We start from the raw sequence: 72,089 nt of genomic DNA on the forward strand, positions 1-72,089 counted from the left end.
CTAGGTATGCACTCTGAAGAAAAGCATATAGAATCATATTGCTGTAACGGAGTGTTGAGAGCTGATGGAATGTGATGGCATGCAACCGAATGCGAAGCAGGCTGCCGTGGAGCTTATCGCGAAACTAGCTATCTTTAAGGCGTAGCTACTGATAGAGCGATAATATGCTTTATAGATATGGAAAAAAGAAACATCCAGAGGTGGAATTAATCCAATGGTTCCAGGTGGTATTAATTGTAAAGTCACACACTTTTAAGGAAGGCTAGTCTGCTCTAAAAGAGTATGATCTTTATACGCAGGCCAGGAATCAACCAAAAACAAGTTATTTGACTAGCTGTTGGTCAAGAGCAGCGTTCATATCATAGTTGTAGTTCTCTTACGCCCATTTTCCCATTTTTGTTTGCTGCCCTTGCAAGCTAGCACAAACGAGAAAGAACTGTTGGGGCACAGACCTCCAACTTCTCGCTGCACAATAAATAAGTTTCAAGCCCATTTGCTATCCAGATTAACCATTGGCATAATTGTATGCGAATGTTAATTGTTCTTATCAGACCTCTTATGGTACATCTAATTACCAGGGGTCCTTTCATATGCATTTCGTCTCCGAATCCCGATTGGTCAGATTTGAAAAAAAAAAAAAAATCAGATATGTGTAAATTCGTAAGGGACCAAGCTGCTGAGGTCATCGGTCCCTAGATTTACACGCTACTTAAACTAACTTAAACTAACTTATGCTAAGAACAACACACACACATCCATGCCCGAGGGAAGACTGGAACCTCCGGCGGGAAGATTTGAAAACAAATTTCTTACTGAATGACGCGGTAGCGTTGTTTACCTGATCTACGAATTTTCGGGCCGATTCCTCAATTTGCTGTACATCGTCAAGTTGACATTTCGTTATCTTACGTTTACCAATTGTGTAGCACTGACGTTATGCAGCCATCCACTGCTTCCCTTTAAATCACTGTAATCTATGCCGCGAGCAATTTGACGTGCTTAACGTAGTTGATCAGTATCATGCACATCCTGTAAATTTTATCGAGCGTACTTGAAACGAGCAAACACCAGTTTCAGTAGCAAGTGCGTCTTGTCCTCCCTTGAATACCCGTAGTTTTTCTTATGCAATACTCGGTGATATTGCTCAGACTTATTCGACATGCGATCATAACAGTTTTTTTTCCTATGCTGCGGACGATCTTCCATGTACGTAATGATGTTCAGTAAGCGCTCGTTGGACAACGACTGTCGTTAACTACGTCTCTCTGGAGACGGTATTTGTGGCTCCCTGTCCGACAAGGATGATGAACTACATGGATCGGCACCTGTTTCAATGCCACTTTCACTTGTTTAGCAAGTATCGTCACCATTACGCTCCTCATGCACATCGTCCGCACAGTCGAGCGTATACGACACCACACATTCCACTGCAGAAACGCTAATATCTCATCTGGCACTTCTTTCTCACACTGCGAAATTCTTTGGGTTTCTTTCCGACGAAATGTCAACTTCGGCAAGTGTTGGTGTAGATATAATTCAACGTTCGCTTTGTTTGCCGTTGCCATTGGTCTGCTTTGTATCGACATCACTAGCACTGTAGCACTGTTTTGAGTTACTCGTCGACTAAGCAGTTCAACTACGCTCCGACGAGTCAAGCTGTGCTCACCATTGGGTACATCCAGTCCCGCCCCCTGTCTACATCTACATCTACGTGATTACTCTGCTATTTGCAATAAAGTGCCTGGCAGAGGGTTCAATGAACCACCTTCATGCTGTCTCTCTACCGTTCCACTCTCGAACAGCACGCGGGAAAAACGAGCACTTAAATTTTTCCGTGCGAGCCCTGATTTCTCTTATTTTATCGTGATGATCATTTCTCCCTATGTAGGTGGGTGCCAACAATGTTTTCGCAATCGGAGGAGAAAACTGGTGATTGAAATTTCATGAGAAGATCCCGTCGCAACGAAAAACGCCTTTTATTTTAATGATTGCCACTCCATTTCACGTATCATGTCTGTGGCACTATCTCCCCTATTTCGCGATAATACAAAACGAGCTACCCTTCTTTGTACTTTTTCGATGTCATCCGTCAGTCCCACCTGATGCGGATCCCACACCGCACAGCAGTACTCCAGAATAAGGGGGACAAGCGTAGTGTAAGCAGTCTCTTTGGTAGAACTGTTGCACCTTCTAAGTGTTCTGCCAATGAATCGCAGTCTTTGGTTTGTTCTACCCACAATATTATCTATGTGATCGTTCTAATTTAGGTTATTTGTAATTGTAATCCCTAAGTATTTAACTGAATTTACAGCCCTCAGATTTGTATGACTTATCGCTTAATGGAAATTTAGCTGATTTCTTTTAGTACTCATGTGAATAACTTCGCACTTTTCATTATTCAGGGTCAGTTTCCACTTTTCGCACCATACAGATATCTTATCTAAATCATTTTGCAAGTCGTTTTCATCGTCTTATGACTTCACAAGACGGTAAAGGACAGCATCATCTGCAAACAATCTAAGACGGCTACTCAGATTGTCTCCTATGTCGTTAATATACCGGGTGATCAAAAAGTAAGTACACATTTGAAAACTTAATAAACCACGGAATAATGTAGATAGAGAGGTAAAAATTGACACACATGCTTGGAATGACATGGGGTATTATTAGAACAAAAAAAAAACAAAGTTCGCAAAATGTCCGACAGATGGCGCTGGACAGCAAAACGTCAGTGACTGTGCATGACAATCGTGTAGAAAAGGAGCTGCAATGAGAGAGAGAATCAGATGCTGGAACGTACGATGTTTATGCAGGATGGCGCTCCACCCCATATTGGTAGACGCGTGAAAGATCTCTTGCGAGCGTCGTTTGGTGATGATCGTGTACTCAGCCGCCACTTTCGTCGTGCTTGGCCTCCCAGGTCCCCAGACCTCAGTCCGTGCTATTATTGGCTTTGGGGTTACCTGAAGTTGCAAGTGTATCGTGATCGACCGACATCTCTAGGGATGCTGAAAGACAACATCCGACGCCAATGGCTCACCATAACTCCGGACATGCTTTACAGTGCTGTTCACAACGTTATTCCTCGACTATAGCTATTGTTGAGGAATGATGGTGGAGATGTTGAGCATTTCCTGTAAAGAACATCATCTTTGCTTTGTCTTACTTTGTTATGCTAATTATTGCTATTCTGATCAGATGAAGCGCCATCTGTCGGATATTTTTTGAAGTTTTGTATTTTTTTGGTTCTAATAAAACCCCACGTCATTCCAAGCATGTGTGTCAATTTGTACCCCTCTATCTACATTATTCCGTGATTTACTCAGTTTTCAAATTTATACTGACTTTTTGATCACCCGGTAGACCAGGAACCAGGGGAACGCCGGATATTACTTCTGTTTTACTAGATGACATTCCGTCTATTACTACGAACTGTAGCCTTTCTGACAGGAAATCACGAATCCAGTCGCACAACTGAGTCGATACTCCGTAGGCGCGCAGTTTGATTAGAAGACGCTTGTGAGAAACGGTGTCGAAAGCCTTCTGGAAATCTAAAAATATGAAATCAATTTGACATCCCCTGTCGATAGCACTTATTACTTCACGAGTATAAAGAGCTAGTTGTGTTTCACAAGAACGATATTTTCTGAATCAGTGCTGACTATATGTCAATAAATCGTTTTCTTCTGCTGACATTAGCAGCCAATATCGTGGTTGCGTGGTATACAATATGTGGAGCGTCCATGCTGAAAACATCACTGGCCTTTGCCACACCGCACTCAAGGGGTTCATTGTTAGTGCTACCTATGCGAAGCCGGGACGATCGCTATACACAATAAATAGATTTTTAATCCAGGTTGCTACAGCCAGTGCGGAATATTATTGAAATTACGAAAGTTCTGTATTGGCAATGGGCTGCAAGGCAACTAAAAAGCTGATTGGTGGGTAATGTTCTCTTAATACACTACTGGCCATTAAAATTGCTACACCAAGAAGAAATGCAGATGATAAACGGGTTTTCATTGGACCAATATATTATACTAGAACTGACATGTGATTACATTTTCACGCAATTCGGCTGCATAGATCCTGAGAAATCAGTACCCAGAACTACCACCTCTGGCCGTAATAACGGCCTTGATACGCCTGGGCATTGAGTCAAACACAGCTTGGACGACGTGTACAGGTACAGCTGTCCATGCAGCTTCAACACGACACCACAGTTCATCAAGAGTAGTGACTGACGTATTGTGACGAGCCAGTTGCTCACCCACCATTGACCAGACGTTTTCATTTGGTGAGAGATCTGGAGAATGTACTGGCCAGGGCAGCAGTCGAACATTTGCTGTATCGAGAAAGGACCGTACAGGACCTGCAATATGCGGTCGTGCATTATCCTGCTGAAATGTAGGGTTTCGCAGGGATCGAATGAAGGGTAGTGCCACGAGTCGTAACACATCTGAAATGTAACGTCCACTGTTCAGAGTGCCGTCAATGCGAACAAGAGGTGACCGAGACGTGTAACCAATGGCACCCCATACCATCACGCCGGATGATACGCCAGTCTGCCGATGAATACATGCTTCTAATGTGCGTTCACCGCGATGTCACCAAACACGGATGCGACCATCATGACGCTGTAAACAGAACCTGGATTCATCCGAAAAAATGACGTTTTGCCATTCGTGCACCCAGGTTCGTCGTTGAGTACACCATCGCAGGCGCTCCTGTCTGTGATGCAGCGTCAAGGGTGACCGCAGCCACGGTCTCCGAGCTGATAGTCTATGCTGCTGCAAACGTTGTCGAACTGTTCGTGCAGTTGGTTGTTGTATTGCAAACGTCCCGATCTGTTGACTCAGGGATCGAGACGTGGCTGCACGATCCGTTACAGCCATGCGGATAAGATGCCTGTCATCTCGACTGCTAGTGATACGAGACTGTTGGGATCCAGCACGGTGTTCCGTATTACCCTCCTGAACCCACCGATTCCATTGAATCTGGACCAACGCGAGCAGCAATTTCGCGATACGATAAACCGCAATCGCGATACGCTACAATCCGACCTTTATCAAAGTCGGAAACGTGATGGCACGCATTTCTGCTCCTTTCACGAGGCATCACAACAACGTCTCATGAGGCAACGCCGGTCAACTGCTGTTTGTGTATGAGAAATCGGTTGGAAACTTTCCTCATGACAGCACGTTGTAGGTGTCGCCAGCCTTGTGTGAATGTTCTGGAATGCTATTCATTTGCATATCATAGCATCTTCTTCCTGTCGGTTAAATTTCGCGTCTGTAGCATGTCATCTTCGTGGTGTAGCAGTTTTAATGGCCATTAGTGTACTTGTTTGATGATGAGCTTAAGGTCGAAATACATAGCGACTGGTTGGAATTAAAGTTCGCGACCACTGGCCCTCGTGCTTTTGTAACAAGTTACAAATGGTCTATGGATGGTGGTGGGTGCGAGTCAGCGCCGCGGTGACAGCAGGTGGGCGGCGGGGGGCAGAGCTGGGCGGCGCGCCGCCCACGCGGACGGAAGCCGCCCGCTGCTCCGCTGCTCCCCGGCCGGCGGACAACGGGCCAGGCGGGAGTCTGCATTTAGCCGGCGGCCGGTCGCTTCCTGCGCGCGCCGCACCTGTCGCGCCGCTGACGGCTCCATCAGTCAGGTCGCTCAGCGCCGCCGCCCGCGCGCGCCTGCCTGCTGCCTGCCAGAAACCCGACACCCACTTCCGTCAAGTGGCCACTCCGCGCCCCGTCGAAGAAAGCCGAGCGGCTCTCCCAGAGTGCCCTCGTATGGTTCGATACATAAACCAAACTTAACTCGAGCCGAATGGGCGCGTAGAGACCTTTTCTCCCTGGCATTAATGTGACGAAGGAAAATTAATGTTCCATCTTCCCCTAACGATGATGTCATTAGAAACCGATACAAACAGGGATTGAGGAAGGATTCATTTTGCAGTTCGTGGCCTCGAAGACTTTTCTGAGTGTGCAAACATTTTGTTTCATTTAACGAGACATATTGGACTTTCACGAGGGACGTACCGAAAGTAAATTTCGTCATCGCTTTTCGAACAGAAGATGGTACACCAGCTGACACAAACAAACACCATATGGATCCACACTATAACACCCCAACGACCGCCTTAAAGTCAGTTAAGACAGAATATCATATGAGTTGCAACAAGGCCCCGGGAGTAGACAACATTCCTTTAGAACTACTGACGGCCTTGGGAGAACCAGTCCTGACAAAACTCTACTATCTGAAGATCAATTTGTATTCCGTAGAAATATTGGAACACGTGAGGCAATACTGACCCTACGACTTATCTTAGAAGAAAGATTAAGGAAAGGCAAATCTACGTTTCTAACATTTGTAGACTTAGAGAAAGCTTTTGACAATGTTGACTGGAATACTCTCTTTCAAATTCTAAAAGTGGCAGGGGTAAAATACAGGGAGCGAAAAGCTATTTACAATTTGTACAGAAACCAGATGGCAGTTATAAGAGTTGAGGGGCATGAAAGAGAAGCAGCGGTTGGGAAGGGAGTGAGACAGGGTTGTAGCCTGTCCCCGATCTTATTCAATCTGTATATTGAGCAAGCAGTAAAGGAAACAAAAGAAAAATTCGGAGTAGGTATTAAAACCCATGGAGAAGAAATAAAAACTTTGAGGTTAGCCGATGACATTGTAATTCTGTCAGAGACAGCAAAGGAGTTGGAAGAGCAGTTGAACAGAATGGACAGTGTCTTGAAAGGAGGGTATAAGATGAACATCAACAAAAGCAAAACGAGGATAATGGAACGTAGTCGAATTAAGTCGGGTGATGCTGAGGGAATTAAATTAGGAAATGAGACACTTAAAGTAGTAAAGGAGTTTTGCTATTTTGGGAGCAATATAACTGATGATGGTCGAAGTAGAGAGGATATAAAATGTCGACTGGCAATGGCAAGGAAAGCGTTTCTGAAGAAGAGAAATTTGTTAACATCGAGTATAGATTTAAGTGTGAGGAAGTCGTTTCTGAAATTATTTGTATGGAGTGTAGCCATGTATCGAAGTGAAACATGGACGATAAATAGTTTGGACGAGAAGAGAATAGAAGCTTTCGAAATGTGGTGCTACAGAAGAATGCTGAAGATTAGATGGGAAGATCACATAACTAATGAGGAGGTATTGAATAGAATTGGAGAGAAGAGGAGTTTGTGGCACAACTTGACAAGAAGAAGGGACCGGTTGGTAGGACATGTTCTGAGGCATCAAGGGAGCACAAATTTAGCATTGGTGGGCAGCGTGGAGGGTAAAAATCGTAGAGGGAGACCAAGAGATGCATACATTAATTAGATTCAGAAGGATGTAGGGTGCAGTAAGTACTGGGAGACGAAGAAGCTTGCACAGGATAGAGTAGCATGGACAGCTGTATCAAACCAGTCTCAGGACTGAAGACCACAACAGCAACATCATAATATGATGTAGGGAATAGTTATCTTGGCAAATACGAAATCTTTGCCGATAAGCTAACATCAAGAAGTTTTGATAACAACAACATTATACACCACTGAGAGTTTTTGTTATGAAAAGAGGAGGAAGAAACCTCAGATTTAATTAATGGACAAATATCCAAGTGATAATTGCAATTAATATCTTGAAAGCTAAGTCCAAGGTGATGTTAGCCAGAGATAACTTTTATGTGGAAGAGAGTTGTAAGCGCAACGAAGAAATTCAATGCGCCTACAATACTCTTTCACAGAAGAAGTTGCTTCCTGGCTCTCGTCCTGCAAAGACGTGCGAGAACAATTCTTGTTTTAGTTATTGACAGTACGGAACGCGACGAGATTGTTTTGCTTTCAGAAGTGTTTTTGGCGTGACGTGATTCACGAACTTCGGAAACTGGTATTCTAACCAGAGACAGGAACTGATAGACGCGTTCAACCGTGCATAACGGGTTAATTGAACTTTATTGACGAAACTAGTGAATATTGGACTTGACTTTCAAATAGTTGGAACTAAAAGAAGAGTGGATAATATATCAAAGGACTACACTCAATTAAGTCTCGATTAGGACACAATTACACGACTTCACGAAGATAATACAATTACACTGAAGAGTCAAGTTGTCGTAATTGTCAAGAAACTTAATTTTAATAGAACTGACTTCACCAACCAACTGCGTGTGCGTGTGGTGCGAAAGTTATAAAGTATTTAGTGGCCAAGAAACAATAAACTGTTCGTTCCAAGTGAAATATCAAGCGTGCACTACATTATTAAGTGATTTAATCAATGATAGTTAACCAACGACTGTTCAGCAGGGATAATTTAATTTGAATATCAAAATACCTACTTCATTAATTGAAAAGAGAACTTTTGAACATTTTTTTTAACATTACGACGTAGGTTCACTCAGACGTGATCAAAGAGTATCTGTGGATCTCGCTTCATACAAGTTCAGCAACTCCATAGCAACGAGCCAACAACGTACGAGAAGACTGATAATTACAATGCTTCCTTCCAATTCGTGGTGTGTACGATGCGGATGAGATAAGATTTAACAACTACTGTATATCCGGGGAATGAATCATTCAGTCTTAAATCAGAAGAAGCATCCATTGTACGAGTTCGCATTTCTGTCTCCCGTTCACCAACGGGGACCTAGTCATCCCGCATCGTGTCTCACCTCCACTGCGAGAGCTGTGGCAGTAGCAGCTCTACGTCGTCGACAATATCAGCACGCGGTTGGAGTGCGGGGACGCCACAACACCCGTGGCTGGTTCAACGATGGAACGCATGAGCAGAAAGTTGAAGAAGAGATAGGACAGCAGACCAGCGTGACCGAGGTTACAGAGTACATATCTCGATGGCAGACTGGCCTGTACACATTGCGCAGTCGCCAATGGAAGTGCGTTCTTTCATCCGGTAGGAATGGGCACGTGGTACTAGAATGTCCGTCAGTCTTAAATGCCCCCAGACCGTGTATGGTGAAGAAGTCAAGAAGTCTTCTTTTTTTTTCCTTGAGTCGTCAGTCTTCCGACTAGTTTGATGCGGCCCACCTCGTATTTTCCTCCTGTACCAACCTTTTCATCTCAGAGCAGCACTTGAAAACTGTGTCCTCAATCATTTGCTAGGCGTGTTCGAATCACTGTCTCCCTCTAAAGTTTTTACTCTCTCCATGTCCTTCTAGCACCGTGGAACTTACTCCCTGATATCTTAACAGATGTCCTGTCAACCTCTTCCTTCTTCTTGTCAGCGTTTTTCATATATTTCTTTCTTCGCTGATACTACAAGGAACCTCCTCATTCCTTACCGTGCCAGACCATCTAACTGTCAACGTTCTTCTGCTGCACCAAATCTCAAATGCTGCGATTTTCTTCCGTTCCGGTTTTCCCACAGTCCATGATTCACTACCATACAACGCTGTGCCTCGAACATAGATTCTCATAAATTTCTTCCTCAAATTAAGGCCTATGTTTGATACTAGCAGACTTCTCTTGGCCAAGAATGACCTTTTCGTCTGTGCTAGTATGCTTTTTACATCCTCCTTACTCCGCCCATCGCGAGTTAATTTAGTGCCTAGACAGCAGACTTCCTTAAATTCATTTAATACGTGATCGCCAGTTTTGGTGTTAAGTTTCTCGCTGTTCTCATTTCTGCTATTTCTCATTACTTTCGTATTTCTTCTATTATTTACCATTATAATTGTTCATTCCATGCAACAGACCGTGTAATTTTTCTTCACTTTCATTGAGCATAGCAACGTCGTCAGCAAATCTTATCATTTATATCTTTTCACCCTGAAATGGTTGGTTGTTGGTGTTGAATGTATCAGAGAAGGAAGGCAGAGTGTGGAGGATGAAGATCGAAGTGGGCGTCCCTCCACATCCACGAATGAGAACAACGCTGCTAGGGTACAGGACATTGTGTAAGAGGACAGGCACGTAACTGTGTCAGACGTGGCGTCCACACTGAGAACTGGCCTTTCTCAGGACCATTACGTGCTCCATGATGTGTCGGGTTACCGAAAGTGCAAGACGGGTGCCGAGAAATATGACCTGATCATATGAGTGGAAAAACGGGAGCTAGCCTTGATCACTTGATGGCGTACGCGCGAGAGGAAAATGACTTCCTGGTCAGAATCATCACAGGCGATCAGACATGGGTGCACCACTTTATCCCAGAATCCAAGGCCACCTCAGTGGCATGGATTATCCCACTTTACTAATGAGAAAAAATTCAAAGTGTCACCCTTCGCAGGAAAAGTTATGGCTACAGTGTTCAGTGACGCGACAGGCGCGATTCTCCCTGATTTCCTTCAGTAAGAGACGTTAATGCAGCTCACCACAGCGACACCCTCACCAGACTCAGGTCCGGCATTCGACGAAAGAAACCAGGGCTCCTGAGTGAAGGTGGTGTGCGCTTGGGCGACGACACAAAACCACACACAGCAAGGCCCACATGGGATCAGATACGTCACTTCGGATGGGAGAGAATGGATCACCCAGCCTACAGTCCCTACCTTGACCCAACGGACTTGCACCTGTTCCCTGCGTAGAAAGCAGCACTCTCAGGACGTGACTTCCAAACCACCGTTACAGCGGATAAAGCCGTGAAACAATTTCTGGTATCACGGGGCCCCGGGATTTTCCAGAGTGGTATCTTCAAACTGATTGTACGCTACTACAAATATCTCAATGTCGGTGGCGATTACTTTGAAAAATATTGCAAGGTGTATAGTTCGTAATGCCATGGTGCATTTGTTTTTGGCGATAAACCGTACGTGTGGAAAACTATGACAGAACTTACCTTCGCAACGTCCCATGTGTTACAACATATATTTCGCATTATTACCCAGTTTCAAAAGCAAACGTACATCAGTGACATGAACTGTACTATGGTATATTTAGCCGGAATCCCATTCTGGGATGTCCGGCTGCCTGATGCAAGTCGTTTTATTTGATGCCACTTCGGCGTCATGCGCGTAGATGATGAGAAAGTAATGACGAGCACAAAACACACCTGCAGTCCCAAGCACTGAAAACCCCGTCTCCGCTAGGAATCAAGACCGGCGCCCATTCGTCAAGATTCTGCAACGTTAACCACAAAACGACGAGCTGCTGACGTACATCAGCTACTGATGTACATCGATAATCTGTGTCTCATTAAATTTGAAAACCAACTTTCCTTACGTTGCAAGAGGAATTTGTACATCCCCACAAGTTCCTGTACGTAATTGAAACAGGCCTGTAGTGCAAAACAAATGTTGAAGTGGAATTACTTTTTCACGCTCAGCGGATGGTGCCCTGACATAAAATTTCCTGGCAAACAAAACTGTTTGCCGGACCGAGACTCCAATTGGGAACCTTTGCATTTCGTGGGCGAGCTCTCTACCGACTTAACTATCCAGGAAGTTCCATATCAGCGCACACTCCACCGCAGAGTGAAAATTTCATACGGAAACATCCACGAGGCTATGGCTAAGCCAAGCCTCCGCAATATCCTTTCTTCCAGGAGTGCTAGTCCTGCAAGTTTCGCGGAAGAACTTCTGTGAAGTTCGGAAGGTAGGAGAAGAGGTACAGGCGGAAGTAAAGCTGTGAGGACGGGTTCTGAGTCGTACTCGGCTAGCGCAGTCGGTAGAGCGCTTTGTCCTTCAAAGGCAAAGGTCACCAGTTGGAGTCTCGGTCCGGCACAAAGATTTAATCTGCCAGAAAGTTTCATTGTTGAAGTAGATGTTTATCTTGTTCCAATAAATTGAACAGATTCTGGTCTACGAACAGTAGAAACCGATCTTGGGGAAGATTAATTCCGGTTCCAGAGTAATGTAGGAACAAACGAATCACTACTGAATCTACGACTTTCAGTAGATTCAGAGAAAGTTGCTGACATTGCTGCTTTGACATTCTGCAGACGGTAGAGGTAAAATACGGGGATCCAAATGTCAGCAATTTGTGCAGACACCGGACTGCAGCTGTAAGTGTCGAAGGACACGAATTGCATCTGGCCCGGATTACATTGACTATCCAATGCTACGACACATCCTACACAAAGGGGAACTGCTGTTGCTCAAAATATACAATAGTGTATGCACACAAAAGACCCAAATCGACTTGCTATAAATATGTAGTGTCGTTCCCGTCCAAAAATCGGCAAAAAGATGTGATAAACCCGAGTCATATCGGCCTGTTACCTTACTATCGTGCTAGGCGAAGGTAATGTAAAGGATTATTAAGCAACGCTTAGAATGGCCGTGTGAAAAACGGAAACTATTACTGGAAAGCGAACTTGGATTTCGAAAAGGAGAAGTGACGACTGAAATACTTTAATAGTTAGATACTGACATACAACTAAATTTCTCTCGAAATAACTATATCATAGTTGCGTTCAGAGACTTTGTTAAAGCGTACGACAATGTCGTCTTGTCAGTCCCAGGGGAAAAAATTGAAAAAACTCTAGGTTCCAAAATCATTCGTGCCTAACGTTGTAAGCTTTCTGCTCGATAAGAAGACAATCATTTTGCAACACGGAACTACACTGGGACCCAGAGAAACTAGCAGAAGACTACTTCAGGAATCAGTCTTGTCTCCCTTATTATTCAATCTCTATATTCCAGATCTGCTTGACCTCTTTGCCAGTGACATCCAAATATTACAATACGCAGACGACGCATGCATATATTCCGAAGCTAGTACGCTTCTGCCGTGTCGTCTGAAAATGCATACCGCGCTCATACGTCCACTCTAATGATCTGTAGTCGCCATAGGATTCCACTACTCCAAACAATGCAACTAGCACAACATACTTTTCCATTTGCGAAAACAACTCAGTGTAATGGGATGATTATCGATAATAAGCTAAAATGGGCTCCTCATATCCGACATATCATTACCAGGTGTGAATAAGCCTGCAGTTTCATCAGTTCTACGACTGAAGTATGGTGGGCTGTGATTGGCGGACAGCAATCTGTTTATACCGGCCCCTACTAAGGACACACTTTGATTACGGACACCTATGCTATGGATCAGTATCAGACAACATGCTACGAAGACAAGACACTTCCCGCGCCCGGGTTCCCGGGTTCGATTCCCGGCGGTGTCAGGGATTTTCTCTGCCTCGTGATGACTGGGTGTTGTGTGTTGTCCTTAGGTTAGTTAGGTTTAAGTAGTTCTAAGTTCTAGGGGACTGATAACCATAGATGTTAAGTCCCATAGTGCTCAGAGCCATTTGAACCATTTGAATTTGACTCGACACTATGTAATATCAAAACCTTGCGTGTAGTTACTGGGGAAATAATGTCCAACGTGTGCATTACTGGCTGAAGCGAATGAACCAGCGTTGAAGTTTCGACGACTAATTCTCTGCAAGAAATTCCTACTGCGGTTCTACTTCGACGAATAAGAGCCCCTTGACGAAAATCTCCAGGCATTAACATCCTACTGTGTGTGCCGAAGATGTTGGATAAATAAGCAACTTCCATCCGTCTCGGCTGAATATATGGAGATGCATGCACTAGGTTTAGAAAAGTCCTGTTCTACCGCACTACAACAGGCCATACGAAACGTCGACTCGGCATATCGATGTCAGGATCAATATAACGTGTCAAAACCAGGACTCAGCTAACGCAACGGCAATGGAATTCCCGTCTCCGTTATCACGATGCCTGTGATGTGTGTACAGATGGGTCCTATTCTACTGAAGGCTCTCGTAGCGCTTATCGGATACCGCGAAGCAAACGACAGGACCTCTTTAAGCTGGACCAACACTCCATTATTTTGACAACCGAACTCATTGCCATTTTGGAAACCTTGCTATTTGGACTGGTTTCCATAACAGACATAAGAGTGATCATTTCCGATAGTGTATCAGCCAAACAACTGATTAGAAACCACTATAATAGTTGTACCAACCCCATAGATGCAGCAATTACAGACGTTGTATTTCGAGTGCTGAGGAACTGTCGCAGCATCTTGATAGTATGGATGAAAGGCCACTCTGGAATACCTGGAAGTGAACAAGTAGATGCGCCAGCAAAGCAGGCAGCTCTGCATGTAGCTATTAAATATGACAAACTCCTTCTCACAGATATGATACCCACGTTAAGAAAGCTGTTGTCCTCGGAGTGGCAAGAGGAGTGGTCGCGGACGCCTAAATTCAAATGCAGTCCCTGCGCACTAGTTCATCCCACGATTCCATGAGTACGTTGGTTAATAACAGGCTGAAATTTAAATACTGGAAGTTCAACAAACACCTCCATCGGCTCAACCTAAGCGCCACACCTCTGTGTATTTGCGGAGAGCAAGAATATCCAAACTGTTTATTTCTACAGTGTCCCCGAAACACCTAACACACGAATGTCCTTGCAAGTAATATTGGAGCTCTTGGTCATCAGTTCCCAAGCAGCCTCCAAAGCTTGTTGGCATCCACCTATGTAGCAATGCATAAGCTACTGTACGAGTTTGTCAACAGCGCCAGTGCCTGCGCTGGTAATCTAGTGTTCCTGGCACTCGGAATTCCAGGAGAAGACCAAAGCACAATTAACTGACTATATTCCCACGTGCTTCTCTGCAGAATATGGAACGCTCAACCTTTAAATGTATGGCACTATGTACCTCCTACGCGTACGTGTCTGAATACTGGAGTGTCTACATGTGTGGCTATAATTCACAACTCTGGATCTTGTAAAATGTTCTCCTCTTCTGCCTAGTTCGTACCTACAGACCTACACAGATATTCAATTATCTATCTATAGCTTTTAAAACAGTTTTCAAAGGACATACAAAGAACTTTTTATTGTTCATTTAAGTATTAATGTGCACTGAATTGAGAATATCCTAAATGTGTACCAACGGTGATTTAATATTTCTTATTGTTACCAATAGGATTTTTATAGTATAGTACAACTGTGTATCCTGTGTCACATTTTCGTTTTGGTTAATCAACTTCGTATACTGTAATTGCAAATCCTGTTTTACTTCAAATCACTTCTTTGTTAATCCTATGTTACATCATACTTGGGTACGACTTAAAATAATGCCCGCCACGAATTGCCAAAGCCAATTGTAATATAACATTTCCTGTACGTGGATGCCTGAATGAAACGTTCCGAAAGCCAATAAATAAAAAAATAGACCTGAAAGGGAAGCAGTAGTTGAGAAGGCAGACAACCAGCGTTATAGCCTATTCCCTATGATATTCAATCTAGACATTGAGCAAGCAGTAAAGAAAACCAAGCAGAAGTTTTAAAAGAGAATTATAGTTCAGGAAAAGAAATAAAAACTTTGAGGTTCGCCGATGGTATCGTAATTTTGCCAGAGATGGCGAAGGGCTCGGAAGAGCAGCTGAATGGAATGGATAGTGGCTCGAAAAGAGGTTATAAGATGAGCAAGAACAAAAGTATAATAAGTGTAAGGGAATATAGTGAAATTAAATCAGGTGATACTGAAGGAACCAGATAAGTAAATGAGACACGAAAAGCAGATGAGTCTAGCTATTTCAGCTACAAAATATTTCACAGTGTGCCAAGTAGGGAGTATATAAAATGTAGGCTTACTATAGCGAAAATAATTTCGATAACACCCCGTTTTGAGCTTATTAACCAGTTGTCTGAATTCGCGTGCAAACCCGTTATGTTGGAAGAAACGAAGCACGTTTTTGTCTACCGTTACGCATGTTGCAATTGTTTACGTTCAGTGTTCTTTACATTGTTTCTACTTTACTGTCATCGGCTTAACTGTTTTGTAGCAAAATAAACGAAACTTTGCAAAATTTGCATTTGTTGCTCTAATTTTGGGCGTCAGTGTACATACACATATACGTACATCCACTTTTGAAAGATGTATGGATTTTTTATTGTTTTTGAAATGAGCTGACGATACGACAAAAGATACCGCTAATTGAAGGTACAACGCTACTGGAATCTTTTAGAACCCAAAGGCATCTGCTATTTTCAGTAACCAGAAGAATGGTAGCGAACGACAAAATGGCTCCATTGTTTCACGACAAATTTCTGTGGGTACACTAGCTACCATTCAACAACATCCATTACATGCTTTGACTTTCTTCAAATTGATATTTTTGGGGCCGAAGGTTGGGGGGACTGGGAACAGACATCCCCTATCTCTGCCTGGGTACACCTCTGTAAATGTAGTTTAGGTAAACCAATAAAATCTTTCACAGTATATTCAAACTGCGTTATACTAAACATACAAGATTTTCTCAGATGGTCCTGTCATCAATAAAACATTAAAAAGCAAGGGGCATAGAGGTACACTAATAATCTACTGTATTTTTTAATCATGTTGTCACACACACACATGAAACAGATAAACATAGAAATATTTATCATAAAAAAGAAACGTATTGACAGGAAACAAAACACACTCGAAAGTTCGTAAGCTAGCAACGGTCTAACCATTGTTATAGACATTTAATACAGAACATTAAGCGTGCACGAGGTCGTCCACAGGAGGAGGAAACGCACGCCGCAGATCTGACGCTGCTCGTGTGGAAGTACTGACAGACATGCAAGTGTGAGATAGACACAAATAAAACGTGAGTAGCGCGCATGGTCATCAAAAGAGAGCAGTGTACTCTGAAAAATATTTTGTAATGTAGAAGTATGCAAGCACAGGAGTAAACTAACTTTTCTAAAAATTTTAACGGCCAGAATGAATTCAAACGGAATGTGTGTGTGTGTGTGTGTGTAGATGAGCGTGCCAACACTAACTAATTATGACCGTAGAGAGATGTCGCGTACGAACATCCAGCAATAGACGGAGAGTGGCGGTCGTCGTATCTGAAAACAGTTTAAAGCTATCCCCATTCTTATATGGTTATAATTTTAAATGAGGCTGAAAATGAAATAGCCTGACCCGTAGTAGTGTATGTGTCTGATGAACAGCAGAATTTTTGAGAGATTAATCGCATCTGAGGATCTTCTGGAAATATCGAATTCCGAACAGAAAAAATAGGTTGTGTTAGTTATATGTAAGACAGACTGTGAAGATTTTAGTTTATGGTGCTGGGATGTCCATCGTCCAACTCAGGAGGCAATAATGCTTGAAATTCTTCTCCTGTCTCCACACAATGTATATTCGATGAATTATTGTGCCTCTAAGAACTTCTTGTTGTTCTGAGCGAATCCTTAAAACTTTTCCTGTACTTATATTTCGAATTATTAAAATATAAAATTTTGATACACTCTTATATGGTTGTATCGTCAAAAATTAGGAAAAGCAACCAACGGGGGTACATACATCTACATGGATACTCTGCGGATCACATTTAAGCGCCTGGCAGAGCGTAATATATAAGAAACAGGTATCTTAAAAAAAAGGAATTTGTTAAATTGCTCATGGAACTAATAATAACATTCGTAACGGGTTTGATAAAACTTTGTTTAGCAACAGTTACCCAAGATCTGCATATTATTATGCAGTAATTAACTAACGATTTTAACGAGCTGTGTAATGCTAAGATTACAGTATAACGATTGCTCGATAGTAAAAGTATACTTTTTTTTTCTTCTGTTGCTAGCATAAATGTTGTACCTTTCAATCATAATACGTCATTGAACAACAGCTACATCGCAATATTATTCGTTGGTCGTTACGAATGCTGTATCGCAGGACAAAGTTCTTACATGATACTGAAACGAGATATTTGTAGGTTTTCACATAGCAGATTTACAGTTTCTGCTGCTCAATTACCAACCTTTGCCCGCTGTTTCAATCTTTATTCACTAAAACTTGTAACAATACCAATTCATTTTCACTTCTACTTCTACTTTTACAATCAGCGGTAAAAGTACCTAGCACGGCTCTAGATCTTCGTTTATTATTGCGTAATGTGTATATTTAGAATATCATCTGCAGTCAAGATTTGATCTACAAAAGCAGTGGTAAAAATTTAATTCGTAAATTTAACCGCATATCAACTTACGATTTTTATCAATACTACATTGCATAAACTGACGAAAGACGTGTGCATCAGTGTGCTAAGAGTACCGTATCTCCTCCACAAACAAATTACACACGACGGAATCGGTATTCAGAATGTTAAAACAATCTACCCTGACGTATTACACCATCCGAGGAAACATGATTCTGGAAAAACGGTGGTGCTCAGATTTCTCAGCCAGTCAGGAACAATATCATCATTGGCCATTCTCTCTCTGCTTATAACTTCGAAAGAGCAGTACTTTCTGCTGAGTGAAAGAAAAGATAAATTATGTCAAGCTCAGTCAGTGATGAGCCGCCACTTGCAGATGTATAGTGAAAGCAAAAGCCAGATAGCCTCGCCGATGTCAAAGAACGCAATTTCAGTATGTGAATTAGAATGGGACAGAATTACTTTCTAAATGTAAGAGTAAAAATTCGATTAAACCGTTAATTTGAAGAAGTGAGAGAGTATATTAAAAATGGCATTACATAAATATTTAAACAGCTAAAATTATTAGTACACTGCTGGCCACCGTAAATGCAACACCCTGAAGGAAGCATCCGAATCAAGTGAAATTTACACCATGAGTTTGCAGCGATGAGATATGCAACTGATTAGAATTTCAGCGCAGACGCACATCACGCGCGCCTGTGGCGCCACCTCATAGCGCCATTTAAGGCTTGGTGATTTCGACGAGTGTACGTTCGGCACGTGTGTTTACCTTCTGGTTGTTTCACAAGACGATCAGTTATGCCTCGTAGACAACAGCGAACATCGTTTGATGAAGTATCCGAGCTCGACAGAGGAAGGATAGTGGCATACCGAGATTGTGGATTATCATACAGAGAAATCGCTAGTCGTGTTGGACGAAACCAAACAACTGTAATGCGGATATGTGCCCGTTGGATGCAGGAGGGTACGACGGACCGACGTGGTCGATCGCATTCACCTCGGTGCACCACTGCACGTGCTGATAGGCAAATTGTGCGCATGGCAGTGACGGATCGCTCAGTGACATCCCGAACCGTAGCACAGCACATTGCGTCTGTAACGCATCATCCAGTGTCTGCGCGTACCATTCGACGCCGTTTACAGCAGAGTGGTCTGTCCGCAAGACGTCCATTGCTTCGTCTACCATTGACGCAGAACCACAGACGTCTCCGTCGCCAATGGTGTCATGACAGACGGATGTGGACGGCAGAATGGAATGACGTTGTCTTTACTGACGAGGCACGCTTCTGTCTGCAGCACCACGATGGTCGGATTCGAGTGTGGAGACACCGTGGAGAGAGGATGCTGGACAGCTGCATTATGCACCGCCACACTGGTCTTGCACCGGGTATTATGGTATGGGGCGGTATTGGATATTACTCTCGCACGCCTCTAGTACGCATTGCCGGTACTTTAAATAGCCGGCGCTACATATCCGAGGTGCTGGAGCCAGTTGTCCTTCCTTACCTTCAGGGCTCGGCCACAGCCATATTTCAACAGGATAATGCGCGACCACACGTGGCACGCATTGTCCAAAGGTTCTTCGTCAATAACCAGATTGAAGTGTTTCCCTGACCGGCTCGCTCTCCGGATCTTTCGCCGATAGAAAACATGTGGTCCATGGTTGCTCAACGAGTGACCCAGATTACATCCCCAGCTGCCACACCAGATGATCTTTGGCAACGTGTGGAAGCTGCTTGGGCTGCTGTACCCCAGGAACACATCCAACGTCTCTTTGACTCAATGCCGAGACGTGTGACAGCGGTGATCTCCAACAATGGCGGCTACTCTGGCTACTGATTCTGGCAGGAACCACATGTCACAGACGTCTGTAAACGTAATCATTTGATACTTGGTCAACATGTTATCTACAAAATAAATTTTGTTGTGCTACCTCTTGTCTTTCTTGGTGTTGCATCTACGGTAGCCAGCAGTGTATTATAAAAGTTCTAAAAAATAAAAGGTGTAATGTAGCTGACTAATTTTTAAACAGACTACTAAAGAGCTGTTGCAGCTTTGTAAGTAATGGTCTTCGTGATTCATCTTTATGCATCACTAGCACAAGGAATTTTTACAAAAATTAAAATATTACAGTGTTAGACCACTTCACAAGAAATATGACAAGAAAAACTTGAAAAATTATCGGCCAGTTCCTTTACTGGTGTCTTTTTCCAAAGTATTTGAAAAAGTAAAAGTAATTTACTCAAGGGTAGACTGTCATTCAACTAAAAACAATGTACTCAGCATAACATAGTCGGGTTTGCAAAAGGACTGCTCGACTGAGAATGCTGTTTATACATTCACTCACCAAATACTTCTGGCCCTCTGTTGCTTATATATGGGAATGACCTTTTAATAAACATACATCAAGCAGAGCTGGTACTTTCTGAAGACGATGCTAGCATTATAAGAAATCTCATTAAAGAGGTAACAACAGAAGGAGTTGTTACTGATGTTTCTCAATGGATTATTAAGTGGTACTCTGAAAATGGACTTTCCCTTAATTTTGAGGAAGCACACAATTTCAGTTCTGTAGAAAAAATACAGTCATACTAACAATTGATGTAGTCCATGAATATGAGTCTGTAAACAGGGTTAATTGTTACAAATTTTTGTGCGTACGTATTGTTGAAATCAACAACTGGAAGTCACATGTTACTGAGCTACTCAAACAGTTTAGTTCAGTTGTTTTGTTCTTCGTGTTACTGCTAGTCTTGTAAACAAACGAATCAGTATCCTGACTTATTTTGCATATTTACACTAGGTAATGTCTTATGGATCAATTTTTGGGCTTATCGTCACTTACAAAGACAGTACTGATTGAACAAGGCGAGCAGTAAGAACTGTATGTGATGTTTATCCGCAGTCACTTCATAGTTGCGTCATCAAGGAGTCAGACATCCTAATACTAGCGTGGCGCCGCAGCTTGCCTCGCGTAGACTGTATGGTTTGCACAGATCGTTTTTGTTTTGCTTTAATCGAATAATTATGTTTTTCACAAACTGATACATCTTTTAGGACTTCACGCTGATTAACGCCATAGAGGCTTGCTTTTTCCACAAGTACATCTGACCAAAAGACGATTCTGCTAGTCGGAGGTCTTTGTTAATAGTCTTTTTTGAGTTCTTGCGGTAAAAAAATGTAATTTTCGTGTGACTAAGAGCCTCCCGTCGGGTAGACCGTTCGCCGGGTGCAAGTCTTTCGATATGACGCCACTTCGGCGACTTGCGCGTCGATGGGGATGAAATGATGATGATTACGACAACACGACACCCAGTCCCTGAACGCAGAAAATCTCCAAACCAGCCGGGAATCGAACCCGGGCCCCATTCTGTCACGCTGACCGCTCAGAAACCGGGGCCGGACTGTTCTTGTGGTGATATTTCCACAAAATCTTTCATCCGCTGACACATATATCTTGAAAAGTCAAATAGCAGTTTTCATAGATTTGGCTTTAAAATGTTTTAATATGACGAAATATTTTCATATAACTTTTTATCCCCTATTTCACCCCCTTAGAGGTAGGATTTCTAAGAAATATTGAAACACATGTTTTTTCCTGACCGAGAAGTCAAGTATAAATATTCTCAAATTTCGTTTCAGAAATGCTTTCGTAATGAAATATCTTCATAAAAATATTCATTCCCTATTTTTACCCGTTAGGAGTTGAATTTCCAGAAACACTGAACATATTTTTTATTTATAACCGAGAAATCCCATACCAATTTTCGTAGTTCTGGCTTCAAAATTGCCCCAACAGCGACATATTTTCAAAAACCTTTCATCTGCTGCTTCACCCTCTCAGGGGTGGAATTTCATACGACTTACCAGACGATGCCTGATGTATAAAACAACACCCTCGCCGACTTTCAAGTTTCTGTCCTTAGCGGTTCGGGTTGGGCGATGATGAGTGAGTCAGTCAGGACATTTCCTTATACATACAGCGTGTTCAAAAAAAGTGTCAAAAATTTTGACAGTTGGTAGTACCCACCGAAAAACGAAAAAAAGTCCAGTAAACATGGCCTCTAAAGTTCATGCCTTATGAGTTACGAGCACTTGCTTATCTTCGATACTGTGAAGCATATCCCTTCTCCTGCATGTTCTTTGCTTTCCCTATTTTGGGGAGAGGTAGTATGGACCAAACTAAGAAAAAAAGTTTAGTAAACATAGGCTCTAATAAGCATAACTTAAGGGCTATGAGCACTTTTTCAGTAGAAAAGATGTGTTTCGCAACATATCATAGCTCTTAAGGTATGCATTTTAGAGACTTCGTTTACTGTATCTTCTCTTCGTTTGGTCCATACTGCTTCTCCCCAAAATAGGGAAAGCAAAGAACATGCAGGAGAAGGGATATGCTTCACAGTATCGAAGATAAGCAAGTGCTCGCAGCTCTTAAGGCATGAACTTTAGAGGCCATGTTTACTGGACTTTATTTCTTGTTTCGGTGGGTACTACCACATCTCAAAATATTTGACACTTTTTTGAACATCCTCTATTCAGAGTGAGTCACGTAACATTACCACTGGAAACACCTCCCAAACCACTACAAACACGGAATAACCAATTCCTCATACAAAGTGAGGAGAGAGGCTGATGTAATTGGTTAATACAAACCATTGAGAAATGCACGTAAGTATGATTTTCAACACATGTTTTTTCATGGAAACCTGATATTATTTTTAGAACAACTGAAAATACAAAAAAATACTTAATCAGTGCCGTTTCGTATATTGTAAAACGTAAATTACATCCAGAGTAATTTGTAACGTAAAGTTCACACTTGAGTAACTCCTCGACAGTTCAGTCGTGTGTATCGGAGAGAACCGAATTAATTAGGGATACAGAAAAAACAGTGATGCAAAGTAGGTACAGAAGAGACCTGAACAGCACGTACGTCCACATGCTAACATTGTCAGTCTTTTGAACTGAAGAATACTGTACGGCACTGATTTGTTACACGAAAATGTACATTAATATGAGAATTTAGTTAACTTTACAGATTTGTTTTTTGTTTTCAATTACAGGTTCAAAGTAGTGCCCATCATTGGCTGCACATATCTGCAATCTACTGCGTAATGAATGTCTTACACGACGCAGTACATCTGATGTAACGTTGCCACAGTTTGCCTCAATAGAATGTTTCATATTCTCTGGGGTTGTATGTACATCACGGCACACGTTCTTCTTTAACGTACCCCACAGAAAGAAGCCTAAAGGTGTAAGTTCAGGAGAACGGGCTGGGCAATTTATGCGCTCGCCACGTCCTATGAAACGCCCGTCGAACATTCTGTCAAGGGCCAGCCCAGTGTTCATTGCAGAATGTGCAGGAGCACCATCATGTTGACACCACATACGTCTACGCGTTTCCAGCGGGACATTTTCTAACAATGTTAGCAGATCATTTTGTAGGAACTCGTTGTATTTTTCAGCTGTTTGGGTGCCTTCAATGAAGTGAGGACCAATGAGATGGCCAATTTCTACACGCCATACATTTACATTCCATGGTCGCTGTCGTTCTACCTGTCGAAGCCAGTGAGGATTTTCTACGGACCAGTAATGCATGTTTCGTAAATTCACTGCACCGTGGTTTGTGAAACCTTCTTCATCGGTAAACAAGTAGAGCTGTAAGGCATTCTCTGTTAATGCTCATTGACAGAAATTCACAGAAATTCACTCAATTAATAAAGTTATTGTTACGGTGCTCGCTTATTTCCAAGTCCGTATCGATCTTAGTGCTGAGTTTTCACTCAGACGGCGCTTTGGCATTAGGCGGTTGTTTCCGTGTCTGATCGCTGGCCGGAGCTTAGCTGGAGGCGTGTGAGGAGGTAAGAGGTGGCTGCCTTGGCGTGAAGACAGTTCGGCTCGGCTGGGGCTGTTTGCATCTCTACCTCAACTCAACGTTTCACGGATGATCGATTGGTCGAAGAGTTCTGGTTATAGGGACATTTAAAGTCATAGGTGCACACCCAATCCATCGACAATGTGCAGACGTTGCAAGAGCATGTGACCAGCGCTTGTGACGCCTTCCGGAAGAAACAATATCCATTTGAAAGAGCGCCTGATAAACTGCGAAGAAGGGCTGAAGGATGCGTCATGATGCATGGTAACCACATAAAGCACTCTCTATAGTATTTGCTTCTATGTAAAAGACAGATTCGAAAGACAGGGCAGATTGGCCCATACGTCAAAAGGTATTCGCTTCCAGACATACACGGTCCAGTCGCATTAATATGACCACCACCTATGTTCGACGTCATCTTGCAATAACCACTCACAGACGGCAGGTGGCAGCACTATCAGTGGAGGGTATATAAAGCGCGTAGAGGGATGCGGAAGAAATGTAGTTGTTAACGTAATGACGAAACGGAGGGATTTAATTGACGTCCAGAAGGACATGACGATCTACATCTACGTGATTACTCTGTTATTCACAATAAAGTGCCTGGTTCAAATGGCTCTGAGCACTATGGGACTTAACATCTATGGTCATCAGTCCCCTAGAACTTAGAACTACTTAAACATAACTAACCTAAGGACATCACACAACACCCAGTCATCACGAGGCAGAGAAAATCCCTGACCCTGCCGGGAATCGAACCCGGGAACCCGGGCGTGGGAAGCGAGAACGCAACCGCACGACCACGAGCTGCGGACAAAGTGCCTGGCAGATGGTTCAATGAACCACCTTCATGCTGTCTCTCTACCGTTCCACTCTCGAACGGCACGCGGGAAAAACGAGACTTAAATTTTTCCGTGCGAGCCCTGATTACTCTTATTTTATCGTGATGATCACTTCTCCCTATGTAGGTGTTTGCCAACAGGGTGCTTTCGCAATCGGAGGAGAAAACTGGTGACTGAAATTTCATGAGAAGATCCCGTCGCAACGAAAAACGCCTTTGTTTTAATGATTGCCACTCCAGTTCACGTATCATGTCTGTGACACTATCTCCCCTATTTCGCGATAATACAAAACGAACTGCCCTTTCGGGCTGCAGGTCGAAGGATTTTCGAAACGGCTAAACTTGTAAACTTTTCGTGTGCTGCCGTGTTTAAAGTATAATTTACATGGTAAAATGGCGCCATCCAAAACCGGCGCCGAAGCAACTGTAATGCACCATGAGATGAATTACAGGGGTGGAAGACAGCTACAGAGATATATATGGGCGAATAGACGTGCAACTGTTGAGCTACTGACCGCCCAGATAAACCAAGGGACTACCAGCAGCGTCTCCTCAACGAACGTTCAGTGTACGTTGCTGCGTATGGGCCTCCACAGCAGGCGCCTGGTCCGTGCACCAATGCCGACTGCCGTCCATTGGCGACAAAGACTGGAATTTGCACGCCTATACCGCAACTGGACGTCCACCGAGTGGCGACAGGTGGTCTTTTGAGATGAATCACGCTGATGCTCCATCGGACTGACTGCCCAAATGAACAGCGTCTCTTGAACGACCGTTCAGCGACTGTTGCTGCCTACGAGCGTTCACAGCAGGCGGCTGGTTCATGTACCCATGCTGACTGTTGCAACTGGACGTCCAAGCGGCCTTTCCAGATGAATCACGTTTTATGCTTCATCAGACACATGGTCGCTGGCGTGCACCGCCCTGCAACAATTGTCGGAAGGGTCCGGGTCAGAGGAGGGAACGCTATGGTCTGGGGATACTTTTTCGTGCCATTTACTGCGTGATTTCGTCATTCTGGAAGGCTCGATGGATCAACACAAGTTTGCATCCATCCTTTGGAAACATGTAGTTTGGTTTTCCTCGACACGATGGCATCTACAAGCAGGGCAGTGCCATGTCTCACACAGCTCGCAGAGTACGTGCACTTTTCGAAGAGCCCCAGGATGAGTTTACCGTACTCCTCACCAAACTTCCCGGATTGAAACCCAATCGACCACCTCGATCGGACTGTATGCGCCAAGGGTCCTCAACCCGGAAACCTGGCGCCGCTGGCCACGATACAGGAGTCGGCATGATTCCACATCTCTGTCGCTATCTTCCAGAACCCCATTAACTTTCTCCCTGCACGTTACCGCTGCTGTAGGTAGTTATTTAGGCTTTTGTCAGGTGCTCACTTTATGTCACCGGTCCATTTATTATTTGAATTTTTTTACCAATATTACCTATTGTACAAGTATGTGATGGTTATTTTTTAAATTCACTTTATATAATATCTTAAATAAGTATAATAATTTGTTTACTAAACGCTCCATTGTTGCACTTAAAAATAGCCGGCTGCTGTGACAGAGCGTTTATAGGCCCTTCAGTCTGGAACCGCGCTGCTGCTACCGTTTCAGGTTAGAATCCTGCCTCGGGCATAGATGTGTGTGATGTCCTTAGGATAGTTAGATTTCAGTAGTTCTAAGTCTAGGAAACTGTTGACCTCAGATGTTAAGTTCCATAGCGTTTAGAGCCATTTTGAACTTAAAATTGCAGGTTTTATATTGTGAAAAAACTAATGGGTTGGAGCACTCATTTTAAACAGAATGAGAGGCATTAAGTAAATCCAAAGGAGAGAACGAAAAGAAATCGGGAAAACGTTTGGTGTATAATTAACTTGAAGAAGGAACTTACAGAAGAAGAGGAAAGAATGAAATTGAAAAATATACCGACATTTATAAGGATATGAGAATCACGGGCTGAAATTCATGGGCATGTTAAAAGATTGAAACCGACCATATTAACTAGGCAGGTTGTGGAATTGTTCGAAACTCGCAGTGAAGCTGAAATGAAACACCCAAATGGATCGTTGAGGTAAAAAAAGGTGTGATGGAAACAGAAGCAGTAGAACTTAATGTGAGAGAGAGAAAAAATTTAGGCAGAAGATACACGAATGGACGCTGGGCCTGGCAGAAATATTCAAGACGACTGGAACAACTTCGTCTGATTGTCGGAAATGAGCTCGATCTAAGACAATGAAAGTAATGTGGACACGCTGAAAAACTTAAACAACACTGTCAAAATTCCCCTTGTTGTATATTGCGTAGAGTCCAAACGTAAATAATAATAATAATAATAATAATAATAATAGTTGGTTACACGAGTACTTGGTAGTAGACCTCGTTAAAAAAGAGTTATCTTATAAACACTTGTCTGAAAATTTGAAAAGCGCATGTGTCACACAATTGATATGAGAGCTACAACAGCATCTAGCTTGATCAGTTTTGACAACGTCATACTTTAAGGGGGACGTTCCTGAAGTGGACCGAAAGGTAAATTTCCAATTTATTTTTATTTATTTGTAGAACTTCATCAAGTTGGATCACAGAAAAAAATATGTCCATACATAATATAGCAATGTATGTATGTATGGATGTACGTTCCACATCTCCTCCAAAACCACTGGACCGATACCAACCAGAGTAGGTATACATATCATTTACTGTCTGGGACGACTCATTATGGGGGAAGACCCACTTTGCTATCAAAGGGGCGGGGTTGGGGCTAAAAAGAATCTTACGCGACGACGGGAGACTACCTAGATTTTATTCACCCAGCATTTGAGATCGAGAGCACTTAGTGACTTGCAACAAACTTTACACATAATTTCAAACTCTTACAGGAAATTGTCTCATTTACAACCCCCAAAATATGATGGAAGGAAAAACGTTTATCACATACTACATTTTCGCTGTAATGTAGTAAAACTGTTGTACCAGGGATGACGAAATGACGTTTAAATTTATTCAAATGGTTCAAATGGCTCTGAGCACTATGGCACTCAACTGCTGAGGTCATTAGTCCCCTAGAACTTAGAACTAGTTAAACCTAACTAACCTAAGGACATCACACACATCCATGCCCGAGGCAGGATTCGAACCTGCGACCGTAGCGGTCTCGCGGTTCCAGACTGCAGCGCCAGAACCGCGCGGCCACTTCGGCTGGCTTTAAATTTATTACTTCTTTGCTACTAGCTCTGTTTGCAACACATTTAGCAGACAGTACCCTCATATGTCGAAAATGTACCAACAATATTATATCATTGTACGACACAGAGAGACGGGAAGAGGAGGTGGACAGAGAAAGGTAAGAGGGGGAGACGGATAGAAAGAGAGGGTGAGGGAAGAAGATATTTACATGGAAAGAAAGAGGACAGAGAGATAGGGGGGGGAGAGGGAGGGAGGGGGAGATAGACAGAGAGTGGGGACATAGGAGATGAACGGAAGGGGCGGGTCAGAGGAGATGGACTAATAGAAATGGAAAAAATACATACCCGTGCAACGCCGGATGCTCAGTTAGTTATTATTAAAATTCTAGAAATCAAGTGCCCGTTCAAGGTAGTGGTGCCGACGAGCTCTGTTTGGTGCCGTGGGCTTAGAGGCATTACCAATTTGTCTCCCCACCCTCCACTCCCCAGAACCGACCCGTGGGTCCGCGCCTGGACCAGCAGCAGAGGGGGAAGTGAGTCGCCGTGCCTGGGAGGCAGTGCCCTAGAGGTTTCTCGCAACGTGCAGGGAGGCCGGTTCCCGCGGAAGTCGCCGGCGACGCCGGAGACAATGGAGCAATCAATAGCGTAATGAGAGGACACGGCGCAGTATCTAATTATCGGCGCGGTCAAGCATCCTGCACGAGCGCTAATGGAGACAGGGGGCACTTTCTCCGCAGCCGCACTACAATGCAGTTATCTTTCTCCTCTCTCCCTGCCCCAGGCGCGGCGCTGCCCTTCCCTCAGCCTGTATCATTGTTCATTACGGGCGCGCGGCCGTGGGACACGGAGAGGGTGGCGGAGGGTGAGAGGGCGAGCCTGCCAGCTGGGGAAGAGGGTTGCCGCTCCTAGCGCCTAGTCTGTCTCCGCCCTCGTCTCGCCACGCCTCGCTGCCCTTCCGCACTCGTACGCACAGGGCTGCTGTCGCGTTCCCGTTGACACGAGGCGCTCGCGAGATCCCCGTTCTCAGCGGTTCGTGCTGTTATTCCGAGGGCCACCCCCGTGGCGCTTGTCTGTTACTGTTCCAGCAAGTGAAACATCAGCCGGTCGCACAGCAGCTGCTACTCACCTGCGTGTGTCGCCGCTCGAGAGAGTGGCGCCGAGGACGAAGCAGCCGTTGCCGCACGCCAAGTGTGCACTCGGTGGCACGCAATACGGATCACTCTAGGAAAGGGGATCGTTTGTTTTCGAGAGTGATGAGTGGTACAGTCTTACTTCCCCGGTGTTGAAACAATACAACAAGCATCTTTTCTCGCTCACAGTGTTCAGTTTTCTATGATTTAGTAATTTAGACATTCATAACCGATATGTGCAGTGACCGAGTGAAGTACGTGTGTAAACAGACCTGACAGTCACAACCGTATGTAGGGACACAGAACGCGACGAGCTTGAAGAAACCAGGCACGTTTTGACTTTGCACAAACGGCCGCTAAACTGGTGAATGGTAGGAAGCTCCGCTCGACATGTTTGCAGGGTGTGTAACGCTGGAGCAACAATACTCGGTGCCCTCCTCCTACTTGTGGCTACAGCAGTGATAGTTGGCGTTTCGACAGGTAGTGTAGGAGCTTCGCCTATTAGCACGGTGTCTACCTTCTGCATCGCCTCGTCAAACCTTACCGCTATGCAACTACAGACCTCCCTCCATCTACCGTAAGTAATAAATGTCTTTCCTTTGTTTACCTCCATCCACCATTGTTTTTATATACTTCGAAAATAAATTGCTCGAGTGAGTTTGGCCCGGACACCTATAAATGTAATTCTGGAATCAATACCATGTGATACGGAGTGTAAAAGGATTTATTTGTGTGTGTGTGTGTGTGTGTGTGTGTGTGTGTGTGTGTGTGTGTGTAGATTACCACAATTCAGATCATTGGCATGATACGCCGTTCAAATTATTATTATGTTGAATTTTAACCTCGCATTATCTCGTATAAATTTCTTGATTACATTTCCAAAGTTAAAAGTTTTTGATTTAGCACTACGTTTTGAAAACTAAATCCATGAATTTTTGCACTACTGATCTGTCAAGCTTCTGCGGCATGAATGTTACGATGAAACTCATTACATTTCAAGAACTCAGTCAAACTGGATGAAAGCTACGTCCAACAGATGTGAGATAAACCTTACTTCAGCATAGTCGTTCAGACTTGATTATTTTCGTTCGGAACATTATTTGCTGCGAGACCTTATTGACAACATGGCTTTACTTTCAGGCATTTCCTACAAATTACAGAAATATGATATTATTTTAAGTGATCCTTATCAATAATTATCATAATGTACATAAATATTGCCAAACAACTTGAAATTAAATTCACCAATGAAACAAAGAAAGGAATTTATCACCTGTACCTGTTGCATTACGAAACAGGTGTCTTTCTTAATCTTTCTTGTCCTTGGACGCTTCATGACATTTCGGTTTTAATTCACATGTTTTCGAGGCAAAAAAAGAGTCGACCACCTAACTACATATTCCATGACTTTATTCAAAATCAGTCATATGTCACAGTTGCCTTAAATTTGCGTTCGTTAAACTGTCTGCTACTCTACAATTTCTTAGACTTATAAGAAATAGTGTTTCAGCTGTTGTAATCTCTCTTCTAACGATTGATTAATGTACCCTTGACAACTGTGTTACTATGCAGCTGGTATTACCACCGTTTACCGATACATCAGTTCTTATCTGGCTTTGTCTTTATGGGTTCCCTGCATTTTTCCACATCTGCGATTAAATCTTATAAGTTTATTTTCAGCTTTCCAGTCTCAATCCAAGGAAACGAACCTACGTACTTGTCCCATAATTGTCTTTTAATGATTACTAAACATTTTACGTTCAATACCAATGCCTCTGATGTGGAAATAATTCCAGTCAGCTTTATCCATCTATTTAAACCTGTTGTGTGCGTGTGTAAAATGATACAAAACCAGTAGAGCGGTGAAAGTGTTGTTCGTTTCTTTAATTTATCCCTGACGTGGTACCACTTTCATTGTAGTATCCGCAACTGATGGGTCTTGGGTCATCGTGAAAGAGCTTCTTCACTCATTCATACTGTCGGAAGCGTTTTCGCACAACAAAACGTGATCTTATTCGGTTTGAGAGAGTGGTGCATGGGTCAGTTGTCTTGTTGTAGCTGTATCTACGTGGTGTTTCGTATCAGAGATTGTAAACCGACACGGAATTCGCCTTCAGAGGTGTAAGAAATGGCATAACCAATGCAAACACGTTGGTTGATTTATCAAATCAACCAGTATACAGTCCTAGCCTGGCTCACCTGCCTCTCTCAAAAGCTAACGGTCTACGCGTTATTCAAAGCTCTGTTTGACTCAATGCCCAGGCGTATCAAGGCAGTTATTACGGCCAGAGGTGGTTGGTCTGGGTACTGATTTCTCAGGATATATGCACCCAAATTGCGTGAAAATGTAGTCACATGTCAGTTCTAGTATAATATATTTGTTCAATGAATACCCGTTCATCATCTGCATTTCTTCTTGGTGTAGCAATTTTAATGGCCAGTAGTGTATTTAGCCGTCCGTAATTGCGAATGTGTTGCCAGTGAAGGATTTTGTGCACGGACCTCTCGATTATGTCCCATAAATGTTCGATAGGATTCATCCGGGTGGCCAAATCGCTGGCTCGAATTATCCAAAATGTTCTTCAAACCAATCGCGAACAATTGTACTCCAGTGATACGGCGCATTGTCACCCATAGAGATTCCATCGTTGTTTGGAAACATGAAGTCCATGAATGATAGCTAATGGTTTCCAAGCTGCCGCACATAGCTACTTCCAGTAAATTAAAGATTCGTTAGTACCAGAGGACACAGTCCATAGCATGTAAACACAGCCCACATCATTAAGTAGCCACCACCGGGTTGCACAGTGCCTTGTTGACAACTTTCGCCCATGGCTTCGTGAGGCGTGCGCCACACTCGAACGCTGCCGTCAGCACTTATCACTGAAATCGGGACTCATATGACCGGAATACGGTTTTCCACTAGTCTAGGATCCAACGGAAATGGTAACGAGCCCAGGAGAGGCGCTGCAGGCATTGTCGTGCTTTTAGCAGAAGCATTCGTCTACCTGTTGTAGACCATTAGCGCCAAATTTCGTCACACTGTCCTAGCGGATACGTTCGTCGTACGTCCCACAGTGATTTATGCATTTATTTTACGCAGTGGTGCTTGTCTGTTAGCACTCACAACTCCACGCAAATGCTGCCGCTCTCGGTCGTTAAGTGAAGGCCGTCGACTACTACGTTGTCCATTGTCAGAGGTAATACCTGAAATTTACTATTGCTGGCACACTCTTGACAGTGTAGATCTCGAATTGCTGGATTCCCTAACGATTTCCGAAACGGAATGTGCCCTGGGTCTAGCTCCAACTACCATTCCACGTTCAGAGTCTGTTAATTCCTGTCGTACAGCCGTAATCACGTCGGACTCCTTTTCACACGAAGCACCTGAGTGCAAATGACAACCCCAAAAAAGCACTGTCATTTTAGACCGTGAGTACGCGATACTATCGCCACCTGTGTATGTGCTTATCGCCATCCCATCACTTTTATCACCTCAGTGCATTCTTCAAAACGTGTCAGTCAAATACTGATAGTGTGAAGAGTTTATTTTTCTATAGAATGTAGGAAAAGGCTTTTACAATGGGCATCTGCCGCCCATTCTACGCATTATTTTACTTTAACGCTGCCAAGTACATCATCATCGTTCGGAACAGAAAATCGAAGCCGGCCGGAGTGGCCAAGCGGTTCTAGGCGCTACAGTCCGGAACCGCGCGACCGCTACGGTCGCAGGTTCGAATCCTGCCTCGGGCATGGATGTGTGTGATGTCCTTAGGTTAGTTAGGTTTAAGTAGTTCTAAGTTCTAGGGGACTTATGACCTCAGCAGTTGAGTCCCATAGTGCTCAGAGCCATTTGAACCATTTTAGAAAATCGAAGTAAACACCTAGCTCTGTTATCGTGCACGACGATTCGAGATGTAATGGTAGTTGATGAGGTAGCCAGTCCGAATTCCCGTGTTGTTGTTTACGTCTTGATTCTGACGTCTGTTTCCACACAGCTCTTCATGTCTCCGTGACTACTGCGTATTATTTCCATTTGAAACTGCTTACTGAATACGAGTCTTGATCTACCTTTTCTGTTTTAACTCCAATCTTCCATTATCAGGCATTCCACAATTCCTCTTTTTTACTTCTTTTAGTCATGTTGTGTCCCGAATACCGGAAATGAAGTGAAAAAAATACCAGTCACTACTGCTTGTTCGCCAAGAAGGTGGAAAGGAAGGCGCGCAGAAGTCACCATTAGCAGACTGTCGTTTCTTATATTCTTAAACACTTCGACGTGCTTTATTGCGTGGGTGTATTGTGTGTGTGTTTATTGAAGCGGAGATCTAGAAACGACGGAGAGGCTTCGCCCCGCCGTAGCCCTCAGTGGTTCACAACCTCACAACAGGCCTCAGCAGTCCACCCACCCCACCGTCGCCCCACACCGAAACCCAAGGTTATTGTGCGGTTCGGCCCCCAGTGGACCCCCCCCTCCCCAGGAACGTCTCATACCAGACAAGTGTACCCCAAATGTTTGCATGGTGGAGTAATTATGGTGTACACGCATGTGGAGACAGTGTTAGCGCAGCAATCGCCGACATAGTGTAACTGAGGCGGAATAAAGGGAACCAGCCCGCATTCGCCGAGGCAAATGGAAAACCGCCTAAAAACCATCCGCAGGCTGGCCACCACACCAGACCTCGACTCTGATCTACCGGGCGGATTCGTGGCGCGGACAAGCACGCCTTCCCGTTCGGGAATCAGCGTGATAGACCGCGAGGCTAGCCAGGCGAGCTTATTGTGTGGGTGCAACACGGTGGTGGTAGCAACTCATCCGTCTCATGGAACATCGAGCTTACCCGTCCTCTTGGCGCCCTGTTCGAGAGAAGTAAGCTATGTTTTTGCACAGGTTCCTCCTCTCGCTCACTTCCCTTCCCATACAGTAGACAACAACTATTTTCATATCTACATCGACATCTACATATGCAATGTACATGGAAGATTATACCCTGTACCACTACTAGCCATTTCCTCTTCTCTTCCCAACACAGTGAGGGAAAAACGATGATCTGTATGCCCTCGTACGAGCCCTAATCTCTCTAATCTTCATGGCCCTTAAGCTAAATGAACCTTGGCGGCGGTAGGGTCGCTCTGCAGTCAGCCTCAAATCCCGGCGGTTCTCTAAATTTTCTCGATAGTGCTCGTTGAAAATAACGTCACATTCCCTCCAGTAATTCCCATTTAAGCTCCCGAAATACCTCCTTAACACTTGCGCGTTGTAGCAAATTTAGCAGCCTACCTCTGAATTGCTTCCATGACTTCCTTTAATCCGACCTGGTGCGGATCCCAAACATTCGAACAGTACTCAACAATGTGTCACAGTAGTGTCTTACATGCGGTCTTCCTAGTGCTCTTCGAAAAGATCGTCGCCTTCCTTCCAGTAATTCCCATGTCATTTCCGAAACACTCCCATAATATCTGAGTGTGGGTCGGACCAACAGATAACAAATCTAGCAATCCACCTCTGAATTGCTTCGTCTCCCTTTAATCCGACATGGGGCGGGTCCCAGACACTCGAACAATACTCAACAGTGGGTCGCAGTAGCGCCCTATATGCCGTCTCCTTTACAGAAGTCGACCATTTTTGTCTTCCCTACTACAATTCTTGCATGCTAATTCCATTTCATATCGCTTTGTAACGTTAAGTCTAGATATTTAATCGACGTGACTTGTGTCAAGCAGCACACATCTAATACCGTATTCGAACATTATGGGTTTGTTTAACTTACACTTTTCTACATTCAGAGCTAGTTGCCACTCACCATAACAACAAGAAATTTTGTCTGAGTCACTTGTATCCGCCTAATCACTCAACGACGACATCTTCCCGTACACCACAGCTCTATCAGCAAATAGCCGCACGCTGCTGTTTACCTTGTCCGCCAGATCATATATGTAGATAGAAAATAACAGCAGTCCTGTCACACTTCGCTGGGGCACTCCTGACGATAACGTTGTCTCTCATGAACACTCGCCGTCAAGGTCAGCATACTGTGTTCTGTTACTTACGAAGTCTGCGAGCTACTCACATGCCTGGGAACCTATTCCGTATGCTTGTACCTTCGTTAATACTCGACAAAGTGACACCGTGTTACATGCTTTACGAAAACCTTGGAAAATGGAATCCGCCTCTTTCTCTTCAGCCATGGTGCGTAGGAGCTCATGTGAAGAAAGGACAAGCTGACTTTCGGTAGAGCGATGCTTTCTAAACCTGTACTGATTTGTGGACAGAAGGTTTTCCCTCTCAAGGATATTCATTATGTTCCTCACTTATACACAATGAATTAGTTATAACGCCATAATGCAGAATCTCTCATCTAACTGGTTATTCACCTGATACTTTTACACGTTCGGCGCGTCTTCCTGAAGTCGTATGTAGGCAATAGTCATTCGCATGTATTAAATCGTTGTTACTAGCGCTGTTTGGATTAAAACTTTCTAACACTACATTCTGTCAATGTGTGCAGGAACCAGTCTTCACGTGCAGGTGACTAAGACATAAAATGTAGCAAAACAATACTAACTCTGGAGCACTTGAAATAGGTAGTAAAATTATATATATATATATATATATATATATATATATATATATATATATTTTGACTAACTGAAAATGATACTGAAGCCTTGAGTGAGTCAGGCTTGTTTATTGTGAATCTGAAGCTCAATTTTTCTGCCTGTGGTTCCTTTCAAATGAATATGTTTTTGAAAAGGATTATGCCTTGAACTAATTTTCTTATTTTTTCAGTCACAATGTTTCAATGAAGTTTCATCGTCGTCAACGGGTTTCCTCTTTTTTTCTGTCGAATAAGAGGTAAGAATTTGCATGGTGGTACATCAACACATTTTACAGTGGTCGTCATATTTACAACATTTTAATGAAATATATACCTTAAAGCACATACAGTTATTAATGTAACAATCTGTCGTCTGCAGTATTGCTTAAATTCAGGTACAGTTTGGGATCTGGAACTGCAGGAGTTCTTCGTAGTAAGTTCCAAATATTGAACGAAAACCATAAGACTAAAATAAAACATTCCATGCGACATATCTAAGTAATATGGTCAAGGCGAGAATAAAGTAGATTGACTGGTACGGAACTGACATTAGATTCTTGCCTCAGTGTCCTAATTAAAACGAAACCGCTTCTTCGCACAGTGAAACTGAGAACATTAGTTTCGAGTCGTAATAATCCAATATTTGATACACTGGCACGCTTTGATCTGAGCGAACTATTACTGATACCCTCTGCCTACCAAGATATTTTGCAACACAGCGCGCCGTTTCTACCACTGGGCATTGTCGAGACACGTAGAAAATGCGTTATCCCAAGTGTTTCCACTTGTGACTCGTGAGTGGCAGTTTTTAATTATTTCGCACTAAATTTCACCTCTGCTACAATGTCTTTTGTTAAATAGTACCAGTTTAGAAAGATTAATGTCCATCTTCAGACACTTATGTCGACAGTTACAAACAAGTGACAAAGGATAAGATACCAGCCTCCGGTTTTACTTCGGCCGTAGCATCTTCATATTGATACGAAGGACTCTTGACATTTTCACCGTGGAGGATACAAGCACAGCATATGCCAATCTGCAGTCAAAGCTGTGCGTCCAATTCCTCACAATGAATGCAAAACCCGGAAGTTTTTCATGTGAATGCGAAGGTGACACGGGCCAATCAGAATTATAGTATGCGTAAATTATTGCAATTATCGACGTTGATATATCTGAAGATGAAACAATCCTCCGCATCTACTAGCATTCAATAAACATATTGGAGCAGAGTTAAATAATGAACCTAAACATTAACAGTGACTATTTGAGTGCATGGGATAGAATTTGGTATGAGAATGATGTCGTTTGTATTGAAGCATTGTAGTGTATCTTTCATACAGCTTCTCTCATTTCAGATATCCTTAACGCAAACAGATCGCGGCAACGTCAGTTACAGACGCGTCACTGAGTATTCAGGCAGGCGGCAAATTCAATCAAACAAGACGTGACCTGCTAGCTAGTGCACTCGACGAAAGAGGGCGGGGGAGAAGTTCTCACCGCGGGGCGCAGATTGATGGAAGGGGCCCAAACTCAATGCAGTCGCCCCATGTGACGCATTATCTGCGGCTGATACTGAATGATAGTTTAGCACAATGGAAATAATAAAGGATGTTTTATGGTGCAAACTAGATTATTAGATTAAGAAGTACTTGCTACCGAATCGGTTTTGGGTCAGTCGTTAAATTTCAATTGTATGACTGAAAAAACAATTGCCAAAACAAAGTAAGCTCTTTTATGAGCATAATGATGGTTGGTTTTGGGGAAAGAGACCAAACAGCGAGGTCATCGGTCTCATCGGATTAGGGAAGGAAGTCGGCTGTGCCCTTTCAGAGGAACCATCCCGGCATTTGCCTGGAGCGATTTAGGGAAATCACGGAAAACCTAAATCAGGATGGCCGGACGCGGGATTGAACCGTCGTCCTCCCGAATGCGAGTCCAGTGTGCTAACCACTGCGCCACCTCGCTCGGTAGCATAATGATGTATTGTGTTTATAGCTCAAATAGATTCGTTCGTAACACTGTAAAATAGTAAACTCCGTGTGTTATTTTACCGCTACATATGAAACTATACATCACTAAATCATAAGATGGATTGAAACGTAGGTCCTACATACCACATACCTTTCTGAATTGCTTACTGTGAAAGTATTACACTGAAGCGCCAAAGAAATTTGTACAGACATACGTATTCTAGCACTGAGATATGTAAACAGGAAAAGTACGGCTCTGCGGTCGGCAAAGCCTACATAAGACAAGTGTCTGTCTCAGTTGCCAGATCGGTTACTGCTGCTACAATGGCAGCTTATCATGATTTAATTGAGTTTGAACGTGGTGTTATAGTCGGCGCACGAGCGATGGGACACAGCGTCTCCGAGGTAGCGATGAAGTGGGGATTTTCCCGTACGACCATTTCACGAGTGTACCGTGAATATCAGGAATCCGGCAAAACATCAAGTTTCCGACATCGCTGCGACCAGAAAAAGATCCTGCAGGAACGGGACCAACGACGACTGAGGAGAATCGTTCAACGTGACAGAAGTGCAACCCTTCCGCAAATTGCTGCAGATTTCTATGATGGGCCATCAACAAGTGTCAGCGTGCCAACCATTCAACGAAATATCATCTATATGGACTTTCGGAGCCGAAGGCCCACTCGTGTACCCTTCATGAGTGCGCGACACAAAGCTTTACACCTCGCCTGGGCCCGTCAACACCGACATTGGACTGTTGATGACTGGAGACATGTTGACTTGTTGAACGAGTCTCGTTTCAAATTGTGTCGAGCTGATGGACGTGTACGGGTATGGAGACAGCCTCATGAATCCATGGACCAAGCATGTCAGCAGAGGACTGTTCAAGCTGCTGGAGGCTATGTCATGGCGTGGTGCGTGTGCAGCTGGAGTGATATGGAACCCCTGATACGTCTAGATACGACTCTGACAGGTGACACGTACGTAAGCATCATGTCTGTTCACTTGCATCCATTCATATCCGTTGTGCTTTCGGACGGAATTTGGCAATTCCAGCAGAACAATGCGACACCTCACACGTCCAGAATTGCTAAAGAGTGGCTCCAGGAGCAATCTAGTTTAAACGTTTCCGATGGCCACCAAACTACCCAGACATGAACATTATTGAGCATACTGGGGTGCCTTGCAACGTGCTGTTCAGAAGAGATATCCACCCCCTTGTACTCTTACGGATTTATGGACAGCCCTGCAATTCCCTCCAGCACTACTTCAGACGTTAGTCGCGCCCATGTCAATTCGTGTTGCGGCACTTCTGCGTGCTCACGGGGGCGCTGCACGATATTAGGCAGGTGTACCAGTTTCTTTGGCTCTTCAGTGTCTTGCATTCAAATGATAAAGGTCCTCTAATCCCCCGTCCGAACTCAGCAACTTGTTCGGCAAGTAGGTGAGCCGAAGGTTGTAACATGGTATACAAGAGGACAGGAGGTTCTTCAACAAGAACTGTCATGCCAAAATTTTTACAATTGGAAATGTTCATAAATTATTTTATTTTCTGCCGGACATATTTACAACATTTTTGCTAATAATCCAATCTTCAGAAAGTACGATGGGAAACAAAAATCAAATAACAAACACAGCATTTAAAAATCGTTTCTCTTCTAGTTGACGAAACATAATTTGAAATAAATATGAATTAAAATATGGCTTATACATACGGATAAGAATACAGTGCTTGTAAAGTAAATGAGATGCCGTGTTATACTAACTAAAAGGCCAGTAGTACGCAAGTATGCACGTGACATAAACTGTACACAGGGTCTCCTACCACTACTAGACTACCTGCACTCCTCCTCTACATGTACTTCAGAACATGAAAACAATTTTCCCTGTAATTGTAATTATGGATATCATTTTCATTATCGCTATTATGAACTGCCTAAACTACAATCATCCGTCATAACAGTGCGTTCTTTGATGCTCTGGGAGAAGGCTGATCGGTACTGCAACGCATGAAACATTAGTTCACTTTATAACATGAATTATAATAAATTTTACTTAACTTTACACAGTCGGTTGCCACAGGTTTCTGTAGAATATTTACAAAAGTCTTGTAACAGAGGAGTATCACTATATGCACACAGTTACAAACTCTTCTGCATCAAATTTTGTATTGTGGACATCCGCAGCCGTAGACTTGAACAATGATAATAAGACCGCATCAGCTGTACGATAATACTTCATTTATGATCCAACTAGTTTCGCGCCGTTAGAGCCACATCTTCAGGTATACAGCTGTATGTTAACAAGATTAAAAACGAATCAAGATCATGATTCGGTTAAAATGTAGTTTGCTGCACATGAAGCCATATAGGAAAAAAATATGTACACACATTCATAGTTTATTCCAAACAATAAACAGTAAATGCCCCAACATGTCGGTAGTCCAACTCAAAACAGAGCAGAACGCAGAGAACATCATCCCGATATATGGAAACTAAAATAAGACTTAAGTGGTAAACGAAATCGATGTCAAAGATAAGATGTATGTGGTGAAATGTGTGGTGTCGTATATGCTCGACTGTGCAGACAATGTACATGAGGAGTACAATGATGATGATACGTGCTCGGTAAGTGAAAGTGATACTCAGACAGGTGTCGAGCCACGTGGTTCATCATCCTTAACGGTCAGGGACCCACAAATCCCGTATCCAGTGAAACGTAGTAAACGACAAAGCTGGTCCAAAGAGCGGGTACTTGAGTATATGGCAGATGTTCTGCAGCACACTAAAATAAACAATTATGAACAGATTTCGAATAAGTCTACAGCAATATCACCGTACACTGCACAAGAAAAACTACGAATATTCAAGGAATGACAAGGCGCACTTGTAACAAAAACTAGTATCTGCACGTTTCAAGGATGCTCGATACAGTTATAGGATCTGCATGATAGTACACATCAAATTCCGCACAGCTTCACGTAGCTTAGAGTGATTTCAACGGTAGCAGTGAATGGTTGCATAACTTACAACAGTACTACAGAACTGGAAGATGTAAGATAACGAAATTTCAGTCAAAAGACAAACAAATTTATCTCATCGTTCAGTAAGGAATTTGTTTTCAACGCCGACCAATCGGGATTTGAGGAGGCAATGCATATGAAAGAAACCCTGCAAATTAGATGTACCAAGAGGGTTGCATCAATTTCAACTACCATCAATGCTTTAACGCATTCGTGTACAATTATACAGACTGTTAATTTGGATGGTAAATTCGCTAGAAAGTTATTTATTGTGCTACGAGAAGCTGGAGGTGCTTTGCCCCCGACGATTCTCTGTCAGGTGCGTGATCTTCCAAGGGCAGTAGGGAATATTTACATCGCAGCAAGAAAGAGTGGGAAAATGGGCGAAAAGAACTACAACTGTAGTATGAGCAGTGCTTTTGGCCAATAGCTGGTCAAAATAACTTCCTATCGGTTGATTCCTGGTCTGCGTAAAAATCATACTTCTTTCGAGAAAATTATCCCTCCTGAAAAGTGTGTGGTTTTGCACTTCATACCGCCTGGAATCGCTGGACAAATTCAGCCTCTGGATGTTTATTTTTTCCGTGCTTATTACATGTATATCTGCAGTTACATCTTAAAGGATAGCCAGTTCCGCCGTAATTTCTACGACGGACTGTTTCGCTTTCGATTGCATGCCATCACATTCCATCAGTTCTCATCACCCTTTTACACCAATATGATTCTATACGCATTCTTTAAGAATGGATACCTAGTTGAACGTCGTGCACAGTTTGTAACTCCCGAGTATTTCTCCTTCGATCTTGATAGTGCGAACCTTTGTGTTCACTGTGGTGCGCCACTTTTCCTCCGGTGTTCATGCTGCAGATTAAAGGTTTGTTTTGAACATTCTTAAATGACGACGAAGTCCATTTTGTGAAGTGTAACATATAGATCCCATAAATTGTTGATCTCTGCACCTCCCGCACACTCGTTTTCTGACGCCCTCTTGATGCACATGGTGAATCATCAGCAGCTAATATTTTTCCTGGCATAATTGTTAACACAGTACATTCAAATGAGTCTTACTGAAGTTTGAACTTGCGACCCTACACTCAAGGAGTTCCTTGTGAGTCTAGTAAGCCAATAACTTGCATCGTGAGAGGGGATGGACAGAAACTGGAGTGCTAGAGACTTATATTTAATATTACTGAGAGTGAAATAGAATTTTTGTCTAGGATAAATGAGAAGTGGAAACGTTATAACATAAAGAATGTTAGAATTTCCAGAGGAAAAGATTGAATGGCAAGTCCTGAAGCAAGCTATGTTCGAATGTAACCGACTGAAGTATTGAAGGTTAACGATCACGCGTTCATGGTGATAATTGGCGTATATAACGTTTCATTTAAGGATTACTAACTTTCTTGGGGAATATTCCGAGTGGCGCTAATTAGAGTGCAAATAAAGTTGTAAAGCAGTGACACATGTGACTGCGAACTGAAACTTAGACGTAAACACGTTAGGGGTTCTCCGATTGCCCCACTGCGACCTAAAAGGCTGTACGAAGAGCGACCTATGATCGTGGGACAATTGATCAGTATGTCGCCAATTCCTCCAGCGGATATTGCCCTGAGATGAATTCTGATGGTGTCATTGCCTCTTTATTTAAGCGGCTCCTCCTTTAGCCACGCGAGGCTGTGTGAACCCCAGACCAGACCTTCCTACCTCAGAAGAAAACGGAGGAGGAACGGGGAATCGAACATGGGCCCTTCGGCACCGAAGGCAGCGACACTAACCAATAGCCTACGAAGGCAGTCTTGAAGCTTATTACGGTTGAAAATTTTGTCTAATAAACAGTGACTGTAACTACAAGAGCCTCTTCTTAATGATTAATCATAAACCAGCCCTCGCTAATAGCTATTAAAAGCAACAATTCACCAAAGAATGTTACCAAAGATGCTTTCGCAAAAGGAAAGCAAGGAATTTGAAGTATTAACTGTGACGTATTTCCTACTCATCAGATCTGACAACTGCCATTTATTCCCACAACTTCAGAAATTTGTAGCTGAAAAACATTTTCAGGACAATGAGCAGATAAAAATAGCCGTAAATGTTAGTTTGTAAAGCTACCACAATCGTATTTCAGGTACTGAGTCTACTCCCGGGATGAGCATTGCACAAATTGTATTGATATGGCGGGGACTCTGTACTCCGTCTGAGAAGGCCTCGGAGGCCCCAACGGTGCCGATCGACCACCGTGTCGTCGTCAGCCAATATGTGTCACTGGATGGCGATATGGAGGGGCACGTGGTCAGCACATCGCTCTCCCGGCCGTTATAAGTTTTCGAAACAGGTGATATGATGGGTATTACGTTTAAAAATAAATGCAGTTTCATTTCCACGTCGAATGATTTCTACTTTGGCTTTCCAGTGACAGAAGAGCAGGGGGAGGAGTGGGGGAGAGCGGAAGGGGATCTAGGGTAGTACAGGGGGTCTCCTACAGATCCATTTATCGGTCTCCACCAAGGGATGAAAGCACATGTACCAGTGGTTCCACATCGTTGGAAGGAAACATACACCATATCAGGATTCAACCAACAAGAAGAACTGCCAGGAGAGGTCAGTTGCCGCATCGGTTTTCTGATGATTATAAACGGTGCAATCTGCGTGCTCCACCACTTACATCTACATCAGCGCAGGTACAGTACGGATGTACCAATACTATTATCTCCCTGCCTGTTCCACTCGAAAATGGAGCGAGGGAAAAACGATTGTTTGCATGCGTACGGGACTTAATGTCTCTTGTCTTCACGGTCCTTCCCCGCGAAATTTACCTTGGAGGTAGTAGAATCGTTCAACGGTCAGCTGAAAATGCCGATTTTCTAAACTTTCTCAACAGTTTTTCGCGAAAAGAACGTCGTCTTCCCTTCAGGGATTCACATTCGGCTTCACGAAGCATCTACGCAATACTCAAGTATTGATCGAACCTTACGGTAACAAATCTAGAGCATGCTTTGATTTTCTTCGATGTCTTTCTTTATTCCGACCTGCAAGGGATCTAAAACACTCGAACAGTACTCAAGAATGGGTCGCACTATTGTTCTACATGCTATCTCCTTTATAGATGAACTACACTTTTCCTAAAGGTGGATTATTCGCCTTCTGTACTATGTTGCTTACGTGATCGTTGCATTTTATAACGCTTTGTGACATTGCGTCTAGATAATCGCGGTGACTGTGTCAAGCGGCATACCACTAATACTGTACTCGACCATTATAGCATTCTTTTTGCTACTGATATGTATTAACTTACATTTTTCTACATTTAGAGCAACGTGCCATTCACCACACCAAATAGAAATCGTGTGTGAGTCATCTTGTATTCTCCTACAGTCACTCGACGACGGCACCACCAGGTACACCACAGCCTGATCACCAAACAGCCGCAGTTTGCTGCTCAACCTGTTCGCCAGATAATTTATGTATGCATTAGTTTAAAGTCTCTTACGTCACTTCTGACAGATAGCGTAGCTGCAGGACATTTTAAAAATGGCGTCTGTAGGTGATGTACGTTACAAGCAAGTTATTGAATTTCTCGCTGCAGAGAAACAAACTGGGGTCTATTCACGAGCGCTTGTGAAAAGTCTGCGGAGCATCTCCTGTCGACGGAAGTACAGTTAGTCGCTGGGCACGGACGGTGAGGTCACCAGAAGGCGGTTCGGCGGGGCTTCACGATTTGCAGCGGTCAGAGAGACCATCCACGTCTGACACATCTGACATGTTGCAGCGAACTGATGTTGTCATTCGCTAGGAGAGGCTCATTCGTGGAAGACATTTTGAGGACAATGAGGAGACGATTCACAAGTGAAGCACTGGCTCCGCCACCAGGACAAGGGTTGGTTCCGTTAGGGCTTACACGCCCTTGTTTCGCGCTGAAGGAAGGCCATAGAACGCTCTCCGGAAATGTAGGAATATGTAATCCGTTCTTGCCCCTCATCCGTGGTTTGCAGGATATCTTATTAATTTCTTTAATTATTTTTTTAATTATCAAACCATCGTGGGTTTTTCCCGTCCTCAATCTACTTATTCTGCACGAACTTCTCCAGGGCGCGATTTACAATCAGTTCAGACTTTGCCCATAATTCCTCTACGTCACTCGTATTGGAACTAAATGATGTCCATTCATCCTGTTGGCAGGATGCTAACAACCGCTTATCTGCTCTTTCCAGCATAAATACTCTCCTTGTCTTCTTGATGTATTTATTAACTTCAGTAACCATCATCGCAATAATGGTGGCATGATCAGTAGTATCTGTCTCTATACCGACACTGTCGGTAAGGTCAGGCCGCATAGCGCGGGTAATCGAAGCAGCCTTGAAGCATGCAATAGAAATGTTCCTAAACTCAAGATAATCTCTGAGCCGCTTTGTGTGAAGACAGATTTCCATGGTAGGACTGCAAACATTCCATCTGCGTCCTGTAATTTAATAGGCGGCGATGAAAATTCGCCATCGATAGGTTACAGATAGGCTAGCAATTTGAGTATCTACGTGCCACAGCAGCCTTACAAATGATCAACGACTCCGTCTCACACAGTCAGTTTTTACCTAGCTGTTGTTCAGTTAGCAACAAGACTTGTCATCCGGAAAAATAAGTGGTTAGTGGTTTTGCAGTACATATTTCCTTGAGAGCTGGCAACGGATTGGCCTCAGAAGAAAATGTTTCCGATGCTAGGTGAAGACTGCTCAAGTCGCTCTTCCTAAGCCAGCTAGTCCTTTAAATTCCAAAGGTGTAGCTTTAAGTTCAATGACTATATCATCATAAAGGTCGACTTCGTGATCTGTTTATGAACAAGTCGTAGCTGTACCATACCAGCTAATGGAGATAGAGCAGGACAGACAGAGGATCCGTTAGACACATCTGTCCTTGCAGATTCCACCAGTCTGCTTGAGAAAGGTTTCTTCTTTATGTATTTGACTTCGCTGGTACGTTTCGGCTTATAGTCCATCATAACGCTCAGAGTCGTCCGTAGAGGCATATCTCACTAAGTTACGATACAAACTTTTTGTTATGGGTACCAAAACTTTCATTTATTACTATTATATTCCACTTAGTGCAAAAGCAATAAGCTAACCTTCGAAAACGAATTTACAAGTGTTGAAATCATAAAATCCTATTACCTTGGAGAGAACTGCAACAGTTTTCTTCGATGTCATAATAGCGTTGAAAAGTGTTCTGTTCGAGCTTTAAACAATTGATACTGGAATGTGGTACATCGTGTCAAGCCACTTCAAGTGGAAACATACGTCGAAGATCGATGTCCGATAGCTGCTTCATGCATCATCACGCTACTTCACCGCCTCACTCGCTAATATTTAGTTTTTAGCTACAGCATGACTCATTGCTCTGGAGCGATCTCAGTGTAACCCTGATCTTGAGTCGTGTGAATTTGCGAAGACTGGTGACAGGATTATAATGACAGAACATGAACTCGTGAGTGCAAATACGATGACTATATCCTGAAGTCAAAAGAAAAATGTGAGATAAATATGACTAGACTCTAAACCTGTACTACTGCCTGACCAATGGGACTGCCTGGTTTTGGTACTAACAAGGGAACCTCCCCATCGCACCCCCCTCAGATTTAGCTATAAGTTGGAACAGTGGATAGGCCTTGAAAAACTGAACACAGATCAATCGAGAAAACTGGAAGAAGTTGTGTGGAACTATGAAAAAAATTAGCAAAATATACGAACTGAGTAGTCCACGTGCAACATATGCAACTTTAAGGATGATGTGCAGTCAGGAGCGCCGTGGTCCTGTGGTTGGTGTGAGCAGCTGCGGGATGAAAGGTCCATGGTTCAAGTCCTCCCCCGAGTGAAAAATTTGTTTTCTTTATTTTCGCGAAGTTATGATCTGTCCGTTCGTTCATTGACGTCTCTGTTCACAGTAATAAGTTTAGTGTCTGTGTTTTGCGACCGCACCGCAAAACCGTGCGATTAGTAGACGAAAGGAGGTGCCTCTCCAATGGGAACTGAAAACATTCCATCGCAAGGTCATAGGTCAACCGATTCCTCCACAGGAAAACACGTCTGATATATTCTGTACGACACTGGTGACGGCATGTGCGTCACACGACAGTAATACGTTGTCGACCCACCTAACTTGTACACTTGGGGAATGGGTAAAAAGATTCTTCTACCTTGCCCGATTTAGGTTTTCTTGTGGATGTGATTATCACTCCCAAAAAAGTGATCGCATCGGACGGACAGACGGGCAGATAATAATTGTCTGAAAACAAAAAAATTAAAATTTTCAGTCGAGGGAAGACTTGAGCCAAGGACCTCTCACTCCGCAGCTGCTCACACTAACCACAGGACCACGGCGCTCCTGACTGCACATTACCCTTAAAGTTACATATTGCACGTGAACTACTCAGTTCGTATATTTTGCTAATTTTTTTCATAGTTCGACACAACTTCTTCCTGTTTTCTCGATTGATCTGTGTTCAGTTTTTCAAGGCCTATCCACTCTGCCAACTTATAACTAAATCTGAGGGGGGTGTGATGAGGAGGTTCCCTTGTAAGGTTCATAGGCTGAAAGGCCTGAGTTTCTGGGAGAGCAAGGAATTTGGAAGTCGGCCGGCAGAACTGCTGAGTTTCGAGGGCCCTGTGAGACAGAGGTGATGTTTTAAAAACGTTGCATATTGTAAATCGGAAGTTAGTGTTCCACGTGCTCGTGAAAGTCATCTTTCCAGAACGGGAAACTTTCAAAGTTTCTCAAGTGCGTTTTCGAGCTCAGGTGTGGTATTCTCATTAGTTCTGCTTTTCAATTTTTGTCTGCCACTGTTGCGTCTTAGTGGGTACGTAGTTAGGCTCGTATTATATCGTGGGATCATTAGCTAACTGGAGATAGTGGAAGAGACGGACTTGGTGGGATTTCCATAACGCTACTAAACTACATCACTTTTCGTGGATGCTAAAAGTGGGATATCTTCTTTTTTGAGTAGCACTGAATTGGTCCCTTTTCTGTCTTCTGGAAATTTCTGGTAGAGTTGCAAGGAACCAGTTGGAGGTGATGTATCGATTGCTAACGGTGGAAGCTCTACCGTTAGAGCATATGCACGCGAAAGGCAAAGGTCCAAGGCTCCGGTCGTTGTCCAGCATACAGTTTTAATCCGCCAGAAACTTTCAAATATTGGTTAATTTGTGCCTCAACATATCTCAAACCACACAATGTCTAAACGCGAGTCATGTCATTGACCAACGCATTACAGATACTAGCAACGAGACCAACTATGCAATCAAGAAACTGAACAGCGTAAAAATCTCTCGGTTCACTTGCCACGTCAAATTCGGATAAAATTCCGCGCTTTCGGTGATATCCACCATCATCATTGTCATGGATTGAAACTTACTCTCGTGAACTAGCAAGGTTCTTTCTTGTATACACCCAGAACGCATTCTTCTGGCTAGATTACGTCATGACGGCGCGTACAGATGTAGCGCGCTTTCTATCTAGCGTTGCTTGCAGCGCCATCCACCGCATCAGGTGGTGAAATGCGAGAAGTACTCTTCTGTGTTTCTTCCTTGCCAAGCGCACGCTTCCATGAATTGCTAAGTGCATAGCCGGTGTCCCTACCGAACTTGTTTTCACAAAGTCTGATTTCAACAGCTTCTCTGATCACAGAGTCCCAATAGTTCGAAGCGTTTGTTCGAACAAGATCTGGCGAAGATGATGGTGGATATTATCGAAAGCTTGGAATTTTATGCGAATCTGATGTGGCAAATGAAGCGAAAAATTTTTATGGATGGATTCTGTCGTGAAAAACTTCGTGGCCATATAAGGAAATGGCTCTAAGCACTATGGGACTTAACATCTGAGGTCATCAGTCCCCTAGACTTAGGACTAATTAAACCTAACTACGGACATCACGCACATCCATGCCCGAGGCAGGATTCGAACCTGCGACCGTAGCAGCAGCGCAGTTTCGGACTGAAGCGCCTAGAACCGCTCGGTCACAGCGGCCAGCTATCTTATATGGAGCTCATTTCCTATAGTCAGATGAAGTTGTTCCAGTCCAGCCACATAAGAATCTGAACAGGTAACTAGGTAGGCTGCATTGGTTTTCTACCGGATATTTTCAACCCCGCGAATGACGTGAATCTGCTTTCTTACAACTGATGCTCACTGCACCAGGCACAAGAACAGAATGCCCTAGCAGCCACAATTTGCACTTAGAGTTTGTCCGGTAGGATCGCCAAAGATAATTTGCATAGCGTGTCTCCGTTACATCAAAGAAATTACTACTCCAAAGAGCTGCATGCCCAAGTCTGAGGGAGAGAAAGCGAGTAGGAGAGAGAGAAGAGGAAATTGTGAAAGTATAATTTAATAAGTTTATAGAAGGATGTGACAGGCTCCTATCAACAGTCTCCTTTCGGACTAATCAAACGAAATAAGCTTCTATCAAAGATAGGGGAGACCGGGACTAGTTGTTACACTTATTTTAAAAGCTTATATCTCGATGCAAAACACGTATGCTCATAGGACAAGTGCCTAACCTTAGCACGTCATTTGATCTTCAGAAGAATTTTTGTCCCAGATGTGAGATCAGACTCTGAACCTCTATATTAAATTTTTTGCTGACTTGCATAATGTAACAACTTGCCCCAATATGGGGCACATTCTTACAATATACGGGATTATTTGTTACATAATAATTAAAAAGAAATGTCTCTTTGGTTTTATAACACATATTTATCCAATCAGTAATTTTAATCCAAGAGGAACAATTTTAGGTTGTAACAAAGCATAAAACTTGAACACAATACTGATAGTGACATACAGAATATTTATCTACATCTACATCTACATCCATACTCCGCAAGCCACCTGACGGTGTGTGGCGGAGGATACCCTGAGTACCTCTATCGGTTCTCCCTTCTATTCCAGTCTCGTTCGTGGAAAGAAGGATTGTCGGTATGCTTCTGTGTGGGCTCTAATCTCTCTGATTTTATCCTCATGGTCTCTTCGCGAGATATACGTAGGAGGGAGCAATATACTGCTTGACTCTTCGGTGAAGGTATGTTCTCGAAACTTTAACAAAAGCCCGTACCGAGCTAGTGAGCGTCTCTCCTGCAGAGTCTTCCACTGGAGTTTATCTATCATCTCCGTAACGCTTTCGCGATTATTAAATGATCCTGTAACGAAACGCGCTGCTCTCCGTTGGATCTTCTCTATTTCATCTATCAACCCTATCTGGTACGGATCCCACACTGGTGAGCAGTATTCAAGCAGTGGGCGAACAAGCGTACTGTAACCTACTTCCTTTGTTTTCAGATTGCATTTCCTTAGGATTCTTCCAATGAATCTCAGGCTGGCATCCGCTTTACCGACGATCAACTTTATATGATCATTCCATTTTAAATCACTCCTAATGCGTATTCCCGGATAATTTATGGAATTAACTGCTTCCAGTTGCTGACCTGCTATTTTGTAGTTAAATGATAAGGGAACTATCTTTCTATGTATTCGCAGCACATTACACTTGTCTACATTGAGACTCAATTGCCACTCCCTGCACCATGCGTCAATTCGCTGCAGATCCTCCTGCATTTCAGTACAATTTTCCATTGTTACAACCTCTCGATACACCACAGCATCATCTGCAAAAAGCCTCAGTGAACTTCCGATGTCATCCACAAGGTCATTTATGTATATTGTGAATAGCAACGGTCCTATGACACTCCCCTGCGGCACACGTGAAATCACTCTTACTTCGGAAGACTTCACTCCATTGAGAATGACATGCTGCGTTCTGTTATCTAGGAACTCTTCAATCCGATCACACAATTGGTCTGATAGTCCATATGCTCTTACTTTGTTAAAGTCATCCTTACCCCGATGGAGAAATATCAGCTTCATTATCAGACTTGCAGTTGTTACAAATAAAAACATTGAGGAACAACAACAGTCGTCGACTTGCAGGCTCCTTTGCTTATTTGCCTCAGGTGCCATTGCTGCTTTTACTGGCGAATCAGGCAGGATAGCACTCTCGATGAGGTTCGGGCAGTCGGGTGAAGTATGATGGATCGTGTTCAGTTTCCATGGTCCCCAGCCGCGCCACATCCTTTGAAGGCAGAGATTGACGGCACAGATATATGCGTCATGGCCGCAGAACGCAATGGGCCAGATTTCGGCAGCCTTCACCCACCGACAATGTCGCGGGAGATATGAACACGACCGAGGTGACTAGAAGAATGACTAGAGAAATGCGTAAACACCAGACGATCGCCATGAACATGCTCCCAAGAGTCCACAACGTTGAGGTGCTGGACAACTGCTGCTAGCGTTGCGCACGGAAAGGGACTTGGCAGCTGGTCTTTGGGCGTTTGGGTGAAGTTGAAATGGCCTCCCATGGTTAAGGCATCCTGCCGATTCAGGAAGAGAGGCACGAGCACCTCGGAGAAGAAAGATGGACGTTCGCGGCAGCGACCCGAATCCGGTGGCGCATAAAAGTTGATGACCCTGCCGCCACTAAACGTGAGAGCCATAAATTTGGCATCATCGAGATAGGCAGCTGTATCAGCGAAGGTGCCGTCACGTAAGAGGATCGTTACCCCACTACCAGTAGGGTAGGCATGGGAGACGTGTGCTGTAAAGCCATGGGGAGCACAAAACGAGTAACATGCCCTCCTGAAGGAGCACAGCAATAAGAGACGAAGAAAAATGGCCGCAACTAAAGAATCAGTATTTCAGAAACAAAACATGAAGAGTATCTGCGGATACGACATAACAGACATGCCTGTATCCAATGTAAGAACGTCTGCACCATTAAGCATTTCATGGAGTAGTGCCAGTTTATGGCGCACTTGTATGGTATTGACACTGACCGTGACTGTGCGATTAACTTTGAAAAGTTGCCATCGCCACGAGGGCGGACGATGCAAACACGGAGGAAGTACGGCGAGCTCCCGTCAGTCCGCCGTGGAAGGGCACATCACTGTGACGATGAGGGAGCCGACCCCACAAACGTGGTTCCATCGCTCTGCACACCTGCCTCTGTTTTCCAGTAACTGAACCAACAGACAGAACCATCCTAAGGACAGAGAATATCCCTACATCAACAGAGCTGCTGCTCGATCTCATGCTCCAGTCTGCCTACGTAGGCCTTAAGAGCACATGGATAAATATTTTTCGATTACACACAGACATGCAGTAAATGTTTTGTACACGTTAAACACCCAGGACACTCAGACACAAAATGAATAAGTTACAACACGAAACAGAAAACTGAAACATATCGATACCAGCCGTGGTATGGTACGTTTCTTAACTGGACAAGGGCCTTATCCAACGCGTGAGTCTGAGACAGGTATCTACTTGCAAACGCGGGGAAGAAGGTTCCCCAGTAAACACTGTCTTCTTCTGCGGGCAGAATGGGACTATCAGACGTACACTACACTTGGGCTACACAGAAACAGACATACATTTACACACAGCAATATGAGACTAAGAAAAATGGGATCAACTAAATGCATTAACAAATAGTATTTCAAAAACCACTCACGAAGAGCACCTGCGGGTAGGGTATGACAGACATGTCTGCATGTAACGTAACAACAATTTACAGAGGGCGGACACCGACACCTACAGTGACAGTGAAAACAGTGACACTGAAAAGAAACAGGAGGAGGAGGAGTGTAATGTAATAAAATAAAAATAGTTGTGACTCTTTTTCTTTACTATCAGTGTAATGTAATAGAATGAATATGAGCCGTGACTTATATAAAATAGAAACACACATTAATGCAATGGCTCAGCATAAAAGAGAAATAACTAACGTAGGAATATTATTAACAGTGTAATATGTTGTTTAATTTAGCCCGACGCGTATAAGCACTCAGTAAACTAGATCAGTTCTCTGGGGTTGCGGAATTGTAAATACTCATTTATTTAACTATTAAAACACCATAGATATTCTTCAATATATGCCTAGTCGACGTCAAGTTAAAACTCGTGTGCTTATTGCTCCAGAGAATATTTCACCAGTCCGCTCACTGTACGACAATAAATTCCGTAACTCAAAATCAAGGTTTCGTCTTGATTCCCAATATAAGATAACAAGCGTAGCTTTTGCAAATGAAATCTTACACCTGAGCTAGAATCCTGTGACCAGGCGTTCCTGCCTGGGATGTTATCTCGCAACTATGAGAAAATCTGAAAGTGAATCTTATTAAATTATTTGCAGCTACCGCTAGGCTCGTAGAATCTGAAAGAAAGGCTTAGTTTTCTAACCGACGGCACGTCTCGAAGATGAGCTAAAATAAAGTTCTTAATTTTTTTTAAGATGGCGCCTAACAATGAAGAATTTCTGTTAAGGCTCATGTCTACTCTAGACAAGCAAGGTTTAGGATTACAAATGATTTCAACACGGACACAATTTTTAAGTCGCAAACAACTCTCTTTTCAGTTTTGTTAATAACTTAACATTGGCTGATACAGCATGATGAACCTTCGTTAAACGCTCCTTACGGTTCGCGTCCAGATCATAAGCCAAGAAGAAGAATAGTAATGGCAAAAGAGGTCAGAGTTCAAACACAGAATCTCAATTTTATGAAATAGGCATACATTTTAGCATAATATATTGTTCCTTGATAAAACTCGTAAGTTACACATGCAATACTTATCGTAAAAACATGTAATTTATACATTTCCCATTCATGTGCACTCAGGAGAAACAGTACAGGAGGAAGACGAGATACGGCAAATAAGACACCTAGTACTACCAATTAGACGTAACATACCAAAATGCATTCATAAGTTAAACATATTAATCAAATAATAGTTAAGGATAGCGAATACTAGAATAAATGTAGCGTAAGTTTCTGGTGATCTAGCCAAGAAAGCACTCAACGTTGTACACGGGTGATTGTCCAATGTTAACGCAAAGGTTTAGGAATAACATTCCTCTACTACCGACTAAACGTTTTTGCTGTGACTGGCGGTCAACAGCTCGAAGAAACCATTCCGAGGTACTCACTGCCAGTCACAACTGGTAATGGCACTAACAAATCTCTCTTCTGTTCTAACATATTTTTACTTTCTTCTTAAAACAATAATATTTTATTTATATTTCATCCTCAAATTATTGTTATTTTAAAAGAATATTGTTCTTTGTCAAATGTTGCAGATGGAAACAAAATAAAATAGTGCAAAAAAGGTGACAAAAGAAAACTGCAAGATGCGCGACCTGTTTTTAAACATCTGGTAACAGGTCTTTAAATCTGCAATAAACAATAACCACATCAGACGTAAGCGGAGGAAGGTCGGTGTCCGTAGGTGGATGCTGACTTGTGGCGGAGGCGGGGAAAAACGACACGTCGTCCAGCGCGAAGGCCTCGGAGGACAGCACACTATACACTACTGGCCATTAAAATTGCTACACCACGAAGATGACGTGCTACAGACGCGAAATTTAACCGACAGTAAGAGGATGCTGTGCTATGCAAACGATTAGCTTTTCAGAGCATTCACACAAGGTTGGTGCCGGTGGCGACACCTACAACGTGCTGACATGAGGAAAGTTTCCAACCGATTTCTCATACACAAACAGCAGTTGACCGGCGTTGCCTGGTGAAACGTTCTTGTGATGCCTCATGTAAGGAGGAGAAATGCGTACCATCTCGTTTCCGACTTTGATAAAGGCCGGATTGTAGCCTATCGCGATTGCGGTTTATTAGCAGAACATGGAATCGGTGGGTTCAGGAGGGTAATACGGAACGCCGTGCTGGATTCCAACGTCCTCGTATCACTAGCAGTCGAGATGACAGACATCTTATCCGCATGGCTGTAACGGTTCGTGCAGCCGCGTCTCGATCGCTGAGTCAACAGATGGGGACGTTTGCAAGACAATCACCATCTGCACGAACAGTTCGACGACGTTTGCAGCATTGTGGACTATCAGCTCGGAGACCATGGCTGCGGTTACCCTTGACGCTGCATCACAGACAGGAGGGCCTGCGATGGTGTACTCAACGACGAATCTGGGTGCACGAATGGCAAAGCGTCATTTTTTTCGGATGGATCCAGGTTCTGTTTACAGTATCATGATGGTCGCATCCGTGTTTGGCGACATCGCGGTGAACGCACATTGGAAGCGTGTATTTGTCATCGCCATACTGGCGTATCATCCGGCGTGATGGTATGGGGTGCCATTGGTTACACGTCTCCGTCACCTCTTGTTCGCATTGACAGCACTCTGAACAGTGGACGTTACATTTCAGATGTGTTACGACCCGTGGCTCTACCCTTCATTCGATCCCTGCGAAACCCTACATTTCAGCAGGATAATGCACGACCGCAAATTGCAGGTCCTGTACGGGCCTTTCTGGATACAGAAAATGTTCGACTGCTGCCCTGGCCAGCACATTCTCCAGATCTCTCACCAACTGAAAACGTCTGGACCATGGTGGCCGAGCAACTGGCTCGTTACAATACGCCAGTCACTACTCTTGATGAACTGTGTTATCGTGATGAAGCTGCATGGGCAGCTGTACCTGTACACACCATCCAAGCTCTGTTTGACTCAACGCCCAGGCGTATCAAGGCCGTTATTATGGCCAGAGGTGGTTGTTCTGGGTACTGATTTATTAGGATATATGCACCCAAATTGCGTGAAAATGTAAACACATGTCAGTTCTAGTATAATACATTTGTCCAATCAATACCTGTTTATCATCTGCATTTCTTCTTGGTGTAGCAATTTTAATGGCCAGTAGTGTATGTAGGAAGGTCGTCATCCCCTACACACATCCGATGGAGGCAGTCGTCAGAATGAGAACGGCGCTGCTCTTCCGTTTCATTGGCGACTGTTGCTTCCTAACAGGTTGTCCCGTGTCGGATTGCGGAAAGCTGTCGTCCGAGATGCGGCCGGACAGCAGAAAAACGGAGGTAGGTAGAGCGCCATGGTCGACAACCATAGGTTCGGAACGGACGGCTTGCGTCTGCTGACAGTCATCGCCCGTTGATACTGCTCAGCGATAGTGTAGGAGAGATAGGCAAAATGTCCATTGCGTCGACTCTGGTGCCGACTGATTCAGAGTGGGCGTAGCAGGCAGCCCCGCAACTAACGCCTAAGACAGAGAGAACTCACTGGGCGCAATGGGAGAGCGACGTCTCCGATCGGCGTCTGAACCAGTCTAAGTCTGAGACATTCAGAACGAACATGGCGTCCTTGGTCACAACTTGAACAAGCGCGCGGCTGGCTATCGTATACAGGGTGAGTCACCTAAAGTTACCGCTGGATATATTTCGTAAACCACATCAAATACTGACGAACCGATTCCACAGACCGAACGTGAGGAGAGGGGCTAGTGTAATTGGTTAATACAAACCATACAAAAATGCAAGGAATTATGTTTTTTAACACAAACCTACGTTTTTTTTAAATGGAACCACGTTAGTTTTGTTAGCACATCTGAACGTATAAACAAATACGTAATCAGTGCCGTTTGTTGCATTGTAAAATGTTAATTACATCCGGAGATATTGTAACCTAAAGTTGACGCTTGAAACCTCTGACGTTCAGTTGCGTGTTGTAACAAACACGGGCCACGGTCGGCGAGCAGCATCTGCAGGGACATGTTTACGATGACGACCGTGTTTACGAGTGTGGCTGTAGTGCACTGTTGTGGTTTGATCTAGCTGTCGCAGTCTCCGCATGTAGCGCTTGCTGCTATTGTTATTCTGCATTCGTCTCCGCACGCAGACCAACTGTAGTACACCGTGTTACCAGACGTCTGTGATAGTGTAGTGTCGTAGGAACTGTGACCATGGTGTATTCGAACTCTGAAAAGGCGGAGATGATACTCATCTATGGCGAGTGTCGACGAAATGCGGCTGAAGCCTGCAGGGTGTATGCAGAACGGTACCCGAACAGAGAGCATCCAACGTGCCGCACACTGCAAAACATCTACCGCCAACTGTATGCAACAGGTATGGTCGTAGCACGCAAACGGGTCCGTAACAGGCCCGTCACAGGAGAAGCGGGTGCAGTTGGTGTGTTAGCTGCTGTTGCCATGAACCCACACATGAGTACACGGGACATTGCGAGAGACGGTGGACTGAGTCAAAGTAGTGTCATGGGCATACTGCATCGTCACCGCTTTCACCCGTTTCATGTGTCGCTACATCAGCAATTACATGGTGATGACTTTTATCATCGAGTGCAATTCTGTCGGTGGGCATTAACAGAGAATGCGTTGCAGTTCTACCTGTTTACCGATGAAGCGGATTTCACAAACCACGGGGCAGTGAATCTACGGAATATGCATTACTGGTCCGTGGACAATCCTCGCTGGCTCAGACAGGTAGAGCGACAGCGACCGTGGACTGTAAATGTACGGTGCGGGATCATTGGCGACCACCTCATTGGTCCTCACTTCATTGCAGGGGCCCAAACAGCTGCAACATACATCGCGTTTCTACAGAATGATCTGCCAACGTTGCTCGAAAATGTCCCACTGGAAACGCGTCGACATATGTGGTATCAGCATGATGGTGCACCTGCACATTCCGCAATTAACACTAGGCTGACCCTTGACAGGATGTTCGACGGGCGTTTCATAGGACGTGGAGGACGCATAAATTGGCCAGCCAGTTCTTCTGATCTTACACCTCTGGACTTCTTTCTGTGGGGTACGTTAAAGGAGAATGTGTACCGTGATGTGCCTACAACCCCAGCGGATATGAAACAACGTATTGTGGCAGCCTGCGCCGACATTACACCAGATGTACTGGGGCGTGTACGACATTCATTACGCCAGAAAAAAATGGCTCTGAGCACTATGGGACTCAACTGCTGAGGTCATTAGTCCCCTAGAACATAGAACTAGTTAAACATAACTAACCTAAGGACATCACAAACATCCATGCCCGGGGCAGGATTCGAACCTGCGACCATAGCGGTCTTGCGGTTCCAGACTGCAGCGCCTTTAACCGCACGGCCACTTCGGCCGGCATTACGCCAGAGATTGCAATTGTGTGCAGCAAATGATGGCCACCACATTGAACATCTATTGTCCTGACATACTCTATTCCACTCCGTAACTGAAAACGGAAACCACGTGTTTACGTGTACCTCACCCCTCATGGTAATGTACATGTGAGTCAGAGAAAAAGACCAATAAAAAGGTGTTAGCATGTGGACGTAATGTGCTGTTCCAGTCTCTTCTGTACCTAAGGTCCATCACCGTTCCCTTTGGATCCCTACGTAATTCGGTGCTCTCCGATACACACGATCGAACAGCGGAGGAGTGGTACTCAAGCGTCAACTTTAGGTTACAATATCTCTGGATGTAATTAACATTTTACAATGAAACAAACGGCACTGATTACGTATTTGTTTATATGTTGAGATGTGCTAACAAAACTAACGGGGTTCTATTTTTAAAAAACGTAGGTTTGTGTTAAAAAACATACTTCCGTGCATTTTTGTATGGTTTGTATTAACCAATTACACTGGCCCCTCTCCTCACGTTCGGTCTGTGGAATCGATTCCTCAGTATTTGATGTGGTTTACGAAATATATGCAGCGGTAATTTTAGGTGACTCACCCTGTATATTGACAGCACTGCAGCCGGCAGTTACAAAGGAAGCAGGCACGTGTTTGCTCAGTGCAACTTATACCAGACGGACACCATTGAGGACACGGTAGGCTTCGAACGCCTTGCACGTTTCAGCAGCGTGGCTGACGACGTTGCCGCAAGGTTTTAAAGGAGGCCACCACAACGCCTGACGGCGCCTCAGACGGGAGTTCGACAACGCTGAACGTTCGGAGAGGAAACCAGCTTGACCAACAACTACAGCTCTTATATGGCTGTCAGAGTGTCGGCGCTTCAGATCGGTATCATGGTGCCGCACAACGTCGGGGCACAGCTCTTCACTCGCCAGCCTCATGGCTCTGAGCACTATGGGACTTAGCATCTATGGTCATCAGTCCCCTAGAACTCAAGCCTTATGCACACAGCGTGTAACCTCCCCCTCACTTATCGCTCTTAATGACAGTGAAAATTAAAGCGCGTGCACCTAATGGAAATTTGGTAAAAGCAATGGTCACCGAAGTTAATCTGTCGGTAAAGAGGGAGGAAGAGTTACATCTAAATGAAAGGAAAAATGCAAATAAAATTGGTGGAAATTAATTTTGAAAAAGGGTAAAGTTAATAAAGAAAGTAAATGTGCGATCGTTACGTTAACAATTAACTGGCATTACTTAGATATTTGAGATCTGGGGAAAATTACGGTCGCCAGTCCTATGAAAAACTACTGTAACAACCGAAAAAGAAAGGTTAAGGTACATATAATTAGTACTAAAAGCGTGGCAACTGAAGGTTGACACGTGTTTTGTGTAAACTGACTGTTTGTCAGAAGTAATAAATTTCGCTACACTCTGGATTAATTTAGCAAAAGAATTAATAAAACCAGAAAAATGAAACTTAATTTAGTGACTGAAATTAATAGTGAACTTTGTTTCTGAAGCACTACGAAATTAAAAAAATAAGTTTAGTCTTGGGCTACCTCAACAATCTTCTCAAAAGCAACCTGAATCCACGCAATTTAGAAATAAGAGATTTAACTTTGAACTTGAGTTAAATGATTTTGAACAATTAACAATAGTAAAATTTAGTACGTATCAAGCTGAGCTGCAGTCACAGGTAAGCTAAAATGTGATAACAAAACTCGCACTCTTAATTTGTGCTTGTGTAATCTAAATATTGTAGCCAGCTACGAATACTTTAACTGAACTTTGAAATTAAAGCAGTGAAATGGAATGATATTACTTTAATGCTGGCGTTTGAATTTCAACGACACTCGGGTTCATTTCGGAAAAGGAAGGGACCCTACTTGATAATGCAATTGGGACAATGAGCAACAAAGGTTCATGCTAAGTTGCTGTATTTTAGTGATGCAAATGGAACAGTTTGAAAAGCTGAGGTCTGCCACACAGTTCTAAAACTTTACGTGCTTTCAGTCTTCCTTGTTGGTTTACTGAAGGTTTGAAGTCGTCGATCGAGGAGGTGGCCACAATCACTTATTGTCGGCCGTAGCTGTTGCAGAAGCTGGATGTTGGCGCACCTTCTTCTCGACACGGTCACCAGGCGAAACGGGCTCTTGATGTGTGCCAGCTAATGTTTCCCGTCCGCGACACCGTGCCAGAAACTGTCATTGCAAGTCGAGCGCAATTACATGCTGCCAAACCCCAAAAGCGCCGCCACTCGCGGGAGCGTCACTCAACACACCTGCTCCACCGCCCTACTCCAGCCAGACTCTGCTCTGCCCGCGCTCCACGCGGCAAAGTTAACACTCCCAAAGATCCTAAACACTTTGGTTCTCCACACGACCTATCGATGTAATCGTTCGATAGCATAGTTTTCCCTAGGCAAGACCCAGCGTAAAAATACAAATAATATTTACAAAACAAACCAATTACACATCGACATAAACGACATAAATGCATATATATACGAGGGCTATTCCGAAAGTAAGGTCCGATCGGTCACGAAATGGAAACGACTATGAAAATCCGATAAAGCTTTGCACAGATGTGTTGGGTAGTGTCTCTAGTATAACCCCAGTTAGCATCACGTCGCTCTTCTCATTTCTGAGCTCGCAGTGAGTGCGTAAAGATGTCTAGAAAATAGTGTCTGCCGCCAAGTACGGGGGCCTGGTGAGAAATTTCCCCTGAAGCTATGCAGCTAACATTACATAACTGTCGTGCTGTTTCGTCTTCAAGACAATTCTCAGCCGCATTCTGCAGGGGCAATGAAGATGCTCCTGCATCGTTTTCAAATGGAAATGTGAGATTACCCACAATACAGCCCGTAATTGTCTCCCTCTGAGTTTCAGCTCAGGTCACATGAACCGCTGGTTATGAAGACAACATTTCGGCTCAAGACAACGAGCCGTAGGCCAGCGTAGAGAATTGGCGGAGAGCACTGGCGGCTGCCTTCTATAGCGAGGGTATGGGAAAGTTGGTACAACGCTACGATACACGTCTAAGTCGGGTCGGCGACTATGGAGATAAGTAGCTGCAAGGTGTATCTAACTGTTGCAAATAAAACATTTTTGATTTTTACCGTGGTTTCCATTTCGCGACCTATCGGACCTTACTTTCGGAATAGCCCTCGTATATATATATATATATATATATATATATATATATATATATATATATAGTTTTACAATTTATATATATACAATATATAAAGACACAGAAATGTCATTTCTTCAGGCAACAAAATAAAGAAAAAGTTTACAGTACAATAGATGGAAATAAGAGGATATGCATTTCCGGCGTTACAAGTGATACTAAAGATCGAAAAATGAATTGCGAGAACATCTAGCGGCGGGAGTCACATTTCGTACCGTATAAAACGTTCTACTTCATACGCTTTAAATCGTTTGTGATCCAAAGGAAAAATTAATTAAATCGCAGTTTGGCGATAGCAAAACGCCATGATGGTCGGTGAATTCGGACACGAAGACAAGCCGCTACGCGAAAGTAAACAAACGCGCGCTCTCACGCAAGCAGCATAACACGCGAGACGGAAACCAGGTGCGCTCGCCGGCCGTTGTGACGGAACGGCTCTAAGCGCTTCAGTCCGGAACCGCGCTGCTGCAACGGTCGCGGGTTCGAATCCTGCCTCAGGCATGGATGTGTGTGATGTCCTTATGTTAGTTAGGTTTAAGTAGTTCTAAGTTCTAGGAGACTGGTGACCTCAGATGTTAAGTCCCATAGTGCTCACAGCCATTTGAACCATTCGAGCTGTGCTCGCCTCACCACTGCCGAAGGCAGACTGCGGAACTCTAACCAATTCGGCTATCCGTGTGGGTACTTTCCAATAAAGGAAATAAAAAATTTACTTAGTTGTGTCCTTGGCAACGGCCTTGCTGCAGTAGCTACACTGGTTCCCGTGAGATCGGCGAAGTTAAGCGCTGTCGGGCGTGGTCGGCACTTGGATGGGTGACCATCCGGGCCGCCATGCGCTGTTGCCGTTTTTCGGGGTGCTCTCAGCCTCGTGATGCAAATTGAGGAGCTACTCGACCGAATAGTAGCAGATTCGGTCAAGAATACCATCATAACGGCCGGGAGAGCGGTGTGCTGACCCCACGACCGTCCTATCCGCATCTTCCACTGAGGATGACACGGCGGTCGGATGGTCCCGGTAGGCCACTCGTGGCCTGAAGACGGAGTACTTAGGTGCATCTTCATGTACGCATTTGTCGGAGAGAAGAGAAGAGTACTTACGAAGAAAGGTCAAATCTTCGACGTCGTGCTGCAGTGCTCGCCGATCTGTGGCAGACGTTTTGACTGCGGTGGCAATTTGTAAAGAGCGGGCGCGCCCGCGGCAGGAAGCCGGCCGGCGGAGTCGTGTGCGGCGCGGCACGGCGGCGCGGTTCCCACAGCGGGCGCGTGACGGACGCCCGCTAACGATGGGGATTGTCCGGGAGACCGCGGCGCGCAAATAATGTAACGAGGACGGCCGGTCGGCTAATGAAAGGCGCGCCGAATCGCCATCATTTGCGAGAGCGGTAGTTGCGCGCCGCGCCGTGCCACGCCGTGCCGTCACGATCGGCCGCCGCCAATTTGACGCTAAACAATGGCCGGCGGCGGTGGCTGCGGCGCTACCGCTACTGCCGCTGCTGCTGCTACCCGACGGTAGCGCCTCCCGAGGCTCCGCGCCTCCCGAGGAACGCTCCTACCGTCCACTGTGCAGCCAGGCTCGGCATCACAGACGTATTGTATTCTATTATATGTTAACCGGGGACGTAGAAACGACGGAGAGGCTCCGTCCCCGCCGCAGCCGCAGTGGTCCACAACCCCTCGACGACTACCGCAGTCCACTTCACCCCTCCGCCTCCGCACGGGATTAGCCGAGCGGTCTGAGGCGCTGCAGTCCTGGACTGTGCGGCTGATCCCGGCGGAGGTTCGAGTCCTCCCTCGAGCATGGGTGTGTGTATTTGTCCTTAGGATAATTTAGGTTAAGAGGTGTGTAAGCTTAGGGACTGATGACCTTAGCAGTTAAGTCCCATAAGATAAGATTTCAAACACATTTGAACATTTGAAGAGCCCTCCGCCGCCCTACACGGGACCCAGGGCTACTGTGTAGTTTGGTCCCCGGTGGACCCCCCCACCCCAGGGAACGTCTCACACCAGATGAGTGTAACCCCTATGTGTTAGAGTAATGATGGTGTACACGTACGTGGAGAACTTGTTTGCACAGTGTTGTGTACATAGTTCCGCGTAGTCAGCGGGTACACAACTTTCCCACTAGAGCGCGCCCCGCCAAGCACAACAGCGCAGCCGCAGCGCTCGTCCGTCTCCGCGCTACGAGATGGCGCTGCCATAGACACGGACCAAATTCTGCTTCCGCCGATCCGCATATTAATATGTAATGCAGTCAATAAGATTGCTGCTAACGTAGAACCTTTTCTCCTCACGGATCACACTCGTGCAGTGATACATGAATGCGCGAGATAATATAACGAGAGTAAAGACCTCCGATTAATCAGTCTGCATTTGTCTGCACCAGTCTGTACGAGTTCTACATTTGTCTGTACCAGTCTATAGTCAAGTTTCAGTCTGCGCCCAATAAGATTACCATATTACTGTACATAGCCAAGAAGATAATTGTATAGACACTTTTGTCAAGTATCAGAGATTGAAACGTCCCCTTAAAAAAATTATACATGACTGTGCTTAAACTGACACACAATACTTTTAGCGCAACGCAATCTGACTTTCAAAAATCCCTACAAAAGAATGGCCCTGACTAACATTAATGTACACGTTTCACAAATCACTTACCTCACGAAAATCTTCATTACTCGAACTACTGCAATACAGCGAGCGCCACTACTGCCAGCTAAATAAAAGATTCAAACTACGGAAGGCACTAACTACTGATAGGCATAGTTAGCAAATGAAAGATTTAAATAGAGAACAAACAATGTATTTACCTTAATAGTCATAATATATATAGCAGTTCATGACATCCAGTCTTACAAATTTCAAAACTCCGCCATCTCACTTCCCCACATCCACCACTGCTGGCAGCTCGCCTCCAACTGCGCAACGCTATGCGCTGTTCACATCCAGCTGCCCAACACTACAATGGCGAATATTACAACAATGCCACCCAGCCACAGACTGCACAGAGCACAGCCAGTGATTTTCATATAGAGGTGGCGTTACCAATAAAAAACCTAAACAGCCTACTTACATAGCCCCCATGCTCCCCACAAAAAATTTTACAAATTGTTTTGGGCAGTGGCCAATACAGATTTGAAAAAATTTTTCATAATTACAATAACAAAGAAATCAAATGCACACACTTTTTGATACAATGTTGGTCAAAAGCTAAAATTTTCTCACAGTCCATAAAGACAGTCCTGATCATTCATCACAGTGAAATAGCAGTGTTTTTCTCAAAGTCTGAGTAGTAGAAGAAAATGCACACGGAAGTAGTGGATTTCCATGCAGTCTTGAAGAAGTAGTGTTGTCCTTCCAACGAAAAGGCAGTGCTGACTCTTGACATGCTGATAGTTAATGGGCCACAACAGATCAAACCCACCGCAGAGTCAGTCGAAGTTTTGAAGAATATTGGTAGGCAGGTCATCACAGAGTAGACGCACTGCCGTCCTGGTAGAGGTTACGGTATTGGTGGGCCACCAGAGCTGCAGACCCACTGCAGTCCTTGTAGAAATAATGGTATTGATGGATCATCAAAGGTGTAGACCCACTGTAGTCCTTGTAGAGATGGCCAGCAGCCATCTGCTGCGACTGTGCAGGTGCACAATCACCATCGAAGAGTCTTGCAGACAATATAGCAAGTCCATAACCACCACTTGTGCACTCACAATGTTTTTGGATTTGTCCTTAGAACCAGCAATGCTGTTATCCAGTCCCTTGCTGAATTTTTAACACACGTGCAAACATTAACAGTCCCTACTTCTCAAATATTGTCCATATACTATGACCAACAGAAACGTGTGCAGTGAAATGGAACTTACAAGTTACTTAATTTGATGAACTGGTGTCAATTACAATTTTATAACATAAGAATACAATTACAAAGGTACAAAATACATCATTAAAGAACATAACAATACAGATAACATTTGTAGTACAGGCTTTACAAAAGAATCGAAATAACATATACATCAGTGTTACAGGAATTATGACATAAGTTCATACATAAAAGATCAGAATAACTTTTGAAACATCAACTTCACACATGAGCACTAAAACAAAACAGAATAAATAATGTCTAAACATCTTTACAAAGAAAATAACATATTATTAGAAAAATTCCACAACATATCTCATATCAGCTAAACACATAAAGACAGGAAAAACACAAATATACAAGAGTACACAAACACATAGCAGAAAAACACAGGGGGAAAGGACAGGGTTTGTTTTTAGTGTAACATTTGGTACTGCAGTATTTTGCAAACAAAACCTTTTTTTTCTTGGAGAGCTCCCTTCGTTCATCATTATTCCCAAAAAGTCCTATCTATACCTGCTTTCTGTACTTTTTTCGTAGAACTTCTCAATGCATTTCTTCCAATTCATCATAGTTAGTTTCTTATATGGTCTACCCCCTCTCAAGCTAACTTAAATCTACTGAGCTCAGATGCATAAACTAAGGGACGAGGCAATGCAGCTACACAAAACAAATAACACAAACAGCAATGACAAAAAATTCAGATTTGCAAAGGAAGCAGCATTATAGAAATTTGCAAAGCAATTGCAATATTACAACTAATATAAGGCAATGTGCAGCAAACAAGAAAAATAAATCTGGCTTAGCAGAGTAACACAAATTAAAATTGAGTAGCACTATGCCTGGCAAACAGCAGCAGCAAATGCAATAACTTATATCTAAACATGACAAAGCTCAAGCAGAAAAAATATTACAGTAAAAATGGCCATGTTTAATACCTATGTCACATCTTAACATTAGAGTGATGCATCACAAAAACTTACTCTGCAAGAAAGTTACCAAGTCATCAAAAACATTATTTATGCAATTCCTATGAAGGGAAATGTCTATTTGTGCTCTCTTTTCTAAGAAAGTATATGAGAAACGTATTCTTTACTGGGTCTGTAGACAGAAAATAGTGATATTAGTACATCTATTAAATTTTATAATAACCAATGCAGCAGTGCAGCTAGAAACTACACTCCTGGAAATTGAAATAAGAACACCGTGAATTCATTGTCCCAGGAAGGGGAAACTTTATTGACACATTCCTGGGGTCAGATACATCACATGATCACACTGACAGAACCACAGGCACATAGACACAGGCAACAGAGCATGCACAATGTCGGCACTAGTACAATGTATATCCACCTTTCGCAGCAATGCAGGCTGCTACACTCCCATGGAGACGATCGTAGAGATGCTGGATGTAGTCCTGTGGAACGGCTTGCCATGCCATTTCCACCTGGCGCCTAAGTTGGAAAAGCGTTCGTGCTGGACGTGCAGACCGCGTGAGACGCCGCTTCATCCAGTCCCAAACATGCTCAATGGGGGACAGATCCGGAGATCTTGCTGGCCAGGGTAGTTGACTTACACCTTCTAGAGCACGTTGGGTGGCACGGGATACATGCGGACGTGCATTGTCCTGTTGGAACAGCAGGTTCCCTTGCCGGTCTAGGAATGGTAGAATGATGGGTTCGATGACGGTTTGGATGTACCGTGCACTATTCAGTGTCCCCTCAACGATCACCAGTGGTGTACGGCCAGTGTAGGAGATCGCTCCCCACACCATGATGCCGGGTGTTGGCCCTGTGTGCCTCGGTCGTATGCAGTCCTGATTGTGGCGCTCACCTGCACGGCGCCAAACACGCATACGACCATCATTGGCACCAAGGCAGAAGGGACTCTCATCGCTGAAGACGACACGTCTCCATTCGTCCCTCCATTCACGCCTGTCGCGACACCACTGGAGGCTGGCTGCACGATGTTGGGGCGTGAGCGGAAGACGGCCTAACGGTGTGCGGGACCGTAGCCCAGCTTCATGGAGACGGTTGCGAATGGTCCTCGCCGATACCCCAGGAGCAACAGTGTCCCTAATTTGCTGGGAAGTGGCGGTGCGGTCCCCTACGGCACTGCGTAGGATCCTACGGTCTTGGGGTGCATCCGTGCGTCGCTGTGGTCCGGTCCCAGGACGACGGGCACGTGCACCTTCCGCCGACCACTGGCGACAACATCGATGTACTGTGGAGACCTCACGCCCCACATGTTGAGCAATTCGGCGGTACGTCAACCCGGCCTCCCGCATGCCCACTATACGCCCTCGCTCAAAGTCCGTCAACTGCACATACGGTTCACGTCCACGCTGTCGCGGCATGCTACCAGTGTTAAAGACTGCGATGGAGCTCCGTATGCCACGGCAAACTGGCTGACACTGACGGCGGCGGTGCACAAATGCTGCGCAGCTAGCGCCATTCGACGGCCAACACCGCGTTTCCTGGTGTGTCCGCTGTGCCGTGCGTGTGATCATTGCTTGTACAGCCCTCTCGCAGTGTCCGGAGCAAGTATGGTGCGTCTGACACACCGGTGTCAATGTGTTCTTTTTTCCATTTCCAGGAGTGTAGATATTAAAGAAAATGAGCAAATATGTACAAAGGAAGGCAGGAAACATCATTCATTAGCCATATGACATTTCATAAGGTAGTAAAAAAAATCTCTCAACTAGAAAGACAGTAGTTATAATCAGGTGTATAGACATAAAATATTTCTCGTCATTTCATTAGACATTTCAGTAAATATCATAAATTAAGAGCTCCACAGTGTTATCATATGTTTTCAAGTTTGAGCGTGTCGTATTTGCGATGCTTTCTACAAAGGAATGTCAATAGTGAGGATAATGGCCCTTTTTTTTCACCTGTGCCTCTGAAAGCCACACACAAATGGCTTTTTTCCAGGCGATTGTCGCACAGCTGGGTACCCATGACGCATTACGTGCGGGTGGTCACTTTCTTACCGAAATATTTACGACAGCAGTTTGCACTACAGTGACAGTCTCATATACAAATAAAATTTCACAAGTCGAGAAATTACAGTAGAAAAGTGTAGAAACAAAATCCCATAAATATAGCAGTGTCCAAAAAATTTTCGACAGCATTGTAATACATTCACGCATGCACACACATTTCATAATTATTAAAGTACGATTCTTGGTTTCCAACATCCTTTTTCAAATATCAGAGACCCTAACCACTGTTCATTACTCCTTACTTTATTACACATATACATATTCGTCGACACTTCTTCAATATTTCATCATAAGAAATACGTAGCATAATCAAATTCCTCATATACGGTAGCATCATCTTATTGATCATAAACATACCTCAGCAGCATAATACACATCGTCGTCGTAATAATAACATCATAACACCTCAGTCAAAACTTGAAAACGTCGTAGCTTTCTGCAATAATTTCAAAACCTAAAGAAAATTCTCTGCTCATTTAAACAGTGTCATCTGCCTCAACGTACTATAAAAATCATGATCCCATATCAAATATATCATTCAAAGCTCTCATAGTATCACAATGGCTCCGAAAAAACAATTTCATAAGTATGAAATTATCCAACTGTGTAATTGCGTAAACATGTGTCACTGATGTAGTAAAAAAAAATGTTTGTCTCTCAGTTAAATGATCGGATAGCTGAGTAATTTATGTGTTAGAGAAATATGGTACCGAAGTGTAAAGTTGTATAAGCAAATACCTTATTAGCTAGGGCTCCTTGTGCTTGCCAGACACATGGTACACAAAGTAAGCGTGTACCCCCCTGAGGATTAATGTAATTATACCCTCAGGTGTTACAGATTACAGCAATGGAATGAAATGTATCACGGAAAAATTTCTTTGTAATTCAAAAATCTTTAAAAATAAATGTTTTAAGTACAAAATTAATCACTGAAATGCGTGTCCTGTAGCGCTAAATGTGCGTCTTGCTGTAAGATAATCTCTGTGGAAGTGTCGTAGTTATCGTCCTCTGTAAGCAAAGTTCTGCTGAAGTCAATGTACTCACCTCATCATAAAGTCCGCAGCTCGTGGTCGTGCGGTAGTGTTCTCGCTTCCCACGCCCGAGTTCCCGGGTTCGATTCCCGGCGGGGTCAGGGATTTTCTCTGCCTCGTGATGACTGGGTGTAGTGTGATGTCCTTAGGTTAGTTAGGTTTAAGTAGTTCTAAGTTCTAGGGGACTGATGACCATAGCTGTTAAGTCCCATAGCGCTCAGAGCCATTTGAACCATTTGAACCTCATCATAAACAAAAGTGAGATGCTTTGCGTATAGATATCGTAGTTATTATGCTTATTGGCGTGATGAAGAAAGTACTGTAATGTAACGTATTGTTGTGTTACTAAAAAGGCTGTCTCATTGTAGCTATAAAACAAAAGTTACTACCAAACCATGTTTTACTTTCCAGAAGAATTCAGAAAAACTGTGCAGATATAAAACAGATACACCGCAAAAACAACATTGTAAATTGTCACTCATTAGTAGCGTTGTGATAAAATCGTGTAGCCGTCACATAAACTAACCACTGTGTCATCTGGTATCTCACAGAAAGTACTTTAAATCCAGAATGTATTTTCAAGTAAACCAAAATGTTGCATTAAAATCTCATTAGCAGTATTCGTAAATGTTCTAAGTATGTGAGCCTTATAGTCGTTACGCAGTCGTGCAACTAACAAGCAAGAATGTACACACACAATAACACTGTGACGTCTGTTCACAATAACAATGCATTCGTAATTTCTGTTTAAATAAGTTCTCTTGGTTCTTGACTGGATATTTAACTTCAAACATTGTTGCATATTAACAGATTCTAAGTCTGACAAAGGATACTAGTATTGTAAAGTGAAAAGTTATATGGCAAAGACAAAGTTAAAAAGCTGATTATCTTTCAATAAACGGTTTTACATGTGAAATGTGGTGTAAACCTTTACTCTTCCTAGTACGCAGAGTTTCAACTTCAACGCAATTATCATGTGGTATACGTCGGATTCTGTAAGGCCCATTGTAAACTAGAAAGAATTTGTGACTCAAGTGTTTCTTATGTGACAATGAATGAACTTTAATGAGAACTTTCTGACCAATATATAATTTCTTTGCATTTGCTTTACCGTGTAGTTTTCTCCTTTTGTCTGCTGCAGATTTTATATATTTATAATAGCCAAATCAATTATGTCTTTGTGTCGAAGTTTACGTGTATTCGGGAAAGGTACAAGCTCTCTGATTCTGTTCGGTGGTTCTTCATTCTTCAGTACAAGAGTAGGTGGTAAAGCAGTGGAGTCATGAGGCATTTCATTCAGCACGTTTTGAAATAAGTGTAAATATCTGTCCCAATGCTGATGCTTTCTGTGACAATAAAGTCTGCAAAGCTTATTGATTTCTTTCATAATCCGTTCGGAGGGGTTATAATGTGGTGAGTACAATGAAATAACAACAGGTTTGATTTTATGATTCCGAAGCATGCGTGACCAAACAGCAGATCTGAATTGCGGTCCGTTATCTGAAATGACTTTACTAACGTGTCCAACTTCACGTAAAATTTTTTTAACAAAGGCGTTGGATACAGACCGTCCAGTGGCTTTACGTAACGGTGTGAAAGAAACAAATTTTGAAGTAAGTTCAACAGCGACTAGAACATACGAAAATCCGTTAGATGTTCTGACAAGCGGTCCCAAGAGATCAACAGCAGCAAATTCTTTTAATTTAGAAGGAATGATAGGAAACAGCGGAGCACAATGGGAGATAGTAGATGGTTTCGCCTTTTGACAAAGTTTACAAATAGACAAGACTCTTCGAATTCTCTTTTCCATATTGTTAAAATAACAAATCGTCCGAAGAATATGATAACATTTTCGTGGACCAAAATGTGCGTAGCTGAAATGAATGTACCAAACGAGCTTATTAACAAAATCATCTGGAATGCAAAGTACCCATAGCTTGTCATCAACAGTGCAGCGTTTGAACAGTATGTTGTTTCTAACCAGATAATAATGCCGAATCTATGTGTGTGTCTTTTCATGCCATTTGCTTTTGATGTCTTTCCAAATCGGATCTTTATCTTGTTCATGAGCAATGTCCTTTAAAGATGTGGTGATGAAGTTTTCAAAGGCGACTTTCTGAATGTAAAGAATACTGAAATTTTTTTCGAGGTTGCCTTCTGTGTTACTTTTCTCAAGCCCAGCCGGTGCGCGTGACAGTGCGTCCGCAACAATGTTCTCCTTGCCGGGAATGTAGACTATTGTGAAGTGGAATTCTTGCAGAAACAATGCCCAACGTTTTAACCTGTCATGGTTTAATTTTGAAGACATAAGAAATTGTAATGCACGATGATCACTGTATACTTTTACGTGCTTACCAGAAAGAAAGAAACGGAATTTGTTAAATGCCCAAACGATAGCTAAAGCTTCTAATTCAGTAACGGAATAATTTTTTTCAGATTTTGTTAGCACTCGGCTAGCAAAAGCAATGGTTTTCTGAACGGTAGTGTCATTTTCTATGGCTTCTTGAAATAAATGGGCACCAAGACCGACTTTAGAAGAATCCGTGCTTAGGCAGAAATCTTGTGACAGATCTGGATGAGCTAGTATTGGCGCCTTAAGTAGCGATCTTTCAAAGAATTGAATTCCAACTACGCTTGTTCGTCCCAGTTCCAAATAGTATTTTTTCCAGTGAGAGAACAAAGTTTTGGTGTAACAAGAATTTGCATATTCAGAAAACGACGGTAAAAATTTACGAGACCTAGAAAACTGCGGACTTGTTTTTTTGTGGATGGAACTGGAATGGCTCTGCTTCTAACTTTTCAGGATCCGGCTGAATGCCTTCAGAAGAAATAATATGTCCCAAAAACCTCACCTTTGACCTACCGAATCCAGACTTTTCCAAGTTAATTGTAATTCCAGATTCTGCAAAAATACGCAACAAACTGTTGAGGATGCGATTATGTTGATCCCATGAGGCTTCTGCTATCAGAATATCGTCCACATATAAGGTGATGTGACGTTTTAAGAACTCAGGTAATACGGAATTCAGCCTGCGAATAAATGCTGCCGAAGAAATGTTCAAACCAAAAGGAAGTTTCCGAAACTGATAACAAACGCCGAAACAAAGAAAAGCTGTGTATTTTCTACATTCTGGATGAAGTTCGATCTGATAAAAGCTGGATCTGAGATCAATGGAAGACAACACTTTTACACCATTAAAATTTTGAAGAAGTTCTTCCAACGTTTGCGGCCTGTCTGTTTCAGGAATAATGATAGTATTGATTTGTCTCGAATCTAAGACAAGCCCGATCGATCCATTTTTCTTCTCAACAACATGTAATGGATTATTGTATGAGCTTACTACAGGCTCAATAATGCCCTCGTCAAGCATAGATTGTATTTCTGTTTTAACACAGTCCCTATAATGTGCTGGAATTACATATGGTCTAACACAAAATTTAGTATGCTCACGAACACGAAATTGGTATTGAAATCCCTTGATTGTTCCTGTTTTGTGAGTAAAAAC

The sequence above is a fragment of the Schistocerca nitens genome, chromosome 8 (assembly GCF_023898315.1).
Source record: "Schistocerca nitens isolate TAMUIC-IGC-003100 chromosome 8, iqSchNite1.1, whole genome shotgun sequence".
In the NCBI taxonomy this organism is placed as follows: Eukaryota; Metazoa; Arthropoda; class Insecta; order Orthoptera; family Acrididae; genus Schistocerca; species Schistocerca nitens.